At 40.4% G+C, this 50,846-nt stretch overlaps 1 protein-coding gene across 1 annotated transcript; it reads right to left on the minus strand.

Moving 5' to 3' along the window:
- Positions 1 to 13,001: 13,001 nt before the first annotated feature.
- On the minus strand, positions 13,002 to 35,551 carry LOC115461157 (olfactory receptor 1002-like). The gene is made up of 2 exons (XM_030190768.1): positions 34,621 to 35,551; positions 13,002 to 13,969 (listed from the first exon to the last, which is right to left on the minus strand). The coding sequence occupies exons 1-2, from the start codon at positions 35,549 to 35,551 to the stop codon at positions 13,002 to 13,004; spliced, it is 1,899 nt and encodes a 632-aa protein (XP_030046628.1).
- Between the last annotated feature and the right edge of the window lie 15,295 nt (positions 35,552 to 50,846).

The following is a 50,846-nucleotide window of genomic DNA, read 5'->3' on the forward strand; positions in this document are numbered from 1 at the left end:
CTGTTCCAGGGCAGAGGGAGCTGCAGCGAAGGCGCAAAGTCAGGGAACTCTGAGCAGGCGCGCGCCGCGGCACCCCCCAGCGGCATGCACCTGGGGCAGACCGCCCCCACCGCCTCCCCTTGGTACGCCACTGGATATAGCGCGCCTAGATTTCCGCGCCAAAATCCAAGCGGATTCTATAGCAATGCGCGTAATTTAATTGTCTTAACAAGCTAATCAGCATTCTTAACAGCACTTAACAAGCAATAATCAGCATTAATTGACAAAAATTAAAATTTAGGTGCAGAAATCACTAAGCATATTCTGTAGTGCACTGTGCCTACATTCTAATGTGTGCAAGCAAAAGTGGGCAAGGTTATAGGTGGGGAAATTAGCATTTCATGGGCGTATCAAAATTTACGCACACTGTTATAGAATATGGCCTAGTGCGCATAAATCTACGTGCTGGGATTTATGCCACATTTTCATTGGTGTAAATAGATACGCGTAGTTTTAAGCGCTGAGAATTCCACCTAGGTGTATTCTATATACCGTGCCTACATTTAGGCGTCGCTTATAGACTACGCCTAAGCGGAAATGTTTACTGTCATTATGTTAATCATAATTAGAGATAGAAATCAGAGTAAAAGTGAGATCAATGCAATATCATATTGCAAATTTTTTAAGGCTGCACTGTGCATAATAATTACGTCTTAATAATGTTGCTTTGTTATGTGCTTGGAAATGTGTTCAAGCTCCATTGTTCTGGTTATCCTAAGCAGTTCAATTCACTTTCAAGGCCAATGTGATGATTTACAGTTCATTCTCAGTTCCAAATCATGTGGCACAAACAGGTTAATTTTCTAAGAGGCCCTTTTACAAAGGTATGGTAAGTTATATGCACATGCAGTGCACGCCAAAACGAGACTACCACCAGGCTAGCATGCACCCCTAGCGGTAGTTTCAGATTTGGGGCGCACACATAATGCCTGGACAAATTATTTTTTTATTACCTACTACATGTAGCGTTTCTGGCATTAATCGGCACTTGGTGCACGCTGATTGGTCACTACATGTGTAGCATATGAGCCCTTACCGCTAGATCAACGAGTGGCGATAAAGGCTCGGGCCGTAAATTTGCACCCGCTGGTTTCAATTTTACCACAGGCCCTTTTCCTGGCCCACTGAAAAAAAAAGCCCTTTTTCCCCAGACGCGGTAAAACTGGCCCAGCGTGAGCCCAAAAGACGCGCTTCCACTACCGTAGGACACTTTTTACCATGGTTTAGTAAAAGGACCCCTAAATATTATCTGAAGAGTTCAGTCCACTTTCATAGAAGATTCACCTCTTACCAAACCAGCATAAATCCACTGCAGGGTTCAGAAGGCTTTTTACACAGGGGCCCTTTTACAGAGCCGCACTGAAAAATGGCCTGCGGTAGTGTAGACGCGTGTTTTGGGCGCGTACAGAATCATTTTTCAGCGCACCTGTAAAAAAATGCCTTTTAAATTTTTTTCCAAAAATGGATGTGTGGCAAAATGAAAATTGTTGCATGTCCATTTTGGGTCTGAGACCTTACTGCCAGCTATTGACCTAGCAGTAAAGTCTCACGCGGTAACCAGGCAGTAATGACCTACGCACATCAAATGCCAGTTGGCGCATGCCCAATACGCACACCAGAAAATTAAAATTACTTTTCAGACACGTGCGAAAAATGAAATTACCACAAGAGCCACGCGGTAACCTGATGGTAACTCCATTTTCTTGCACATTGGTTTGCGCATAGACGCTTATGCGGCTTAGTAAAAGGGCCCCACAATCTTTTGTCAAGGTAGCTACCAATCTGAAAAGTTCTGGCAAGCTATACAGTCTTCTGGCTGTAGTGTACAGCTGGTCATTAGGCTGCTTAATACAGCATTTCCCCCTTTTGGGGCCTTTCTCGCTCACAGTGTTCAAAGGACTTCTTTAATGCTCCTTATCAAATTCTTTCTCTTCTGATCATCAAATAGCCACTGTTTTCATTTATAGTGTAGCTCTACCGCCCCCTTGTGGCTGTGATGCAATCAAAGGTTAGCTTGTAATAACAGATAGTTATTGGTCACAGAAGATTTTTCCCCTAAACTGTTATCAATAGAAATCAAACAAAATAAAACATGGAAAAGAAAATAAGATGATACCTTTTTATTTTATTTTCCATGTTTTCTTTTGTTTGATTTCTATTGATAACCTTAAGAGTGGACTAACACGGCTACCACACTCCTCCCCTAAACTGTGAAACACATTGGCCTAAAGCATTGCAGTCATTAAAATTTATATTTGAATTAGCCATAGTTGTTTCTACGTATGTGTATTGTCACCCCCTGCATATGATAGACAAGAAGAGCTTGTACAATTTCTTTTGCAAATTAGATAACCAATATATTTAATGCACAAGTATGGATTAAAAAAAAATAAATTAGCATTAAAATGTGTCATGAGACAAGAAAGTGCAAGAATTAATTAAAAATTTATTAAAAACATTAAAAGTATTACATTAAAATCATATATATATATATATATATATATATATATATATATATAGATAGATAGATAGATAGATAGATATATACTTCACTGACAAAAGTGCTAAATGCAATTAATAACTGTATTGCAGATTTTTAACCTAACACGTCTCTGTTTCAGAACTTGAAGTGTTTTACAAGCTTTAGCAACTTCTCTCGTCAAATAACTTCAGATAAGTATCAGTCAAAATTACTTTTCAATGTTTACTTTTCCTTCATAATCTTGAAGATGTTGCTTTGTGTAATATTTCCCTTTTGTTTGTCCTTAGCAAGAGTTACTTCAAGAGGCAGAACTGTAGAACTTGGCTACACCCAGGTATACCAGGTAAGTAATACTTTGAGAGCTAGATTCTATATATGGCACCAAAAAAACTGACGCCCCCAAAAAAGCGCTATTCTATAAACAGCGCTTAAATTTAGGCACGGTTTATAGAACAGCACTTATGCCCGAGAATCATGTCTAACTTCAGGCACAGCCATTTGCACCAACTGAAATGTGGTACAAATTTACACATCTCCATTCGGTCTGTATCCCCATTATTCTATGCTAATGCACATAATTGTAGGAACACCCCTTTTCCACCCATGACCCTCCTCATTTCTGCACCACCTTTTTCAAATAGCTTGTAAAATTCAATTAAATTTAGTTAGTGCCAATAATTGCTTGTGAACAAGACAATTATTGGTGCTAATTAGCTTGTTATTTAATTAAATTGCAAACGCAAATTAATTTGCGTGCATAATTTTTGGTGACTTTTTACATAATTATGGGGTAAATGCTTGCGTACTCGATTTCAGTAAAAATATTACTTTTTAAAAATATGTCCACATTTTTGTTTAAATAAACTTCTTTCTCTTCTTCCCAGCACTCTCTTGAGTTGGCATGCCTCCTCACTGGACCAGAACCAGAAACAAGACCAGGACCCCATCACCAGGACCAGATAAGTATCTACTGCCTATCTTTAAAAATCAACAAGAGACTTATCTCCCCTAGTGGTGCACTGTAGCTGTGTTCCTTGCTCTTCAGGAACCTAGAGTGAAGCTAGCTAGTCCTCAAGCAAAAGAAAAGACAATTGGATGTCACTTGCTTATAATGCACCCCTTTTAGGAGCACCTTCGTACTGGGTTTAACTCCACTCCTGGGCAAAGTGATTCTAATTGAAACATGGCCAGCACCAATCTCTTCACAAACCTTGCCTGGGAAAGAAAAACTTGTCTCTGGACCCTGCACCCAGCATCTGAATATTCAGGTCCAGGCCTTCAAGTGACACTCAGAAGTTTATTATATCCCACTTTCTGGCAATCCTGTCCCACAGCATTACCAGTCAAACTCTTTCCCAGTTCTGCCTTAAAATTTAAAACCTCAGTCTAAGAAATAAAGTTACTGCAGTTTTCTCTAGTAAGAACTGTTCCGAGGCAGTCTCAACTGTGATAGACAGGCTTCCAAAAATTGTATAGCACTGTTCCTGTACTAGTAAAGTTTCCCCAAATTCTGTTTTTAAGTTTCTCAGATTCTTTATTGAACCCTACCAGAATTGACAATAATTCAGCTTCAGCCAGTGTAAATTAAAGTTCTGCTTCTTTTACCAGACATAAAAGAGCTCTGTCAAACCATAAGCATTAGGGATTTTTTTTTTCCAGAACCCTCTGACCAGCATTAAATCTACCCAAAAATAATTAACAAAGCTTCAGAGGAAGAAGTCAAGGTTAATCTGTCTTTTCCAAACAGTCCTGCTTGCTTCACAGTCACTCTCTCATTCAGCCCATTACAGAAAAAACGTTTTAAAAAAATGCTTCAAAACACTTCTCACTCTCTTACACTTTTCCCAGTTAACCTCCACTAAATCCAACTTTTTCTAGAGGCTTTGGTGGCTAGAATAACCCTTCTCAGGGTTCTCATACTGCAGCACTCTGCTATGTCAGCCACTGGTCCCCAAGTGCCAGAAATGGTGCTCTGGGCTCAGTAATATAGAAAAAATAATCTTTAAAATACGAAGGAACAACATTGTTATTAGAAAGAGAGGTTTTTCTATGCCGATGATGAAGAAGTCCAGCCCCTAACAGCTTAAAATTCCGCTGGGGGCATCTCGAGGCATTTTCCTCTCTTTAATATAGACACTATCATGCCTTTCATAGATCCCCTTAAGATTTTTTGTTACTATTTTGGTGTATAAGGAAGAGGGTGATCTCCTCCTGTTGTAATCTTTAGTTTTGTTTTAGTTTTTTAATGTCATCGTTAAACCAAGGGGCAGCGGCGGCGCGCTTTCTGGTCCTTGCTCTGATAGGCGCTATGGCATCCAGCACTCGTCCCCATCGGTCATCCCAATGTAAGAGGAAGTTCTCGGAATCCACCGGCTCTGGCCATGCTGTCTCATAGACGGTCTGCCACAATACCTTGCGATCAATGAAACCTCTTGTGCTGTAAGATGACTGGGGTTTAGTATGAATGGGCTGTGCGTCATTCCAGTTGTTTGGCGGTCTGTACAATAGGATGCAGGTGAGGAAGCCTGATGAGAGTTTGTTAGTGATTCGAAGAGAAGCAATTTCAAGATGCGGAGTAATGGAGTCTGCAATGGGCTCTACAAGGAAGTCGGAGCGATAAATAAGTGCAAGTCCACCACCTCTCTTACCAGATCATGGCCAATGGACTAGTTTATAACCTGAGGGGCATAAATCTAGTAAAATTGGATCAGTTTGATTATGGATCCAAGTTTCTGTGATGAAGATCAGGTCGAGATCATCAGACGTAATCCAATCTGCAAATATAGAAGATTTGTTGACCACTGATCTGGCATTAACGTAGCCAACCGAGACAGCAGAAGTGGTGGGTTCCAGAGCCTGCGAAGAATAAAGTTTGACAAGCTATCGCTCCGCAGCTGGTAAAAGCTTCACAAGGGCAGATGTGCCATGCAATAGCCATCTGCTGGGGTATCTTATGTAGAATAGGTATATTATTGTTTTCAAGTGGTGAAACAGAAAGAGAGAAGTGAAATAAGGAAAGAAAACAACAGGCAAAAAATGACTTAAATAGGTCCATATTGGAGGCAAGTTCTATTAGTTGACAATGAAAAAAGGCCCCCTCCTGTACACCCCACAGTTAAAATGAAGTCCATAGCGGGCGCTATCGCTCAAACAGCAGGGCAGAACAGTTGACACTGGAGGTCACAGAAGTGATCAGCTGTTAGGGAGATGGATGCTGGTGAGCCACTGCAGCGAAAAAGGCAGGCACTACTTCCTAGGTTTCAGGGGTGAACACTGAAGACCGTCCACAAGCTCTGAATTTTCAGCTAGGGAGCTGCTGTGAAGAAGTGAAAGCCGGCGATTGCAGCAGTGATCAGCTGTGAGGAAGCAGAGCCAGCAATTTCTGCAGGGACTGCTGTGAAGAAGTGAAAGCAGCGATTGCAGCAGTGATCAGCTGTGAGGAAGCAGAGCCGGCAATTTCTGCAGGGGCTGATGTGAAGAAGTGGAAGCCAGCGAGTTCAGCAGTGATCAATGCTCAGAAGGTTCAACGATCCGCCGACAGAAATCACAGGCCAACTAGGTGAGACAAAAAAACGGGTCGGAGTTAGGCAAACGGAGCTAGCTGTCAGTGCGATGTTCAAACGGTGACCCAATTTAGCCCAATTTCAGCTGTCAGCATGATGTTTAGTCTGTGCCCGATTTTTAGTTCAAATCCAGCTCGATATTCAGTCATGGTAATGGACCCAGTTCTGCTGGAAAGTCAATTGATTTGGTTAGCCATTGTTCCAGCACTCGTTCCAATGGTCGGCCTCCGAGAGCCTCTGGCAGCCCCACCAGACGGATATTATTCCGTCTGGATTGGTTCTCCAAATCTTCTATTTTTGATTCCATCATCTTAACCTGATTCATTAAGTCCTTTTGTCGTCCCTGCATTTCGGTCACTTTTTCCTCCACCTCGCTAGTCCTGGTCTGGTATGTCACACATTCTCTTGTCAGCTCCTCCAGCTTGGTACTTAGTTGTTCCAATTTGTTGTCCAACTTCTTATCTAGCGGGGCGAGGTGGCACTCCAAGAGCTCTTCCATCACCACCGTCATCTCTGATGTGATTTCCCCTATCCAGGCTGAAGACACCGACGGGCCCGACTCAGGAGGCGATGCCGCAATTTTGTATTCACTCACCTTACCCCGGAGTTTATCTTTCTGTGTTGATTTCGCTGCCATATTTCAACTCCTTAGCTTCCCAGCTATCTTATTTCGTTCTCTGTCACGTTCTGTACCCGAGGGCCCTCTGTTAGGGGTTCCGAAGTCTATTGCAGAGTCCAGGAAGAGCAGTTAGGTATCGGAGAGAAGCTCACTCATGCCCTCTCTCCACCATAGCGTGACGTGACCCACTTATTTTCATTTTCAAACGCTTTAAACATAGTTCTGTCTGTTCAGCTGTGCATGTGGCTTGTAGCTCTTTCACTCTGCCCCTGGGCTCCTGAATAATTCTGCCCACTGCATCCTTTAACCTCTCAGAGCCTCCAGCCTAGGTTGTTTACTTTTCCAGGGCCACCATAGTGCTTTTTGACACTTCCCAAAGCCTGCCTGAGCCTCCTGCTACTGCTAATATCTTACCAAGGCCCCCCTCCGTGAACTGGCACACAGAGTACCCACTCCTGTTGCTAGGCCCCACACCTGTTGCCAGGCCCCTGTTGCCAGGGTTTATTTATCCAGTCAGATTTTGAACCAGACTATCGTGTAAGTAGATATATGGGTAGGTAATCAGTGCCATTTTACATAAGTCATCAAGTTGGAATATAGATGTTTTAGCAAAAACATGCTGAGCCTGTGATATGTTTTAGATTACCAGGGCTGTATGTATAAGCATTCAGTTCAATTGGCACATATCCACCCTATCCACCAATATATCTAAAAACAGTGAAAAACATATAGGAGATAAATGTCAATCTCACAAAATTCCACCATGGCAAATATGTAAATCCAGAATTTTCTAAAGGAGTGCCTAGGATACAGTAATTATTGTCTACAAGGTTCCCTCACCGTGGAAGCTGACCATCTAATGTCTGCATGGGAAGACATCTGGCAGGGTTCCAGTGGTGGTAGTAAATGTATCCACATATAGATGCCCCCTTCACCCATAAGGGCTACAGTAGTGGTATACAGTTGGGAGGCAGTGGGGTTTGGAGGGCTCAGCAGACAAACTAAAGGAGCAGTGATGAGATGTGTATCTGTGAGCATTTATATGAAGTCCTCTGCAGTGCCCTCTAGGGTGTCCCACTTCTCTCTGTCGGTGTCAAGAAGCCAGTAAGTACCATGTTGGAAGTCAGGCATGGACTTAAGTAATATGATATGAGCACGTAGTCCCCTGAAGAAGCTTGATCAAATAGTGAAACAGAGAGCCCCGTTGGGCACAAGAATGAAGCTAAGTGCTTGATTTCATTATTCTTATTATATGAACAATTGGAAAAGTAATATTTTATGAACAATTTTGTGAACAATTGAATCACAATGTGGGAAGACACTTGGACTAGCATGCACAATATTTATGAATAAAATAAAAAATTATTATTTGGAGGTTTTTTAGACTGATAAGAAGATTGGAGTCCAATATGACCTGGCACAAAGATATCTAACTTGCTGCCAAGCTGGGACATTTGAGGTCTTTTTCCTCCCTTAATGATTACAGACTCAGAGTAATTTGAGTATACTGAATATTGTCTGAGATAAGAGATATATGAACAGGGTGATATTTTCAGCTCACAAGTTTGTTGTATACTGATTTTTTACCGAAGTTTTGTCGAGAGATTGGTTTGGACAGAAAATTAACACATGGCCATTAATGCAAAAACTAGCAAATCAGCAATTTTCTGGCTGCAGTACAAATGACAGCACATGGGAAGGACCCATGTTAAGGTGTGCTGATACCACTTTACTGCAATTTAGTAATAAGACCCCAAAATAATCCATGAATTTTTTTCCCCACAGCCTAAGGGAATCTCCTGTACTTGAAGGGGTAGATATTCAACTGACCGCTGCCGGCTTTATACCCCATTATTCAATGTTGAGCCATATCTGGGCTTTGGCCCTGAATATTCAGGCATACTTGCCAGCTTAAACTTAACCAGTTAAGGGCTCCTTTTACTAAGCGTGGGTAAGCCCAATGTGGGTATACCGCTTGCTATACAGGTAGCCTGGAGCTGCCCGGTTACTGCTAGGTTAACACGGGAGCCCTTACCGCCACCTCAATACTCCCCCCTGAAATGGCCGTATGGCAAGTGCTTTACTTGCCGCACAGCCATTTCCTGCAGGAAGGCGAGACTTCCCTTTTACCAGCTGTGGTAAAAGGGGGCCTCAGTGCCTGTAAAGCATGCACCGATGCCAGCACCAACCCCATTTTCCGCAGCTTGGTAAAAGGGGCCCTAAGTGCGACATTCAGCACTTAACTGTCTAAGAAGAACAGCATTAATAGGACATTTAGGGGTCCTTTTACTAAGGTGCAGTAACAAATAGGACCACAATTAGGGGTCCTTTTACTAAGGCGCAGTAACAAATAGGACCACAATTAGGGGTCCTTTTACTAAGGCGCACTGACAGATTTAGTGCATGCTAACTGATAAGACACCTATTATCCCCAGATTCTATATAGTGTGATTTGAGTTGCACATGTAATTCAGGCCGTATTTTATATAGTGCACACAGCTTAATTATCTTAACAAGACAATCAGTGCTGATAATTGCCAATTAAAAAGCAATTCTTGACACTAATTGGCTTTAATTAGAATTTACACACACAACTCACTAAGTGTATTCTATAAAGTAATGTGCGTAAATTCTAATGTGTGCTGCCAAAAAGGGGGCATGGCCATGGGTGTAGAATGGGCGGATCATGGGTATTTCTTAAAATTATGCACACTGTTATAGAATACACCAACTCCCCAGCTAACTTAGTCGCTGACATTTACACCAAGTTTTGATTGGCGTAAATTCCCTCAACTAACCTGTTCAGAAAGGCATACCCTACCGACCCAACTTAAATGCCTGTACCCTGCAACACAAAGAAACCAAAGCTTGTAATGGACATATAATAACTCTTCCTCTCTATGATTCCCTAATGTGTCTGTACACACCAACCTTATTCTACCACAACATTACTGTATTTGTTCATACCGGAATTGGCGAACGCCTTTGCGGTACTATGTAAGTCACATTGAGCCTGCAAATAGGTGGGAAAATGTGGGATACAAATGTAACAAATATATAAATAAATAAAATAAATCATGCAGATGGGTCCTAGGTGTATTCTATAGGTGCAGTTTATAGAATATGCCTATGCATATTTATTTTCAGCGATGATTTTTATGGCACTATATATATATAATCTAGCCCTATATTCATATGGGTGTCTTATCATTTAGCATGCGCTAATCATTAGCGGGCACTAAATGATTAGTAAAAGGATCTAAAAAATATATAATTTGGGTCAGTAAAGTTCTTTCTTTCTCTTTTTTACCCCCTTAAAAGGACAGCATAAATTAAAAGTGAAATGAAGAGAGGCAGGAGCATCGCATACTCACAAACAAAGCCACCCAACAGAGCTCCATTTTAAAAATGTTTATTGGCATAAGGTGGTCACATAAAACCCAAAATGTTCTGTCAACAGGCTGCATCAGGGGTTAAGGTTGGCTATTTATAACAAAATTTTCCAGTTCTTATGACACAAATTCTCATCTTGTTTTTTCGTATTGTTTTGGGGTAAAAATAACATGGAATCATTAACCAAGGAGCTTATTGTTACCATTACATTTTGCTGAATTTTATTTCTGACTTCCAGCATTAATAATACACTCATTCTTTAATATACTAAATCCACCAACACACTCCTACTGACACTAGAAGCGTGGCCTGAGAGCTCTACAAAATAAAATTCTCAAAAATACATCCATTATAGCAGGAGCCTTCCCATAGCTCTTCTATTTCTTCTTAGCTTTTTTTCCCATAGCTCTTCTATTTCTTCTTAGCTTTTTCCCTCTGATGCCTCTGAATCACACTAACATCTACCCAGGTCACAATTCTCTATCATTCACATACAACAAGGTGTCACTGCTACCTCTTGACCATGGATCTCCCATCTTCTACCACGGCGTGTCACTCCCTCACATTGGCATAGCTTTTCTCATTAGTGCCAATCAATGTGGCCATCACTATATCCCATGCTCCAGTGTTGTGGGCTCAGCTATATCATAGGTGCTATTTTCAAGGCTTCCTACCTTCCTGGAGCTGCAGCCTTCCTGTGTGGCTGCTTCATTAATCAGTGTTATGCATTTATGCCTTTCCCTTCATCTGAGGGCGCATCCCCTGCATAGCAGTTATGGTTTTAGTTGCACACAGCTACCTCCCAAGGCCACACATTATGGTTCAATTTGCAGGCCCAGGGCTTTTTTTGAGGGGGTACTTGGGGGTACTGAGTACCGGCACCTTTTCCATTGTCTGCTAAAATTCACCAAGTTTTAATGAAAGAGCTCAGGCTCTACACACCAATTCTGCCTTGTCATAGATTCTATGACTGGTTGCAGGGGGCCTGGCTATTGTGGGGTGGGTCCCTCAATGATCACCTCACCCCTGAAGAGTAGCCTGGCTTTTGAGTACCTGCGACACCTTTTTTGCTAGAAAAAACATACTGTGCAGGCCCCAGTATTGTAGCCCAAGACAGTGCACATTTAACTTCAAACTCACCCCATGTCATCATAGTCTCTGCAACTACCTCCACATTCCAGTACTGCAGTTGGCGTTAGAGTTAGGCTCACGCCTTATAGAGTAGCACAAAGCTAGGAGCGTGTGCAAACTTTAATGGATGCCAATTAGCATCAATATTGGTTGTTAGCACCCAATTATTGACATTAATTGGCTCATTAGCCAATTAATTTGAATGTGCATCTCAGGAGAGCATCCAAATTTTGATTAAAAGATAAAAAAACAGATAGTAAGGTTAAATGACCAGTTTTTTAAATGGGGGAAGGTGAATACAGGAGTGCCCAGGACTGATGTTTTTTTAAACATATTTGTAAATGATCTGGTATTATAATGATCAGTGAGGTGATCAAATTTGCAGATGAAACCAATGTATTTAAATTTGTTAAATCTCATACAGGCTCTGAGAAATTGCAAGAAGTTGTTAAAAGACTGGAAAATTGGGCATCCAAATGGCAGTTGAAGCTAAATGTTGAAAGTGTGCAGTTCACTAAGAAGGACAGTAATCATGGTCCCTGTACTGTGACTAGGATGAAGCTCTGATTGGCAACGATGGAGAATATGAAGGGCCTCTGTGTGCTGAGAGAGCTGTTCATAAATGATTATCTCTGCCAGTTTGGAAATGTAACAAAGATTGAAGATTGGTCAGTAATTTGGGGCTACTGATGGTGAATGTTGTTTTCTTTTTCATAACTGGGTGAATTACAGCATGCTTCCAGGAGGGAAGAACTTCTCCAGTCAAAAGACTAGAGTTAACAAGGGCCATAGATAGGGGCTATAGTTTTTAGTTTAGTTTATAGTTTTTTAAAATTTGCTAGACCGCTCTAAATGTCAAGGCAAAGCAGAGTGGTGTTCAATCTACAGTTTATATTAAAAAAGAAAGGAACTCCGATAATGATAGGAGAGATATACATTCACAGCAGACAAGCAGAGAAATAGGAGAACACATAACATTGAGAGTAAAATAAACCACCTCAAGCTGAAGAGTCCCATCAGGCTGTCTCACCAAAAGATTGTTAAAAAAGCCAGGTTTTTTTAGGTTGGATTTAAAATTCTTTAGGGAGGGTTTACTATGGTAAGCAAGTTTAGGGCTTGGGAGAACTAGTCTATCATTTATTAAATGAAGGACTCAAGAGGGGGAATAAGGAATAGTTAGACAGGAGAGATAATCAGGGGGAACAAATCTAAAAGCTTTAAAAGTAGCAGTGCTATTTTATAAGTTAGCCAGTACTCAACAGGGAACCCTGCCCACTTTTTGGTTGGGTGGTCTGTGAGGATATTCAGCGGCACTCTCTGGTTAAGTGCTGCTGAATATCCTCTCTTAGATGGAGGGACAGTTGTAGCAGTAACAGCTCAACCTGCAGCTTTCTGTGATCATAGAACTCTGGATTCAGCTGAGGGTAGATGGAGAAGCATAAGTCATGAATCTGTGACTTATAGGTAATGAGAAGAAAGCAAAGTACTTAGGTCATCCTTGGAAGGAAGAAAGAGGAAATAAAGGTACAAGAGAAAGCGAGAGAGACAAGTGGTTGTATCTGGGCATGTGAGGTGGAAGAAAGCAGTTGCTATGTATTCCTCCTGCCAATCACCAGTAATCTCAAGGTAACCACAATTCAAAATGTAATTGTATTTCAGCCGGCTCCTTTTGTGTCATATAGATTCTTGGATACTTTGTTCAAAAAACACATCTTATCCACTGATTGGCATTCACACTTCTGTGTTCATATAATCATAATAAGAAATACTTTGCTTAATGTACCAATTTTTTCTCCAAGACTTTTCTCAGTGCTTGTTTCACATCTTTGTTCCGGAAGCTGTAGATCATGGGATTTACCATAGGGATTGCCATGGTGTAAACTACAGAAACCATACGATTCATGGACAGAGAGAAATGGGAACTTGGAATTACATACATGAAGATTAGCGTCCCAAAAAATAAAATCACTGTGGTAAAGTGAGATGCACAAGTGGAGAACGCTTTGCGTCTGCCCTCTGATGAGCGGATTCTCAGGATTGAAGAAATAATAAAAGTGTATGAGAGGACTATTGCAGTAACGGTTACAACACCAACAATGCCAGCAAGAATAGATAACACCACCTCATTTGAATAGGTATCAGAACAGGAAAGCTTGAACAGTGGAGGGATATCACAATAGAAATGATTGATCTCATTTGATCCACAGAAGGTCATAGAGAATGTGTTGATGGTTTGTATCAATGAATATACTGTACTGACCATGTATGCACTGATCACTAGACATATACAGACTCTCCTAGTCATTACAACAGTATAAAGTAATGGGTTACATATTGCCACATAACGATCATACGCCATCACCACCAGCAAGAAACACTCTGTAGTGCCCACAGTTACAAAAATACACAGCTGTGTAGCACATTCAAACAGGGAGATGGTGCTTTTCTCAACTTTGAAGTCAACTAATGCTTTTGGGGTGACTGTTGAGGAGTAACAGATATCTACAAATGATAAGTTAGTGAGAAAAAAGTACATGGGTGTGCGAAGGTGAGGATCAATTCTAATTAATGTGATGATGCTGATGTTTCCCAGTAAATTAAGAACATACATGACCAAAAACACAACAAACAGTAAACTCTGCAGGTTGGAGAGGTCAGAAAATCCCAAGAGGATGAATTCAGTCACAAAAGTTTGGTTTTTGCCCTTCATTTTCCACAGGATAATGAGCTGGATACTTTCTGCTGGGAAAATAGGGAAATAAAATCAGACATTAATCCTGTGTAGATGGCTGAAGTACAGAATAACTTTTAAGAGCTCTGTAAGCTTCTATAACTGGACATTTAATTGGTCCCCAATAACACTAGCATAAACACTATTATCACTTTCACCGATGGTGATAATAGTATGGGGGACTCAGTAAAACAGTTATACAAGAGCCTGTATTATGTAGAGGGTTATGAGCCAATGATGAGTGGATATATTATCCACTTATTTTAAAGTCAGATTTTGAACCAGACTATCATGTAAGTAGATATATGGGTAGGTAATCAGTGCCATTTTACATAAGTCATCAAGTTGGAATATAGATGTTTTAGCAAAAACGTGCTGAGCCTGTGATATGTTTTAGAATACCAGGGCTGTATGTATAAGCATTCAATTAAATTGGCACATTTCCACCCTATTCACCAATATATCTAAAAACAGTGAAAAACATATAGGAGATAAATGTCAATCTCACAAAATGCCACCATGGCAAATGTGTAAATCCAGAATTTTCTAAAGGAGTGCCTAGGATACAGTAATTATTGTCTACAAGGTTCCCTCACCATGGAAGCTGACCATCTAATGTCTGCATGGGCATCTGGCAGGGTTCCAGTGGTGGTAGTAAATGTTTAGTGATATACATATAGCAGCACTAGATGTTCAGCGTCATCTGTATAACACTATCCATATAGGCTCCAGCTGCAGTGGTGAACATCTTCGACATATGTGGCATCTAGATGGCCTCCTGCTAGCAATCACCTGGGCAGCCATGTGCTCATGGGTCACCTCAAACAATGTGTCAGATTTGAACAGTGGAATTGAGATGCCCAAGTCAGGATGTCTCTAGTGTCAGTCGTATTTTAGAAAAAAATCTGCTGACAAGAGGCTTTTCTAAAATACAGAAAAAAATCTAAGTTTATGCACCGAATGTGGGCAGCATAAGCTGGCACATAACTGGTTATTTTTGTGATCTTAGAAACATAACCAGTTATTATCCCAATGTGAGTGGAGGAGTGGCCTAGTGGTTAGGGTGGTGGACTCTGGTCCTGGGGAACTGAGGAACTGAGTTTGATTCCCACTTCAGGCACAGGCAGCTCCTTTTGACTCTGGGCAAGTCACTTAACCCTCCATTGCCCCAGATACAAATAAGTACCTGTATACAATATGTAAGCCGCATTGAGCCTGCCATGAGTGGGAAAGTGCGGGGTACCAATGTAACAAAAAAAAAATGCTGTCACAATGACCAGTTCCTCTTTCCAGTTTAGCATAGCATAGTTTGGATTCGGTGTCCAAATCTTAAACAGGCTTGATAGCAGGTTTAGTTCATTAAGTCCTGCCCAAAATATGCCCAGAACACACACCCCTGTCCATTTGCATGCACTTGGGTTTGAGTCATATAATGGGGACTAGATGTTTAATATAAGATAATTGTTTAAATGTCGGTTTATGCACATCACAAACACAAGTAGGGTTTGTAAAATGAAGGCCAATGTGATTTTAAGTTGGAGCAGTTGTTTGTATGATCATGCTTAAACTGATAAAATGATCTGAGTAGCACTTTAGGAAATCCAGCGTATGCCATCTTTTACTGAACCAAACTAACAAGGATTGTCTAAATCAAAGATTTCTTGACTTGCCATGCTTCTGTGATATCAGAGGATATAAGCATTCTGATATTGGGTCAGACAAAAAGTCTATCCAAAAAAGACAAAAAGTCTTCCTGCTTGACAGATTTTGTGTAAGTATGTATGAAGGAGTTGCCTACCCGTGCAGATAAGTGGTAGAGTTTTTCTTCCTTTTTGTCAGGAACACTGAGTACTATGCAATATTTTTTGTGTAAAAGTAATGGCTAGGGTTTGAGTTGCCCTTTTTTGGGATCTGTCATGTCACTAGGATATTGTTAATAATTTGACTGTTTTTATGAGGTAGTATTTTTTTCTCTGTTTAGTGTTGTTTTCTACTACTCTTTTTTTCGGTCTAGAGTAGAAACCAGTGATAATAGAGCCTATGTGAGGGTTTATTTAGAAGTCTATGACATCTCCTAGGCTGCTGAGGTTTCATTTTTTAATATAAATATATTTGCATATAGTAATACGATAGCCCCATAGGGTTTCTTAAACAAAAATAGGCCCCCTTTTATCAAGCTGTGCCAGTGCAGTAATGCTGACAAAGCCCATTCACTTTAAATGGTCTCCGTTGGCATTGCCATGCGGCAGCCACTAGTGCGGCTTGATAAAATAGGGCCATAGCAGTGTGGAGATATGAGCTTTTTGCTTTCCATTTTGGTTTATTCTTGTTCAGAGATACTCAAAACTAACCCATTTGGAGAAACTTCCCCAATATTTGGGGCACAAGAGTCTTCTTTTACTTCAATAATAGGTCTAAAAAAAAACCTTACAATTTTTATTTTTATCAGTTCAAGAATTGTTTTTATAAATTTCACATTTTATAAAACTTTATCATTATGCCCAAATTAAGGCCTGCCACTTCACTTCTCAACAGGGGCTCAGTTTAATCATTGATCACAATGTCTGTGACAAGTAAATGGAAAAATAAAATCATAATTCTAGCACTTACCAACCTTTGTCTTTGAATTCACCTGGCAGATTGAAATCATTGATTTGGAGAATTACTAAGGTTTTTGAAAAATTTAAAAATCAAATAATTTTTAGATTTAAGGTGTGCCTATAAACCTATAAGAAAGATTGTTTATATGAGAATTCTGAATTTTTTATATTCATTTGTCACAAAGATTGTGATCTGTTGATTAAGTTGAGCCCCTGGGATATATATGTGTCTTCACTGCATGTCCAACGATAACTGCAATTTTACAAAAACACTCATGAAAAAGAGAGCATCCCAAGCCCTTCAGTAACAATTTCTGCAGCCAACAGCTTTGCAAGTTAGCAATCCAGCTGGAGCTGAGTGTCTCTACAAAGGAGCCAGAGGTAGGAATATAATCATCCCTGACCTCCCCCTATTTCCCTTGACAAGTGCCAAACCGCCAACTCTCCTTCCAGGCACTTCAAAATATCGATAACCTCCACCCCCATCATGTCTCCATGGTTTCTAGGTGGCACAGGAGAGATCCCTGGAAACTCCTATCTGGTATTCTTTTTCTAGGTATTCATACCTGGTCCTTTATTTTCAGGTCTATGACACCAATGGAAAAAAATCCACACACACACCACCAATAAAAAAAAATAAAGATCAAAGCAAAGGCCTTTGGGAGAGAGAATGGAGGGTCTCACATAATAGCAGCGAGGCCACCCAGAAATGTCTCAAAAATCCCTCAGGTCCTCTGCTCTTTTATTAAGAATGCATTAAGTCATAAATTGACTGGTTACATCACAAATCATCTGACACAAACTTTGAAAAAAATGCACTGGCTAGATTATATTCATCATCTACTAGCTAATTTGGTAAAGATCATTATCATTCCAGTAAAGATCATTAACATAAGACGTCCAGGAGAACAGTAACAGTACAAAGTAAATTATAAGGACTCTGTACTACAAGTAAATTGAACTCACATCAAGAATATCACATTTATGAAAGACTATAGTTAAGCTAAAGATAACAACTCCCACTCCCCATTTACCCTCCTGACAAGCCCACTCCCAAAAGTATCCCGGTGGGCAACATTGCCTAATCAAAATAATATCAGATTCTTCAAAGACCCAGTCACACATAAGATATGATTGACATGTTAATGATAAGATTATAAATCATGGTGGTCTTATTCCTTATTGAATTTATAATCAAAGCAATATCCAAAGCTTTCTTCCTCTGCTTCCCATTATACATATCAATGGCAACAGAGCATAAGCTTCTACCTAGTAGTAGATGACTCTTTCTCTTCTTAAAACAGGAAGCTGTGATATAAAACAATAATCAAAGATAGTACCTGAAATAGAAAAACACTAGTCTCCATACAAGCTCAGGACATTCTGCCTTGGAGAAGACTTGTGATCCAGGAAACTGGGGGAGAGCTGAATTGTGTTGAATGAGGGTCAGACTTTTCCCTTTGCTTTGCTATGGTATAAATTTCCTTTGGAGCCCTGTTTCCAAGTGTTTACTTGTTTTTCTTTTACTTCTTTGCTTTCTCCTGAGATCTCATTCAGGAAATACTTAAAAGTATTGTCTCTCAGGAATACTGATCTGCCTCAAAAGAAAATTGCTGGTAATCCTCAGGGTATGAATATGGATGTGCTTGAGGACATCTCTGAAATAGACCTAAGTTTTAGGAACCTTCACAGTATGACTTCAAATAACAAGCCACACATTTCCTGATATAAGTTTGTGAAATTGATACATTTATAATACTTAGAGCATATTTTATAAAGAAAAATGGGAATTTGTGTGGTTTGAAGATGCAAATTATCCCGGATGTGGCTGGAGCCACCCAGGTGAAATGGAAGAAAATTTTGGAATTAAAAGTGCGCTTGTAGGCCATGGGAGCTTCCTTATGAAAACAAAAATGATCCATGCATGTGTATAAGCACACTGCAGAATGTTCAGTATGTTTTTTTTATCCTGCCTTTCTTGCATGCTTGCTTTCTATCTCCCTATGTCCCTACTCATCCCCTCCATATGCTGACACAGCAACGACTGATTGCCCCCACAATTAGAGAAGTCGTTCATGCAAAAATAAGGCACTGCATATTTTCAATAGAAGACCCCGAGCTCTTGAACCAGTTCCCAAAGCATCTCAGATCTCAGTCATCCCTTGACCGGTTTAAGGTAGACCTGAAAACCTACCTATTTAAGGAAGCATTTCACAGGTACCACAGGGCCCTCTGGGTATGCTCCCCTACCTAGTGTGTGTCCCTTACCCCCCACTTTCCTATCATGATTATTGTAGTTCACCCCCTTTACCCATATAGGCTGCCTGTCTTTTCCCTACTCTTTTTCCTCTTCTCTGTAAGCTGCCTAGCTGGTATTACAGATAGGTGGGACAGCAAGTTCTTAATAAACTTGAAACTTGATAAGAGACAGCTATCTGACAGAATATAGATGATTAGTATGAATAAGGGATATAAAGTTAACCGAGCACCAGTCTAAATATCGGCTGGTGTCCGGTCAACTTGTCTGCACATGCCTTGGCACTGAATATCCAGGTTCAGTTCAGCCTGCGGCTGTGAGCAGCTCAGACGCTCATATTGGGCGGTATGCTTTTGTCTACTGAATTTAGCATTCTAGCACAATTCTGCTAGTCACAGACAGAGGAAGTGCTGGCCATGTTCACATATAATAATCATTTTAATTGCTTCTTCTTACCTGTGCTAGGAGTTAGTGGATATTTCCTGCCTCTGCTTGATATGTGAATAAAACTGATGGTAGGAGTAAATATACATTTTTTCTTTTGTGACAAGAGGGACTGGATCCCTGAAGTATTCCACAATGAACAATTTTCAGGTGAGCAAATAGAATGTTTAATTAATGTCTGAGGAACATTATAATGTTAAGCTGTGGTATTTGTTAATGTACAAAGGTTGAAAGACCAAACTGATATACTTGTATGGCTATCTATTTTTTTTTTTTTGCACATGGGGCTTCACATAAACGGCACTGAAATATTGCAGTTTTGCATGTTTGTATGTAAAGCCCCATTTATGAAACAAATCTATACGTTAGTTTCTCTTTGTAAATTGTCATCTTTAATGCAGAGTTTGATTGCTGCAAAATTTTATGTACATTCAAAATTAATGATCTGCTATGATGCAAGATCATGCAAAGCAGCATATTAATTATGAATTAATAGAAAACTATCGCACAACAAAGGTTTGAGGACTAGTTTTTCACAAAAAATATTATACCTCAGTGAGTTGTAGTAATTGGGAAAGTCATGACACTCTTCCCCCATGCAGCAACTTGATTTTTCTGGCAATAACATTAGTCACTGACATCTATGTTCAGAGTTAGATAAATAAGCTCAGCTTTTTAAGTGAATGGCATGGGCCCGATCCTTGGACCTTCCAAACTTGATCCTCCGACACCTCCATGCCTCTTTTCTTCCTGAGAAGTGTTTTTAAAGGAAAGCAGATGATCATTGAGTGTGTTACCCAGAGGATCACCAATAAAGATGAGTATTGTTCCAGGTGCCTTAGGGGGAATAAGACTGTCCTAAATTAATCTGGTTAGCTATCTGAATAGCAGTTTTAATATCACTGGTGCTGAATATCTGGATTCTTATATAGCGTCGTAGCTGAAAGTTAAAAATATGTCATTGCTGAATGTTGATGCCTAAGTTTATATATGAGGAAAAGACAATTGGTTTTAGTGCATGTCAAGAGATGCCACAATATGTTGTAGATTATATCAGTCTCTCGGTTCAATTTCCTCAACACTTGCATTGCTCCAAACAGAGTCTCTTTCTGGAGCTCATAAGGTGTAATATCACAGGAACATATCAAAATGGGCTTTGAAATGGTCCACTGTCCACTGACTATGGGGGTGGGGATTTCCTAAAGGGATGAGATTTGGCAATGGGGTTTTGTCTCATGGGGCTGTAGGTTTGGGAGGATCCATTGTAGAGGAATTATCTGGAGGAGGGTCAGATCTTGAGAGAGATGTGATCAGGGGAAGGTACTGTGTGAGGTCAGGTATGTGGGATTCTTGATAACAGAGTGTGTTTGGGTGAGGATGATCAGGAGATACTTGATCAGTGATATGTGATCAGTGTGTGTGTGTGTGGGGGGGGGGGGGGGGTGATTGGCAGGGTTATAAGTTTAGCTTTCCCAGAGAAATGGTCATGCTACTACAGTGCTGGTAACTCGGCTACACATAATACCACATTTCAAGATGAAATTAAGTGCAGTTACACTACCAGCAATCATGACAGCTACCACATGTCACAAATCAGTATGCTAACTGTCACAGCCAACATGTCACACATCAGCATACTGTCACAGCCAACACATGTCACCAATCAACATATTAACTATCACAGCCAACATGTTACTAATCAACATATTAACTGTCACAATCATCACATGTCACCTATCAGCATACTATTACAACCACCACATGTCACCAGTCAACATACTGTCATAGCCATCACATGTTCCCTATCAGCATGCTGTCACAGCAAAATGTTACCAATCAGCATACTGTCACCACCATCATATGTCACCAATCAGCATATTGTCACAACCACCACATGTCACCAATCAGCATACTAACTATTACAACCACCACATCATCAATGAACATACTAACTGTCACAGCCATCACAAGTCACCAATCAGAATATTAACTGTCACAACCATCACATGTCACCAATCAGCATTCTATCACAACCAGCACATATCATCAATCAGCATGCTAACTCTCATAACCCAACAAAGAGGAGTGAGGAAACGAAAGATGAGGAAGCCAAAGCAAGATGATATGAATAAATCTCTATCGCTTCCAAAGTGCTGCAAATGTATAGTCAAAAGACTCGACACCGCTGTGTTTCAGCTGGCATGCGTTAATCAGGAGACAAATTGAGATATTTATTGCAGCACTGTTAGTCTTCGAAGGACAAGCAGAGTGGAGTTTCTATTTCTTCTTCTTTCGTAACTCTAACAACCAACATGTCTCCAATCAGCATACTGTCACTGCTAGCACATGTCAAACAATGGGTGCTGTATCTCTGGTGGAGCTGAGCTCACTGTAGTTGACATGGGAACTCAGGATTTTTCTATCACATGAAGTATTCACGATGAACAGCTGGTAGGTGTGCATGAGTCTAAGCACCTAAAGATTATGCCAACAAAGTTGCAGTTCCATAGTGTCCAAACCTGGTTTCTGTCCTGAGCAGGCTTCTTTATTGTCTCTTACTGAGTGCTGAGAAAGCTGCATTGTTATGAGTTCATCTATCTAATAAGCAGACAATGCTCTGCCATAGAGGCCATAAAGTTAGTTTGTTTCTGTGGCTTCATAGACACACAATGAAGACTGGAAGTTACCCTACATATTTCTCCCCCTTTAACTTGGGAGAGGTGACAAAGTTTGATCCCAGACAAGCCCCCAATTCTGTAGGAGCGAAAGGTCATTAGTATAATTAACATGTCTAGGGAATGATTTGTCAATGACCCCATAAAGTTTGGACAGTGGTTTGCTGATAATAACAAATGGTATGCCAAGGTCTGGAAATACATTACAACTTATTAGTAATAATAAGGCTTACCAAAAAGATCAACACACATAAATACACACAACTCCTCCACATACATTCAGAATTGTCTTATAATATCTGCTTGTTATATAACTATCATGTTTTATCACTATAATGCTACCAAGATCCTTCTGTAACACTAAATGACTATTTTCTAATCTATTCCACTATTCATGATATATTGTAAGCCACATTGAGCCTGCAAAGAGGTGGGAAAATGTGGGATACAAATGCAATAAATAAATAAATAAATATTGATATTGCAAAAGCAAATGTAATAATAATAATTAGTAGGCTAGATTATTATACAAAACATAATATTTAGTAACTAATAAAAATGTTCCTAGTACAATCTTAGTTTTTTCCTAATAGAACAAAGAATAACCTATGGTAACCATGTGCCAATGGTCCTCTACTTGTTCTTTCATCTTGAGTGTCAAACTTATGCTCCATTCCAAGGGGCAGTGGGCTACCTTTTTGGTTGGAGGGGCCAAACAAACCAAACTTTAGTCCTGCCCAAAGCTCTCTAATTGCTGATGTTGTGTTGGGCAATATATTGATCAGATCATAGCCCCAGTGGGCCACTCCATTCTGCTGCCTATGTCCATTCCTTAATTAAATAACAGGTAGAGGAGTGGGTAAAACCCAAGGTTTGATTGACAGGAGATGGCATCACATGACAAAGTTGAACCTGTCTACACCCAAGGAGGTTTAATTGTTTCCCTGCACAGACACCATCTTGATGCACTCAAAATACATTACGCCAGCAAACTCCACATACTGGCTTCAAGCCAAATAATGGGCCAAGCACTCTCTCACTTTCTCCTGTCATTAAACCTCCTTGGTAAAACCTCAGTCTTGCACATTCATCTTACATGGGTAGCAAACTCAAAACTCAAGGGAGGCTTATATAATAGGCAGAACCATCTCAGTAATCCCAGAGGGGAATGCTATAACCAAATGGTATATACCTCCTCTCTAACTTGGTATGGTCTTGAATACATGAGCATACTGGGCTAATGAAGATACTGAAAGGTTCCTTACATACTGATTTAGCAATAGAAAAAAAGGTGAATCTCTCATTAAGTTAAAGAGCAGTAAATCACCTGGACTAGGTTGTATAAAACCCAAAGTACTGACGGAACTCAAAAATGAAATGGCAGATCTATTAATAATCTGTAACCTGTCATTAATATCATCCACATCTTAAACATTGGAAGGTTGCTAATGTAATGCCAATTGTTAAAAAGGGCTCTGGAGTGATCCAGGAATTTACAGACCACCAGTAAGCTTGATGTCACTGCCAATCAAAATGATAGAAACTATTATAAAAGACAAGATTATTAATAGAACTAAAAAATGAACTTGCGGAGCTACTGTTAGAAATATGCAATCTGTCCCTAAAATCGAGTGTAATACCGGAAGACTGGAGGGTAGCCAATGTTACTCCGATTTTTAAGAAAGGTTCCAGAGGAGATCCGGGAAATTATAGACCGGTGAGTCTGACGTCGGTGCCGGGCAAGATGGTGGAGGCTATTATTAAGAATAAAATTGCAGAGCATATACAAAAACATGGACTGATGAGACAAAGTCAGCACGGATTTAGTGAAGGGAAGTCTTGCCTCACCAATCTAATGCATTTTTTTGAGGGGGTAAGCAAACATGTGGACAATGGGGAGCCGGTTGATATTGTATATCTGGATTTTCAGAAGGCGTTTGACAAAGTGCCGCACGAAAGACTCCTGAAGAAATTGCAGAGTCATGGAATCGGAGGTAGGGTATTATTATGGATTAAGAACTGGTTGAAAGATAGGAAGCAGAGAGTAGGATTGCGTGGCCAGTATTCTCAGTGGAGGAGGGTAGTTAGTGGGGTCCCGCAGGGGTCTGTGCTGGGTCCGTTGCTTTTTAATGTATTTATAAATGACCTAGAGATGGGAATAACTAGTGAGGTAATTAAATTCGCCGATGACACAAAATTATTCAGGGTCGTCAAGTCGCAGGAGGAATGTGAACGATTACAGGAGGACCTTGCGAGACTGGGAGAATGGGCGTGCAAGTGGCAGATGAAGTTCAATGTTGACAAGTGCAAAGTGATGCATGTGGGTAAGAGGAACCCGAATTATAGCTACGTCTTGCAAGGTTCCGCGTTAGGAGTTACGGATCAAGAAAGGGATCTGGGTGTCGTCGTCGATGATACGCTGAAACCTTCTGCTCAGTGTGCTGCTGCGGCTAGGAAAGCGAATAGAATGTTGGGTGTTATTAGGAAGGGTATGGAGTCCAGGTGTGCGGATGTTATAATGCCGTTGTATCGCTCCATGGTGCGACCGCACCTGGAGTATTGTGTTCAGTACTGGTCTCCGTATCTCAAAAAAGATATAGTAGAATTGGAAAAGGTACAGCGAAGGGCGACGAAAATGATAGTGGGGATGGGACGACTTTCCTATGAAGAGAGGCTGAGAAGGCTAGGGCTTTTCAGCTTGGAGAAGAGACGGCTGAGGGGAGATATGATAGAAGTGTATAAAATAATGAGTGGAATGGATCGGGTGGATGTGAAGCGACTGTTCACGCTATCCAAAAATACTAGGACTAGAGGGCATGAGTTGAAGCTACAGTGTGGTAAATTTAAAACGAATCGGAGAAAATTTTTCTTCACCCAACGTGTAATTAGACTCTGGAATTCATTGCCGGAGAACGTGGTACGGGCGGTTAGCTTGACGGAGTTTAAAAAGGGGTTAGATAGATTCCTAAAGGACAAGTCCATAGACCGCTATTAAATGGACTTGGAAAAATTCCGCATTTTTAGGTATAACTTGTCTGGAATGTTTTTACGTTTGGGGAGCGTGCCAGGTGCCCTTGACCTGGATTGGCCACTGTCGGTGACAGGATGCTGGGCTAGATGGACCTTTGGTCTTTCCCAGTATGGCACTACTTATGTACTTATGTACTTATGACAAGATTACTAAACATACAAACATCGATTGCCTTACTAATTTGCTATATTTTGAAGATGTGAATAAACATTTGGACAAAAATGAGCTAGTTGATGTAGGGGCTCATTTTCAAAACAGAAAAATGTCCAAAAAGTGGCACAAAGCAGCAGATGGATTTTTGTTTTTTGCTAAAATGTCCAAATCGTTATTTTCAAAACTAATTTTTAAGACGGTTTTCTATGCAGTTTGTATGCAGTGCATCCCAATCACAAAGAGGTGTGTTAGGGGTGGCAATTTCAGGCACCCAAAACTTGGGCATTTTTCTACCATAATGTAACAACATAAAAAAACATCTGGGGTTAAAAGTTAGATGTCTTGGTCTAGACCTGTTCAATTGCAACAAGGTCACAAAAAGGTGACGTGGAGGGGTATAATCGAATGGCGCCAGCCAAATAGATGGCCGGCCATCTATGTGGCCGGCACCGCAAAGAGCAGTCCTGAACTGTATTATCGAAAAAGATGGCCGGCCATCTTTATTTTCGATAATATGGTTCGGGACGGCCAAATGTCAGAGATGGCCGGGTTTGAGATGGTCGGCATCGATTAAAGCTTTCAAACAGGTAGAAAAGGCGATGGCCAAAGCGAGAAAGATATTTGGGTGCATAAAGAGAGGCATGATCTGCAGGAAATAGGAGGTGATGGTGCTGTTGTATAAGTCTCTGGTGAGGCCTCATTTGGAGTACTGCGTGCAGTTCTGGAGAGTGCACCTACGGAAAGATCTAAACAGGATGGAGTTGGTCCAGAGGGCGGCTACGAAATTAGTAAGCGGTCTTGAAGGCAAAAATTATAGGGACAGGCTTATGAACCTCAACATGCATATGCTGGAAGAGAGGAGGGAGAGAGGAGAAATGATAGAAACGTTTAAATATCTCAAGGGCACTTATGTACAGGAAGAGAGCCTTTTTCAAATGAAGGAGAGCTCTGGAATGAGGGGGCATATGACAAAGTTAAGAGGGAATAGGCTTAGGAGTAACCTAAGGAAGTATTATTTCACAGAAAGGGTGGTGGAGGCATGAAATGGCCTCCCAGTGGAGGTGGTGGAGTCGAGGACTATTCCAGAATTTAAAAAGGCATGGGATAAGCATATGGGATCACTTAGGAACAGGAAGAATTAGGGATTACAGAGGATGAGCAGACTGGATGGGTCATATGGCCTTCATCTGCCGTCATGTTTCTATGTTTCTAAATAGTACGTATCAGCCTCTATGACAGCTTCAGATGTTATGGCAGTCCTATTGGAACAGCAAGCAGGTCCCTGGAGTAGCTGAGTGTTCGGTGCAGTGCACTTTGGAGAAGGGGACCCAGGCCATTATAGCACTTCAGCCTTGCCTCCTTTATTGTATATCAATAGGCAGCGTGTGGTTATTATATTTGAGATTCCGCCTCTCATACAGAACAGAAAGGTGGTTTACAATTCAAAATTATCAGAAAACATAAAAAAACTACATTAAAAATAGAACAGAAAAAAGCAGAGTCAGAAGGAAGATAGAGCCAAGAGATAATAAAGGATAGTATGGGTGAAAGAAAATGAACTCCAGACCACTGAATCCACTCGGAACTGTGCCCAATCTCCAAATGATAAATTGAAAAGATGAGTTTTAAGTAATGCTTTAAATTTAAGAAAGGATAGTTTAGTGTGGGGTAAAGGAGGAAGCAAGTTCCAAAGGAGGGGACTAATACAATAAATAGCACTCTGGTGCATATAGTCCAGCTGGACACATGAGGCTGGGGGGTGGAGATGAAGGGTTCTTACAAGTTTGTGAGAGATAATGAGGGAAGAAAGATAACTAGGAATAGCAGAATAAGGGACCTTTTGAACTATGGTGAGGATTTTTAGTTGAATGTGATATTGTATAGGAAGTCAGTGATATTTTATCAGAAGCAGTGTAATACAATCAAATTTTGTTACCTGAGAAAGAATCTGGAGGGCTGTATTTTGGATAGTCTGAATGAGCATGATAGAGTAGTGAGGTAAACCAGCACATATTGCATTACAGTAGTCAAGTCAGGAAATGACCAATGCATAGAAAAGGTCATCTGATATGAGGGGTCAAAATAAGACTGAACTGTACAAAACTGACCTAAAACAACAAAAACAAGATTTGGTTAGGGAAGAAATTTGAGATCAGAAAGATAGATCCTGATCACATAGATTCCCAAATATTTACATGTATTTACCATAGTGACAGGATTGGTGCCAATAAAGGGTTGAAGGGGAGAACATGGGGAATTATGAGTCACCCATATGGTAACTGTCTTGGTGGGATTAACATACATAAACATTGTCTGTCAGGAATGCTGTCCCTCTATTAATTTCTAATATATATTATCTGCCTCAAAAGAAAATTGATGGTAATCCTGAGGGTGTGAATATGGATGTGCTTGAGGATGTCTCTGAAATTGACCTAAGTTTTTTGGAATATTCACAGGATAACTGTGAACAACGAGCCACACTCTTGGTGACATTAGTTTGTGAAATTGATAATTTTATGATACCTAGAGCATATTTTAGAAAGAAAAATATTTTGTGGTCAGAAATTGCAGATTTCTCCTTCTGCTATATATTCTTAGTGCCTTTGGGTCTTTACCTCTAGGGATCCATAGAAACTGCTGAGGAATACTCTGTTGCAGCAGGGACTAATATTAGTTGAGATGGTAAAAGTGCATGTGTTAATGGTTTCCATGTTAACCTAGAGGGATAAAGAACTCCTAGGAGTTTAACATTTTTTTCTTTCAACATTGTTAACAAAAACCTGTAAAATCCTTTCACCTTTCACAATCTACCCAGAGATTGGAAATTGTAAATCTGGGTGTGGATGTCTCATTTCCAGGCTGGCAAAAGGATGATACTCTCTCAGAGTACCATAAAAACTGAATAAAATCCATATTTTGCCCTGAGAAAGTGCTGGTGACCGTGTAGATATGAGATTTATCATCTCCATTGTAGAGAGGTGTGGTAGCCGTGTTAGTCCACCCTTAAAGGTTATCAATAGAAATCAAACAAAATAAAACATGGAAAAGAAAATAAGATGATACCTTTTTTATTGGACATAACTTAATACATTTCTTGATTAGCTTTCGAAGGTTGCCCTTCCTCGTCAGATCGGAAATAAGCAAATGTGGTAGCATATAGTATATATAAGAGAAACATCAAAGCATTACTTTGACAGTCTGACAGAGTGGGAGGGTGGGGGTATGCATGGGGACATCAAAGCATTTCATTGATATTCTAACAGGATGGGTGTTGGTAGGTGAGAGGAGGGTAATAAACAGAGAAATACAGCTTTATGGTTTATATCTCCATTGTAAAATGACTACCTTCCTGCCTCATTATCAGGAGAATCACTATTGTGTGGAGACTCTTTTCCAAGGGAGCTGAGTCTCAGGGAATATAGAGGCTTGGCATTCATCTTCATCCCACAGCCCAAGTACCTGGTATCCTTTCTCAGGTGATGGTGTTTTCAATCCCTTTCTGCTCACAAAGTTACTGTATACTCCCAAATGCCAGTCAGTCTGTGAGCTGTTCTGCCCCTCTCACACTGCTGTTAGGTATTCATTAGAGATGGGCTGCCCTTTGCAATCGCCAAACAGAGAGGGTAATCAGCATACATAAAAAGTACACAAACAAAAAAAGCAACACTGGGCCCTCAAGACTGCCGCTTTTACAATTTTGATTTTGTATCAAAACGAGGCTAACACGGGATTTTCTCCGACATAGTGGCTGTCGGTTCAGACAGCCTCACTTGGCTCTAAAGATGTTCTTTTTCCCCTCCTTTGGAGACACCGGCTAGACACAAGTTTAACCACTGAATCTCAGCATTGGACAGACATTTATTTAATAACATTTACCATTGAGCCTCGACCCCTGAGGCAGGCGTTGTTTAACGCCGAAATACGACTCTAGTCAGGTCATTTATCAATAAAATACTCCTGTTGTCGCAGTCTTGAGGGCCCAGTGTTGCTTTTTTTGTTTCTGCCCTTTGCAATGAAATGTCATTTGACGATAATAGTTTGCACTCTTTGCTGAGAGTGCTCAATATGCAGAAAGAGAGTGCAGTTTTCTTGAAGAGTGTGCACTATGTGGAAAGAAGGAGCATTCTTCTCAAAGAGGGAACACTTCCCAATAGAGTGCATGCATGCACATGCATGATAATTCACACTCGGCACGCTCTATAAGAAGAATGCACGCTTTTCATAGTAGTATGCACTCTTTAAGAAAAATGTGCCTTCTGTGCACATAGTGGGTTAGATTCAGTAAATCATGCTAAAACATCGGCGCTCACTGCTATTCTAAAATGGGAAGTCACAGATGAGCGCCTGTTATAGAATATCTTTGAGTGCTGGTTTTCATGCCCCCCTTTGGACACCAGGACTTAGACTTGCTGAAACCAGGTGTAATTCCTGGCACACAATTTGGGCGCACATCTCCAGTATTCTATAACACTGCGCACAAATTTTAGCAATGGCCCGGCCTGCCCATATACCTTCCATGGCCATACCCCCTTTTGGGTTGTGTGCTACGTTGTTATGGAATAGCATATAGCAAACTGTGTGCACAATTCCAAATTGGTGCCGATCAGTGCCAATTGGCACACAATTATTGGCACTAATTTGCTCCTTAGCCAATTTAATTCAGCACACATCTTGGATCAGTGCCCAATTTTGAGTGCTATATATGGAATCTGGAGGAGTGGGCATGTTTCAGTAAATGGGGCCAAAATTTGTGCACTGTAAAAATATGCACTGAACCTATATTTTATAAAGGGTAATCCAGGGGCGTAGCTACATGGGGCCACGGGGGTATGGGCCCCCGTAGATTTGGCCTGCCCCCCCACCGCCGACCCTCTCAACCCCCCTCCTGCCGCCAACCCTCCCCCTCTGCCGCCACCGTCGGGTACCTTTGCTGGCGGGGGTCCCAAACCCCCGCCAGCCGAAGTCCTCTTCTCTGGCGCCGCCACGTTTCTGATCTAAAAGCAAGGCTTCTGTCTCTGTGAGTCTGACGTCCTGCATGTATAACGTACCTCTTCCAGTGCCATTGGATCTTCATCCCACTCTCCTAGTTACAGCCACTATATACCTGCAATATCCTATCCATCATTCTAATATTCAAAATTTTCTGACCAAAATTTTGAATATAAGAATGATGGATAGAATTTCTTCAATAAATGAAGGTAGCTGTATTGAAAATCCAATTTAAGGTTAGTAGAAGCAATCTCTGGATCCTCAAACATCACATTCTCACATTCTTCAGTATCTCAGCAGCTGGCTGTTGACTCTTCCCTTTCTCTAAGATCTGTTGCATGAGGAAGGAACTTTGATCTTAAATCTACATCATATTTTTTTTAGTTCAAATATTTTTATTAAAATACATCAATTCATATTCAGCACAACATCAACAACAAAAAACATAAAGATACATAACAAATCCCAGTTCCACAACCCGTGGTTCCAAGATCTGTGTCAATATATCAACATCACACACTTGACAATATCCTTGGACCATAGCCCATATCTTCTCATGTTCATATTTGGCAGTTACATATAATTGAATTCCACCAGGCATTGTAGCCCATCTGGGCTGCATATTTACAACATTTCAAAATATTAATAATTTGATTTAATTTATTGACTTGGCAAACCATTTAACACTTTGATTTACTGATATACCATTTAATACAAAATTTGCTTTAAAACAGTTTACATAATAAAAACTGACATGAAAATTGCAAGCAAATTCAATATAACAGTACAGCCAAAACATTGAACAATGAACAAAAGAACAAAAATACAAATTAATTATAATGTTTCTCTAAAATGGCCACGTTAATAAAGCCTTAAAAAATAACAAATAACAATACTGAATTTAAATAGCAATAAATGCCATTACAATGCACCAGCATAAAAAGACACCCTAGTGTGGTGCAAATCAATCTAATACAATCAAGACAGCTTTAAATCAGAACGCTTCTCAAACAGTCAGGTTTTCAGGGCTTTTCAAAAAGCAATTAACTTGAAAGGCTACTCAATTCAGATGGTGACAAATTCCATAAAAATGCACCAGCATAAGAAAATGCCCTGTTTCTGGTGTCAATCATTCTAATGTTACTTAAAGAAGATAAACGCATCACACTGTTTTGTGAGGAATGTAGCAATTTTGATTTGCGCTAATACTATCAGAATGTCCAATAGTGTCTGCTTATACTCGGACAGCTCTTCTTTGAGTCCTATTGATCTATACATTACAATACAGTAGATTATTGGTTCTGATAAATATACCAACTGACTTGTAGTTCACCAGACTCTTTCCCCAATAGACTTTGATGACAATAAATGATTTGCGAGTGCATCTTTATGGATTAGCGCTTAGCAAGATGCATGTGCAAATCTAAATTGTTGCCAATTAATACCAATAATTGGTTGTTAGCACCCACTTATTGGTGCTAATTGGCTCGGTACTCAATTAAATTGCATACCCAAATTGAGCACTATTTCTGGAATCCGGGGGATTATGTGCATGCAATAAATTCATGTGCAAAATTGACTGCACAAGCATTAATTCATAGACATATTTATGTATGAGTGATTTATACACACTTTAAATTTGTGGGTGCCCAAATGAACTGAATATGCACTCATGAATTTACATCCCTAAATGAGGGGAAGGGTGCATTGGCCATGAGAGGAAAAGGAGGCAGTGTAATTGTTTTCTGTGCTAATGTGTCTGTTCCAGACCAGTAGTTGCCTGCAGCTATTGGTCGGGCGCACCACTGCTACTAGCTCCTCTTCAACCCCAGTGTTGATGCTACGCTTTGCTCCGCAGACCTGCACTCCAGTTCTTCTGAGTCCTCCCCACTCTGATGTCCTCTTAGAGAAGGCAGAACACATATTGCTGGAGCTTGGACCTGGCACATCTGTAAGAAAGATAGGGTTGTCATCTCCAAACATCAATGCTCCTCACCATGCTTATCTTGCTTACCATGTTTTGTCAGCCCTGCATCCAGCATTGGTCTAGCAACACTTTCCTCTCTCTGCCCAACATCCTGCTCACCAGTCCAGCATCACCTCCTCTCTCTCTCTCTCTCCCCTGCTGTCATTGCCATAGCTCCAGGCTTGCAAAAGCTTCCCAGTGCTTTTTACTGGTGCTTCATTGATTGCTGCTGTGGACCCAGAGGTATGACAGTCGTAGTGACAACAATGACAACGGCAATGGTAATATCAGCAAAATGGAGGGGTGGGGGTCACCATGGGATCTGTGATGTTCCAGTGCCCCTCCTTATATTGATCCCATAGCAAAGAGCCAGTCTAACTGGTAATAGCTGCCATGGTGCTTGTGAGTTGCAGCAGATTTGGGTGCCAAATTTGTTGTGAATACTGTGCTTGATGGTTTGTGCTGGCCTTGTCTCCTTTCTTCTGTCAATAGTTAAGATTTGGAGAGAAACAGGAAGTTATGGCTAAAGAAGATAAATGGACAGTTGTGTCCATGTGAGGAAGGGAGCTGATGTAGCAGACAAAGCTCAGCCTGTAGTTCTGGATGATAACAGGACTCTTAACTGAGTTGAAGCTAAATCAGGGAAGAGCAAGTAATGGAGCAGTGAATGGCAGGCAGGAAGCAGAATACTGAAGTTATCACAGGAATGAGGGAAAGGGAAAGGGGAAATGGGACTTGATATACCGCTTTTCTGAGGTTTTTGCAACTACATTCAAAGCGGTTTACATATATTCAGGTACTTATTTTGTACCAGGGGGCAATAAAGGGTTAAATGACTTGCCCAGAGTCACAAGGAGCTGCAGTGGGAATCAAACTGAGTTCCTCAGGATCAAAGTCCACTGCACTAACCACTAGGCTACTCATAGGTAGGGGACTAGAGAACAACAAGAAAGAAGAGTTGGGTTAACAATGCATACAAGGTAGAAGAAGGAAACATATTCACTCCACTCCCAGTAAACAACAATCTCGAAATGACCACATTTTGAATATTTTATTGCATATTAACTAAACTTCTATTATATCAAATATATCATGAGGCATCTTGATCAAAGATACACAACTATATCTTCTGATTACCATTCATGCCTCTTTTTTATATAAATATTAGGGATAGGCAACTGGAAAAACATGATTTCATTATCATTTTCTTTGTTGTTTACAGGAATTTTCATTTTATTCAGGGGGATTTGGCCATTTCATTAGAGGAGCAATGTTGTTATGAGTGCCTGCTGCTTCAAAAGAATGCACACACTTTAAAAATAGTAAGCACAAGTTCAAAAGAATGCATAGAGGGGCATAATTGAACGAAAACGTCTATCTCCATGGGCGTTTATCTCCGAGAACGGGTCCGTGAAGGGGTGGACCGAACCGTATTTTCGAAAAAAATAGATGTCCATGTTTTATTTGACAATTTGTGAGCTGGGCGTTTTTGTTTTTCAGTGATAATGGAAAATGGAAGCGCCCAGCTCAAAAACGAATAAATCCAAGGCATTTGTTCGTGGGAGGGGCCAGGATTCATAGTGCACTGGGCCCCCTCACATGCCAGGACACCAACCGGGCACCCTAGGGGGCACTTTTACAAAAACAAAAAAAAAGGTAAAAGAGCTCCCAGGTGCATAGCACCCTTCCCTTGTGTGTTGAGCCCCCCAAATCCCCCTCAAAACCCACTGGCCACAAGTCTACACCATTACTATAGCCCTAAGGGGTGAAGGGGGGCACCTACATGTGGGTGCAGTGGGTTTGGGGGGGTTGGACGACTAAGCATTAAGCAGCACAATTGTAACAGGTAGGGGGGGATGGGCCTGGGTCCACCTGCCTGAAGTCCACTGCACCCCCTAACAACTGCTCCAGGGACCTGCATACTGCTGCCAGGGAGGTAGGTATGACATTTGAGGGTGAAAATAAAAAGTTGTGAAACATCATTTTTTGTGGTGGGAGGGGGTTAGTGACCACTGGGGGAGTCAGGGGAGGTCATCCCCGATTCCCTCTGGGGGTAATCTGGTCATTTAGGGCACTTTTTGGGGCCTTATTCGTGAAAAAACAGGGTCCAGGAAAAGTGCCCTAAATTCTAGCTACAAATGCATACTTTTTTTCCATTATCGGCGAAAGGCACCCATCTCTCCTCGGCCGATAACCACGCCCCAGTTCCACCTTCGCCACGCCTCCGACACACCCCGTCAACTTTGTACGCTTCCGCGATGGAGTGCAGTTGAAAACGTCCAAAATCAGCTTTCCATTATACCGATTTATTCGTTTTTGTGAGATAAACGTCTATCTCCCGATTTGGGTCGAAATCTAGGCGTTTTTCTCTTTCAATTATAAGGTGGATAGTATTATCAGCACATGAAAAACCACAAAAATTTTTTTCTCCACATTTAAATATGCTAATGGCATGAAATGACATAAGATAAAGTCATTGACATTTCCCATGTGATAACAAATGACAGTCCTTCCCTAAAAATCAAGAGAGGAACTTCTTTGCATGACAAAACCATCTTTTCTCCAAGATTTTTCTTAGTGCTTGTTTAACATCTTTGTTTCTAAGACTGTAGATCATGGGATTTACCATAGGTATTACCATTGTGTATATTACAGAAAGCACACGGTTTATATACAGAGAGAATTGGGAACTTGGGATTACATATATAAAGGTCAGAGTCCCAAAAAATAAAATCACAGTGAAAAGGTGAGATGCACAAGTAGAGAAAGCTTTGTGTCTGCCCTCTGAAGAGCGGATTCTTAGGATAGCAGAAATAATTAAAATGTAAGACAAAACTATTGTTATAACTGATAGAAACCCAACAATGCCAGCGAGAATAGATAATACCATCTCATTAAAGAAGGTATCAGAGCAGGAGAGCTTTAACAGTGGATGAGCATCACAATAGAAATGATTAATTTTGTTGGATCCACAGAAATTCACTGAGAATATATTAACAGTGTGCATAAAGGAACATACTGTGCTAAAAATGTAGACACCAATCATCATCTGACCACAAACTCTTCTAGTCATCACAACAGGATAATGTAAGGGATTGCAAATTGCCACATAACGATCATAGGACATCACTGTCAACAAGAGACACTCTGCAGCTGTCATGTTTATAAACATAAAGAGTTGTGTAGCGCATTCAAGCAGGGAGATGGTGTTTTCCTCCACTTTGAAGTCAACTAATGCCTTTGGGGTGATTGTTGAGGAGTAACAGATATCTACAAATGATAAGTTAGTGAGAAAATAGTACATGGGTTTGTGAAGTTGAGGATCAACTCTTACTATAGTGGTTATGCTGATGTTTCCCAGTAGAGTGAGAATATACATGATCAAAAACATAACAAACAGTAAACTCTGCAGCTTGGGAAGGTCAGAAAATCCTAACAGGATGAACTCAGTCACAGAAGTTTGATTTTTGCCCTTCATTGTCCCCAGGGTAGAGAGCTGGATATGTGCTGCTAGGATAAAAGAGAAAGAAAATCAGAAAGTAATCCCACATACAGCAAAAAAATAAAATAAGAAAGGCATGAAGGACTAAATATCTTTTAAGGGTGTTGTAAATTCCTTTAGGAAGACTTTTTAATCAATTCCCCGGTGTAACTAGCATAGTAATATATTTGAGGGGTTTCAGCCATTTCATCATCATGGCAGCACTCTTTCGAAAGAGTGTAAACTCTGCAAAGATTATTATTGTTCGTTAAAATTTGCTAATCCCACCGACATCACTGAAGCAGATCAAGGCGAGGTACGTTAAAATAGTAATAAAAAGCCAGAAAGAGAACACCATAATTAATAGGATAGATCAACATACACATAAAAGAATCATACAATAAGCATTCCATGGTTGCCAACCACAAGCATGCCCCCACTATTTGCAGAATGTACACTCTTTTCCAATAGTTGCATGCATGTGCGTAGTACACACATTCCTAATTTCATTATAAAATATATGAACACTTCTGTCCCATTAATCTGTGCTGACAATAGCATTGGGATTCATTGTAACACAAGGTCAATATTAAGTGGATGAGTGGATCCATATGCAATTATCTTTATGCAGATTTTTAACTAACCTATCCATTTAGGTAGATGCACTGAAAACACAGGTCCTAAACTTACACAGATAAGTTATTAATTTAAGTTAGGACACTTATTTATGTGTTTCCACTTATCTGGGCAGAACTGTAATAAATCCAGCTTGTGCCATCTTTCTCTTAGCTGAAAGTTTCATGAACCAAACTAACATAGAGTCTCTGAAGCAGTGATTTCTGGACTTGTACTACACTGAGCCATGACAATGCTACTTTGAAAGAATATACTGTGATCAATATTTAATTGCTTGTGGTCTAAACTATTTTTAAAATGCTGACCCAGCAATAAAGGAAAAGCAACCCTTTATATAGAGTTCAAACAGGAAACAGTAGGGATGCACGAGTAGCCTTCCATTCCAACCACAGAGACGTATCTACAGTATCTACATTTCTGTGGTTTAAAATGCTAACCACCACAGACAGAATTAGGCTCTGATATTCAATGCCAGGCCATTTGAGAACCATTATTGAATATCCAGGGCCATACCAGCAGGTTCTTGACACCAGATCTTATGCAGGTCTCAGTCAATGTTCAGCTGAGTCCCTCTTCCCTCCTCTTTCCCTCCCAATCCCAATCTCCCTCCCTCCTTCGAAGACAAGAAGCCCCCTGAGCAGGCCCCCACTCCTATCCCCTTGTAAGCTCCCTAGGCCTACCTTTGTTAGCCCTGGTGGTTTAGGATGTCCTAAGTGCAGGAGTAATGCCGCTTGGGTTTTTTTTTCCCTTTTACCCATCTTTTACTTCTGAAGTATTACTTCAAAGTGTTTTATTTTCCTTCTTCTTATATTACTCTTAAATTTGTATAACAGAACTTAGCTGAAATCTTCCTGCTTTCTTGGTTTAATCTTCTTTCTTGGTCTTTCTTTTCATTGGTTACCTGCTTCTTTTTCTAACAGTCTCGGCTGCAATTCAGGTCCAGATACCTACTACACTACCTTAAAGAGCTCAAATGAAAAAACCTATTCCCTATTTATATATGTAAGCAAAGGATGTATTATAATCTTTGACTCTTTTTTATACTAGCTACCCCAATAAAATAAACTTATAATTTGGAATCACTAAGCTAACCCACCCTCATTTAATGTCTAAGATAAATTTGAAATTCCAAATTTGGCATTCTAATGATTGAATAACCTTATGGAACCAACTTTTAAATAAGTATAATTTTTTTCTATGTATGCCAGATATATATAATTAATACGTTTCTGGCATTAATAATTTCTATCAGAGACCTTTAATAGTCTCTGATATTTAGACGGCACAACCCTGCTCTATGCTCAAATTCAATTACTTTTAAAGTAATTATTTTTCTTCAGAGAAGAAAATAATATTTTATATCAGTAAAATTCTATGTCAATAAACAGTCAGCTGTCAAATTAAAAGCTCCTCTGTTCACTTGATACTTCTTGAGGTGTGTTATTAAATTTATTGCCACACCAATTTCAAATAAATATGTATTTTATATATCAAAGCTTTCTATAACTGAGTTATTGTGATTCAGTTAATAGTTTAAACTCAGGGTGTCTTTTACTAAGGTGCGCTCAAGTTTTTAGCACGCTAAAATTGTGGGTGCACTGAACATTAGAGACACCCATAGGAATGCATTGACATTCTTTAACGTTTAGTGCGCCTACAATTTTAGCGTGCACCAAAAATATGAGTGCGCCTTAGTAAAAGACCCCCTTAGGTTCTTCAAACACAGTCTCTCAGTCACTCAACCTAAAGCCAAAATAAACCCACGAGGCTCTTTTATTTGACTATAACAAGTCAGAGTACAGACACACAGTTCCATGCCGCAAAATAAAATTTTTCTCAATTTTAAGACAAATTTTGACTTTTCGGATTGGACACACACAAGACATGTCTTTCCAGCAATTACTCACCCACCCAACAGACACAAATCAACAGTTTAGAATCTTTTCTATGTCACTCTTGGTCTCGAGCCAAGAGCCACGAGCCCCTGCACCAAAACAGTCTCAAACAACTTTAAAATGCAGTTTCACATCACATTAGTCATTTCCAAAACATGCATTTCCTCAACATAACATAAACTAAATATATATTTTCATACCTTTTTCCTTTTGGTAGTAAATATTTTCTCTTTTAACTTAGGCACGCGCCCACTGCATGGCTTTGCCATGAGCCAGCATCTGGCTCATGCTGTCTCCACTCCTCCCAGCTCTGCTTCAGGTGCATGCGCAGCACCCACATCCTGGGAAATAAGCGTGTCCCAAATAAACAAAAAAAAACTACCTGAGAAGCTCTCCGGAGCAATCCTCCTCCTTAATCCAACTGTCTCACCACCTTTAATTTACTCCCAGATCTGGCTCTGCTCATAAAATTGAGCCGACATCTATAGGCCTGGATTTCCAGCCTCAACACGCATGCATAGCCACCCAATGTCATGTGATGTCAGTTGCCCATACACGCTGCACTGAGCTTTCCCAGCACCATGCCACCATCTCAATGCCGCTCACCGCTGCCCCGACACAACAAAATTACTGATGCCACTCTGCTTTTAAAAAAAAAAATCCAGAGCTGCCGAACACCGCTGAACGCCGCTGTTGCCACTGACTCAGTCACACACCCCCCCCCCCCCCCCCCCCCCCCGGCCCTAGTGCTCCACTGCGGCTACCGGGTAAACCTTTAATTTTAGTTTAAACTATTTTAACCCCTAGGGTTACACTAAAAATAAGGATCCAACCAAAGATGTACATGGAAGACTGGGCTCATTGGCTTCTCCAATTATACATATGTAAAAATTAGCACCTATGTTACAGATGTGCCCTATTAATGCCATTGAACGAATTAGAAAGAGTCATAACAAGACATAAGAACAATTCAGTGCAGTAACTGCAGAGAATATGCTGTGCACACCCCAAACAATTACCACACAGCACATTATGACTGTTAAAACATGGAGGTGCAAACCTTTACAACAAAACACTTCTAACATCCTGATTCATGAGGACAGACTAGTGGCTCCCTCCAAGTAATCTTAACTGCACAGACCTACTGCAGAACCCAATAAAAATTACGGCCAACCCTAGAAAACATGGAAATGGAAAAAAAGACATACCTAAAATGCAAACACAACCTGGTAAAAATCAAAACACACTGCATGCAGCAGAAAGTCAAAACTCCCATCCCATGCTACTATGTCAATGCCCGCTCTATCTACAATAAGGCACAAATCCTGAATGACTGGATGACTGAATCTCAACCAGGATGTGTCTTTCTAGTGGAAACATGGCTGCACTCTGTATTGGACCCTATAGTAAATGACCTATACCCTCAAGGGTTCAAAATTGTGTCTCTGTCCAGAGAGAGATAAAGAGGTGGGGGAGTGGCACTGATTCACAGCAGCAAATTCAAAGTCTCCTAAGCTGATTCATTCCTCTCACCAATCTGGAATTCATGGCATACCAAATCAGCAACAAGTCACTAAGAGAAAAGATAACCTGTATACTGTTCTACTGCCCTCCTGGATGCTGGGCCCGGGTGAAGAAGATGTTCTATGACTTTGTCCTAAAAAAACTCACTAGACTCCCAGTTCAACATACTACTGGGACATATCAACATCCACTTAGAAGACAGGAATAACCAAAGAGTGAGTGAACTTTCTACATGCTAACAGTCAAGAACTACTCTATGACTCAATCCATAGTGATTTACTCAAAGGGCCACCAACTAGACATGCTAGCCTGCTCAAATAGAACCACTTCAACCCACTTCATTAGCATCTCCAGTGTCTATTGGGAACCAATAATATGGTCAGATCACTTTATGCTCAGCTTCAACCTGAACTGGGACAGAGAGAAGGAAGATATCAGCAAACCTTCCACAAAATGTGCCACGAGGGGTAGAATTGACGTAGATCTATTTAGATCTATCTAAAATCAACTTTCTATCAGCCGATTCATATCAGCAATGGGTGGAATCAAAGATATCAAAGGATTCGGTGAACTAAATTCCAACTATAGACCGTTGGCCTCAATTCCACTTTTCACAAAACTGACTGAGGGCCTAGTCAAGCTTCAACTAAACCATTACTTTCTCTAACATAACATCGTACATTTCTCGCAATCTGGCTTCAGAATCCATCGTAACACAGAAACAGTACTCATATCCATTGTAGACAAAGTCAGAACCATTCTAAGCAACAAAGGCCAAGCACTATTATTACAGTTTGACCTATCCTCAGCCTTCAATCTGGTGGAGCATGATATCCTACTCTCAGAACTAAGCAACATCAGAACTGGAGATTTATTTATTTATTTGTGATATATCCCACATTATCCCAAATAAGCTTGAGTTCAATGTGGCTTACAATAAAAAGTATAGGATAGATACCGTGTTTCCCCGAAAATAAGACAGTGTCTTATATTAATTTTTGCTCCCAAAGATGCGCTAGGTCTTATTTTCAGGGGATGTCTTATTCGGGAGTAGTAGGGGGACTGTGGCGGTCGGGAACAGTATTGAAGTGGGGGGGGCGGTATCCTGCAGGAGTAGGCCGTGGCTCGCCTATCTGCCCACAGTGACCGCAGGACTCGAGCGGAGCAGAGCCGCCCTGGTCGGGCTGGGAATGGAGGAGGGGTATGCACTAGGGAAGGTATGGAATGTGGGGCTGGGCTGTTCTGGCTGGGGGTCTCGGGAGGTTGTGAGATGGCTTAGGGCGCAGGATCATCCCTACCGTATTACAAATGTTAAAAAAAATTCTATGGTAGCTCCGTTCCCTGTTGGTGGCGCTTTATGCGCTCCTCCTGTACATTTGCAACACTTTCCATCCTTCTAGTCTGACTTAGCCCTTGGGCGATGGAGCAGCGCCGAAAGGGCTCGGTTACTCATTTTCTTTTCTTTTATTATTTCTGCAAGGGGGATGTTTCTTTTCTTTCTGGGCTCACTTACCGGTAGTTGATCTTCACAAAAGCGTGAAGGAGGATGGTAGGAGTCCGCTGGACTATAGATTTTCCACCTCAGTCTTGTTTCTTGCATTTCTTTAATGTTATTTTGTCTTTGGGTTGCAGCGAAAAAAATTAAGGTTTCTGTGTCCATGTCCCATCGGAGCCAAACAAAAACTTTGCTAGGTCTTACTTTCAGGGGAGGCCTTATATTTAGCAATTCAGCAAAACCTCTACTAGGTCTTATTTTCAGGGGATGTCTTATTTTCGAGATTCAAAATAAAGCTGAACACCGAAAAAACAAAATTGCTACTAATGATTATAACCCAGACCCACAATTAAAACAGATCATGATTGGAAACGCGACATCCTCTGCTGCAAACAACTAAACTGCTGGGAGTACACTTGGATCAATCTTTATCATTCAACTATCACATCTCAAAACTGATAAATAGTTCCTTCTACTTGATGACAAACCTAAGACGTAAAAGGAATTTTTTAGGGAGAGTACGATTCAAACTGTTAGTACAATCACTATTACTGTCGAACTAGACTACTGCAATCTCCTGCTACCCGGAACCCATAAAAACCAACTACATAAAATACAATTGGTTCAAAACACAGCAGTCCGGCTAATCTATTCACTGAAAAAACCATATCTCCCATCTTTACCTAGAACTACACTGGCTCTCTGAAGAACTACACTGGCTCCCTGAAGAGTTCAGTTCAAGTTAGCATGCACATTATTCAAAAGCCTTACAGGAGACTGTTCTAGCTATCTGATCACGCCCATAAATTTAGCCAATAATAACAGAATGTGAAGATCCAAAAACAACTCGCCCTTCACATTTCCCTCCCGAAAAAGGAGTAAAACGAGATAGTGTCTATGCACAATTGGTGGCTTACCAAGCCCCTCAAATTTGGAAGGACTTGGAGCTAAGTCTAGACAACCTACACAACTATACATTATTCAGAAAACAAGTAAAAACGACCCTCTTCAAAAAATTCCTATGTTAATGCTATTCTGCACTCATGTACAGGATCCGATGGCAGTTCAAACCATGTTGTAAATCCCGAGGGACTGACTCGGTATCTCTTTAATCCTTTGTAAACCACTTAGAACTTTATTGGTACAAGTGGTCTAGAAATCCAAAACAATTAAATAACATAAATAAATAAATAAATACATACATACATTCATAAAAGTAAAACATGACCGAGTAGGGGGTGAATCAAAAACAACCTTGCAGTCAAATGGAATTAAGAAGCAGTCTTTATTGAGTACCACAACTATGTGCTGACCCAACACGGGGCCATGTTTTGGTGGGTATGCTGCCTGTTTCAGGAGTCACAATACATTGCATTGCAATACAGATGCTACTCTTGAGGTGGTGTGGTGACAATTTGAAGAAACAGAGAATAATTGCCAAAAATAATCCTAGGAAAAGACAGCACCACAAACACTGCAGAGGACACTAGAACATCAATAAACCTATGCTTCGGTGACAAACCATGGTTGGCTAGCACTGTGCAGCAAGTCCTCCTTTCAATAATTCAGTACAGCCTTACTTAGTTTCTGCTCGGGCTGATGCAGGCAGTCTCGCACCGACATATGCATGGGGCAACGAAATCAGAGGTCATCTCCTGATCAGGTGAGACTTGCTGTATCAACCTGTAGGAGGTGTATTCCTTTGGTGTTGTTTGCAATGCAAACACTTACCACACTTTAGTCAAAAGGCTCCTCTTTGTAGTTATTGATAGGGTGAAAAATGTAACTCCGTGGTAAGATGACCATATCCCATTGGAAAAATGACCCTTCGGTGAAGCCCCGGGATACATGACAGACCTCATTGATCTACCAACCAGAAACACATCCGAATCAACACGAACATATCTAAATCTGCACTACCCAAGCTGCAAAGGACTTAAATACAAATCAACTTACGCATCCAGTTTTTCCTACATAAGCACAAAACTGTGGAATGCACTACCAAAAGCCTTGAAAACAACACATGACCACCTAAACTTCCAGAAATCACCGAAAACCAACCTGTTTAAAAAGGCATAACCTACCAACCCAACTTAAATACCTGATCTCTACAACACAACAAAACTAAAGTACGTAATGGACATAACACAACTCTTCCGCTTTACGATTCCCTAATGTGACTGTTCCTCATGAACTTTATCTTACCACAACACCATAGAAACATAGAAACATGATGGCAGATAAAGGCCATATGACCCATCCAGTCTGCCCATACTCTGTAACCCCTAATTCTTCCTGTTCCTAAGTGATCCCACATACTTATCCCATGCCTTTTTAAATTCTGGAACAGTCCTCGACTCCACCACCTCCACGGGGAGGCCATTCCACACCTCCATCACTCTTTCTGTGAAATAATACTTCCTTAGGTTACTCCTAAGCCTATTCCCTCTTAACTTTGTCATATTCCCCCTCATTCCAGTGCTCTCCTTCATTTGAAAAAGGCTCTCATCCTGTACATAAATATCCTTGAGATATTTAAACATTTCTATCATGTCTCCTCTCTCCCTCTTCTCTTCCAGCGTATACATGTTGAGGTACATAAGCCTGTCCCTATAATTTTTGCATTCAAGACCGCTTACTAATTTCGTAGCCGCCCTCTGGACCGACTCCATCCTGTTTATATTTTTCCATAGGTGCGGTCTTCAGAATTGCACGCAGTACTCCAAATGGCACCATCACCTCCTTTTCCTTGCTGTTCGTGCCTCTCTATGCACCCAAGCATCCTTCTGGCTTTGGCTGTCACTTTTTCTACCTGTTTGAAAGCTTTAAGGTTATCAGACACAATCACCCCTAAGTCCCACTCTTCCTTCACACACTGAAGCACTACACCCCCTATACTGTACCGTTCCCTCGGATTTTTGCGACCCAAATGCATGACCCTGCATTTTTTTAGATTAAACCTTAGTTGCCAAATATCATTCCATTCCTCTAGCCTCACTAGGTCCGTCCTCATGTCATTCACACCCTCCAGGGTGTCCACCCTGTTGCAGAGTTTAGTATCATCTGCAAAGAGACAAACCTTACCAGACAGCCCTTCCGCAATATCGCTCACAAAGACGTTAAAAAGATCCAGCCCTAGGACCGATCCCTGTGGTACTCCACTGACGACATCCTTTCCTTCAGAGCAAGCTTCATTTACCACCACCCTGTCTCCTACCATTCAACCAGTTTTTTACCCAATCAGTTACTCTAGGTCCCACACCGAGGGCACTCAATTTATTTATCAGTCGCCTGTGCGGAACCGTGTCAAAGGCTTTGCTGAAATCCAAGTATACCACATCAAGCGCCCCTCCCACATCCAATTGTTTGGTCACCCACTTTGTATTTGTTCACACCGGAGTCTGCGAACGCCTCTCTGGTTTTATGTAAGCCAAATTGAGCCCGCAAATAGCTGGGAAAATGTGGGATACAAATGTAACAAATAAATAAATAAATGTGTGAGCGTACTATGGGATATTATTCTAATGGAATTTACTCCGCATGCATGTAGCTTCCTTTGCCAAGCTTGTAATTTATGTGTGCTGGTGTTGCATTGTGTAGACAGAAATCTGCATTTACAAAAGAGCCTTGGGAGTATATATGCCTAAATGTATATGTGGATGCCTGTTTAAATATAATTGTACATAGACCAATTATGGAATTGTGGGGAGGGTAGGTATAGAGTGGATTTAGCTATATATGCACATTTTTCCCATTTTATAATGTGTGCAATTTCTGGAACCTGTTATGTGTCTTTGAGTCAGCTAGATGTATTTTGTAACAAACATGACATGTACTTTCTGATATAGAATATGCATAATTTGTGAACATACCTGCCACTGGCACTTATGTGACCTGTTACAAAATTACTCTCCATGTAACATACAATTTAACTTCAGAAGACAAACTACTACTACTACAAATCATTTCTATAGCGCTACCGGTACCATTGCAGTGTTAGTCCAATTTAAAAGTAAAAAATAAATAAATAGGTATATTTTATATCTGTTGTTTTATTTCTATTTATTAAATTAAGAAGAGTGAGATGAGCTAGAGGGACAGGGTAATAGAGTGAAAGCATGGTAAGGAATGACAAACCTGGGCAGGAAGAACTACAAGCTACATAATATAAGTGCCTTGTTTCAGGAATCACAGACCTTCAACAAAATGTCAAGAAACCAACGCAAGAGTGGAAGACACCATAAAAAAAGTCCCAAAGCAACTATTAAAGGTGTCCAAAAAATTGTATTCTTCAAATACAGTGAGCAGTAATAATATTGTTTTTCAGACGCAGTATACAGGTTATACCCAAAACGCGCTGTGTTTCAGCATGCAGGCCTTCATCAGAGGTCCTGAGAACCAGTGAGAAAATCAATCTATCTAAGCAACCGCAGCTGTTGAACATTAGTAAATACACATATGATATGAACTTTAATCCATAATCTGCACCGTGACTGGCAAGACACAGCGTCTTCTCACACAGACAAAATGACACAATTGCCACCCACCCACACATAATATCACTGAATGTAACTCACCTTGTGCTATAAGTGAAAAAGACATGAGCCAAATCCAAATAAATAAGAATATCCATTCTGTAGGAGGGAGGGAGAGAAGGAAGCAGAATAGAAGCTAAAGGAAGTAGCCTGTATTTTATAAGGACCATAGAACCCTATAAACAGTAGGAAGTGACTTGATCAATGTGGAGACAATGGAATGGCAGGTAAGCAGCAGAGTTCTACGTGGAAGAGAATGTGAAAAAAAAAATCAAAAAACTTAAAATTGCATGCAAAAAAAGTTAAACTACAGATGATTATTTCATGAATAAGATGTTCAGCAAGAGAGACAACTGCAGAAATTGCAGTAATAATTTGTAAACACTGATGTTTTCAGCAACTTTAGGAATATATGGATCAATGAATAGATCAGAGTAAAAATAAATCAAAGTTCAGGATCAGGGAGCCTTTTTTTTGTTCTTCATATCAATAGTTACCCTGTGTTTATATGGAGGTACCTGGATAACTTGGCAATGGAGGGTTTAGTGACTTGCTCAAAATCACAAGGAGCTGTGTCTAGTGAGATGTATTTTAGCAAACTTCCCCATATAGTCAAAATCAAGATACTTCACAGACAGTACAATTGTAGGATGTTCACATATACAGATCATTTTCTTACCTATGCCAGAATGAGTTGGATCTTTTCTTGCCTTTGTGCTGGCCGATAAAACTAAAGATATGAGTAAATATACACTCCTTGTTTTCTGATAAGAAGGACTGAATCCCTGAAGTATTCCAAAGCAAAAAATGGTTCAGGTGGTACAAAAGAACCAATTAAAACATTTAACATCTGGGGAATATTACAATGTTAAGCTGTGGTATTTGTTTATGAAGAATGACTGATAGAGCCAGAGTAATATATATAGCATATATGAACTTTCTTTTTGAAGGGGGGCATTAAAATATCAACTGGGCAATATTCAGCCAGAAGCAACCAATGATTTTTAAGTGCTAACTATCACTGGTTTGCCCTAGAATGGAGGAGTAAAATAATGGTTAGTGCAGTGGGCTTTGATCTTGGTCACTTGGGTTCAATTCCTACTGCAGATCCTGGTGACCATGGGAAGTCACTTAACCCTCCATTGCCCCAAGTACAAATAATATTTAGATTATGAGCCCTCTAGGGACAAAGAAAGTACCTGCATATAATGTGTACAGTTCTGACTATATCTAATAGTGCTATAGAAATGATTAGTAGTTGATATTCAATGTCAGGCCATGTCATTGCACCAGCATTGAATATCCAAGTCTCACTTGCCATCGAAAATTATGAGCATACACTTCTATCCCACTATCTGTGTGAGATCTGGCAAATTGGGCAACACTATAATAATGGGTGATTTCAATTAGCCCACTATTGACTGGATAAATGTTACATCAGGAGTGCCAGGGAGATAAAATTTCTAGATGTAATAAATGACTGCTTCTTGGAGCAACTTGTCCAGGAACTGACAAGAGGGGGAAACAATTTGGATCTTGGTGGTGTGCAGGGTACAATGCGAGAGTGTTGACCCCCTGGGAAACAGTGATCATAACATGATCATGTTTGAGCTACTATTTGGGATGAACCTGCAAAGGAAATCTATTGTAGCTGCATTTAATTTTTGAAAGGGCGACTATAATAGAATGAGGAAAATGATTTAAAAGAAGCTAAAAGGATTGGCTGCTAAGGTTAGGACACTAACATAGTAAATGACAGCATATAAAAACCTGTATGGTCCATCCAGTCTACCCAATAAGATAAACTCATTTTACATGGTATGTGATACTTTATATGTATACTCGAGTTTGATTTGTCCTTGCCATTCTCAGGGCACAGACCGTAGAAGTCTGCCCAGCACTGTTCTTGTACTAAAAGTTCTGAAGGTAATGTTGAAGCCCCTTAAAATTTACACTCCAGCCCATCCATATCTATTCAGTCACGATCAGGGCATAGACTGTAGAAGTCTGCCCAGCACCGGTTTCGCTTCCCAATTACAGGCATCGCCACCCGATCTCTGCTAAGATTCCTTGGATCCATTCCTTCTAAACAGGATTCCTTTGTGTTTATCCCACACATGTTTGAATTCCATTACCGTTTTCATCTCCACCACCTCCTGTGGGAGGGCATTCCATGTATCCACCACCCTCTTTGTGAAAAAATACTTCCTGACATTACTCCTGAGTCTGCTCCCCTTCGACCTTAATGTATGTTCTCTACTATCACCTTCCCGTCTCTGGAAAAGGTTTGTTTGCAGATTAATACCTTTCAAATACTTGAATGTCTGTATCATGTCACCCCTCTTTCTCCTTTCCTCCAAGGTATACATGCTCAAGTCGGCAAATGTCTCCTCATACAGTTTGCAATGCAAATCCCATACCATTTTTTATAGCTTTTCTTTGCACACCTTCCAGTCTTTTTACATCTTTAGCAAGATACGGCCTCCAAATCAGGCATGGACGTCATTCAAAAATACCATCTTGAAAGCCCAGACCAGATGCATTCCACATATTTGCAAAGGTGGAAAGAAGAGAAAATGACAGCCAGCATGATTAAAAGGTGACGTGAAAGAGGCTATTACAGCCAAAAGATTGTCCTTCAAATAATGGAAAAAGGACCCAAATGTAGAAAAGAAGAAGAAACATAAGCACTGGCAAGTCAGATGCAAAGCATTCACAAGGAAGGCTAAAAAAGAATATGAATAGAAACTTGCCGCAGAGGCTAAAACTCAGAGTAATAACTTTCTCAGGTACATCAGAAACAGAAAGACTGCGAGGGAATCTGTGGGACTGTTAGATCAAAAAGGAACAACTCAGGGAGGATAAGGCCATAGTTGAGAAACTGAATGAATTCTGTACAACGGTCTTTAGAGAAGAAGATTTCTGTATCGGGAATGATTTTCAAGGGTGATGATGCTGAGGAACTGAAAGAAATCTCAGTGAACCTGGAAGATATACTGAGTCAAATTGACAAACTGAAGAGTAGTAAATCATCTGGACTGGATGGCATACATCCAATTGTACTCAAAGAACTAAAGCATGAAATTGCTGATGTGTTGTTAGTAATATGTAACCTCTCATTAAAATCATCCATAGTAACTGAAGATTGGAGGGTGGCCAATGTGATGCCGATTTTTCAAAAGGGTTCCAGAGGTGATCTGGGAAATTACAGATTGGTAAGTCTGACATCGGTGTCAGGCAAAATAGTGTAAACTATTATAAAGAATAAAATTACAGAACACATAGACAAACATGGTTTAATGGGACAGAGTCAGCATGAGTTCAGCCAAGGGAAGTCTTACCTCACCAATTTTTTTCATTTCTTTGATAAAGTTCCTCATGTGAGACTCCTGTGAAAATTAAAGAATCATGGGATTGGAGACAATGTTCTGGTGTGGGTTAGAAATTGGTTATTGGACAGAAAACAGAGAATAGGGTTAAATGGTCATTTCTGTCAATGGTGGAGGGTGAACAGTGGAGTGCCACAGGGATCAGTACTGAGACCAGTGTTATTTAACATATTTATGTATGATATGGAAACCAGAATGTTGAGTGAGGTGATTAAATTTGGAGATGACACAATACTATTCAAGGTTGTAAAAACACGTATGGACTGTGAAATATTGCAGGAAGACCTTAGGAAATTGAAAGACTGAGCATCCAAATGGCAGATGAAATTTAATGTAGACAAATGCAAGGTGATACACATTGGAAAGAATAATCCAAATCATTGTTTCCTGATGCTAGGGTCCACCTTGGGGGTCAGCGCTCAAGAAAAAGAGCTAGGTGTTTTTGTAGATAATACGCTGAAATCTTCTGTTCAGTGTGCAGTGGCAGCCAAAAAAGCACAGAGGATGCTAGGAATTATTAGGAAAGGGATGGTGAATAAGACCAAAAATACTAAAATGCCTCTGTATCGCTTTAAGGTGCAACCACACATTTAGTATCGAGTTCTGTTCTGGTCACCGTATCTCAAAAAAGGATGTAGCGGAATTAGAAAAGGTTCAAAGAAGAGTGACCATAGTGATAAAGGGGATAGAACACCTCTTGTATGAGGAAAGGGTAAAGAGGTTAATGCTCTTCAGCTTGTAAAAGAGACAGATGAGAGGAGATATAATTGAGGTCTTCAAAATCCTGAATAGTGTAGAATGAGTAGAAGTGAATTGATTTTTTACTCATTCCAAAAGTACAAAGACTAGGGGACACTCAAAGATGTTACATGGAAATACTTTTAAAACAAATATGAGGAAATATTTTTTTCATTCAATGAATAGTTAAGTCTGGAACTCTTTGTCGGAGGATGTGGTAACAGCGGTTAGCACATCTGGGTTTGAACAAAGTTTGGACAAGTTACATAAATACATAAGTACGTAAGTATTGCAATACTAGGACAGACCGAAGGTCCATCAAGCCCATTATCCTGCCTCCAAAAGTGGTCAATCAAGGTCACAAGTACCTGGCAAGATCCCAAACAATACATCCCATGCTGCTTATCCTAGAAATAAGCAGTGGATTTTCTCCAAATCCATTTTAATAATGGTCTATAGACTTTTCCTTCAGGAAGCTATTCAAACTTTTTTAAAACCCCGCTAAGCTAACCGCCTTTACCACATTCTCTGGCAACAAATTCCAGAGTTTAATTACATGCTAAGTGAAGAAAATGTTTCTCTGATTAGTTTTAAATTTACTACTTTGTAGCTTCATTGGATGCCCCCTAGTCCTAGTATTTTTGGAAAGAGTAAACAGATGCTTCAAGTCTACCTTTTCCACTCCACTCATTATTTTATAGACCTCTATCATATCTCCCCTCAGCTTTCTCTTCTCCAAGCTGAAGACCCCTAGCCACTTCAGCCTTTCCTCATAGGGAAGTCATCCTATCCCCTTTATCATTTTCATCACCCTTCTCTGTACCTTTTTGAATTCCACTATATCTTTTTTTGAGATGCGTCGACCAGAATTGAACACAACATTCGAAGTGTGGTAGCACCATGAAACAATACAAAGCCATTATAACATCCTCATTTTTGTTTTCCATTCCTTTCCTAATAATACCTAACAATCTATGCGCTTTCTTAGCCGCAGCAGCACACTGAGGAGAGGGTTTCAACGTATCATCAACAACGACGCCTAGATTCCTTTCTTGGTCGGTGACTCCTAATGTGGAACCT

The sequence above is a fragment of the Microcaecilia unicolor genome, chromosome 1 (genome assembly GCF_901765095.1).
Source record: "Microcaecilia unicolor chromosome 1, aMicUni1.1, whole genome shotgun sequence".
NCBI lineage: Eukaryota > Metazoa > Chordata > Amphibia > Gymnophiona > Siphonopidae > Microcaecilia > Microcaecilia unicolor.

Excerpts from the sequence above, each read along its gene's own strand:
- LOC115461157 (XM_030190768.1), bottom strand. The coding sequence starts at position 35,551 with ATGAAGGGCAAAAATCAAACTTCTGTGACTGAGTTCATCCTGTTAGGA. Across the intron at positions 13,970-34,620 it reads CTTGGAGAAAAGATGGTTTT|CAGAAAGTATCCAGCTCATT; the intron begins GTCATGCAAAGA and ends CTATTTTCCCAG.